This window comes from Tamandua tetradactyla, chromosome 13, assembly GCF_023851605.1.
Source record: "Tamandua tetradactyla isolate mTamTet1 chromosome 13, mTamTet1.pri, whole genome shotgun sequence".
NCBI classification, from domain to species: domain Eukaryota; kingdom Metazoa; phylum Chordata; class Mammalia; order Pilosa; family Myrmecophagidae; genus Tamandua; species Tamandua tetradactyla.
In genome coordinates this window covers 26,426,646-26,489,933 of record NC_135339.1, presented here as the reverse complement: position 1 = coordinate 26,489,933, position 63,288 = coordinate 26,426,646, and the positions used below count along the sequence as shown (strand labels likewise).

The 63,288-nt window shown below is 49.2% G+C and overlaps 2 protein-coding genes and 1 non-coding gene across 3 annotated transcripts; all 3 read right to left on the bottom strand.

Moving 5' to 3' along the window:
• Nucleotides 1-2,614: 2,614 nt before the first annotated feature.
• Nucleotides 2,615-7,193, bottom strand: LOC143653062 (perforin-1-like). Its single transcript, XM_077124381.1, has 3 exons — nt 7,128-7,193; nt 5,150-5,692; nt 2,615-4,095 (listed from the first exon to the last, which is right to left on the bottom strand). Exons 2-3 carry the CDS (start codon nt 5,686-5,688, stop codon nt 2,967-2,969), a joined length of 1,668 nt encoding a protein of 555 aa, XP_076980496.1. The 5' UTR covers nt 5,689-5,692; nt 7,128-7,193; the 3' UTR covers nt 2,615-2,966.
• Nucleotides 7,194-14,408: 7,215 nt separating this feature from the next.
• On the bottom strand, nt 14,409-14,515 carry LOC143654629 (U6 spliceosomal RNA). The gene has a single exon (XR_013161835.1). It is a non-coding gene; the product is annotated as a U6 spliceosomal RNA (small nuclear RNA).
• Nucleotides 14,516-22,728: 8,213 nt separating this feature from the next.
• On the bottom strand, nt 22,729-25,217 carry LOC143653061 (perforin-1-like). The gene is made up of 2 exons (XM_077124380.1): nt 24,682-25,217; nt 22,729-24,030 (listed from the first exon to the last, which is right to left on the bottom strand). Exons 1-2 carry the CDS (start codon nt 25,215-25,217, stop codon nt 22,896-22,898), a joined length of 1,671 nt encoding a protein of 556 aa, XP_076980495.1. The 3' UTR covers nt 22,729-22,895.
• Nucleotides 25,218-63,288: the final 38,071 nt, after the last annotated feature.

The following is a 63,288-nucleotide window of genomic DNA, read 5'->3' as shown; positions in this document are numbered from 1 at the left end:
GGGCAGGATGAATGCTGGGAGAGGGGGTGGCGGTGGTGGGGCAATGAGGGAGAAGATGGCGCGTACCATCCACCAGGCATTGTAGTTGCCAGCACCAGAAGCCAAATCTGGATGGAATAAGTAGAAAAAGAATTTATTACAAAGAATGTTGACTGGTTAGCTCCCTGGTGGGCAACTCGGAAGAGCGCGTTCTTCATTGGCTCCAGAGTTCCCAGGATTTAGCTCCAGCTGCCCTTGGGGGTGACGCCTCCTACGGCTTCTCTAACCGGCCCCTCCCTTCTCCCCCTGGTGTCTCCTGGGATCTCCACAGGAATCCAGAAGGGACCCCACAGCTGGGTTTGGAAGGATGGGGCTGGTGGGGTGGGGTGGGGGTGCCTGAAGGAAGATCCTGGAGAGGAGCAGTGGCCATTGCAGGAGGGACCAGACAGCCCAGGGCGACGCTATGGAGAGGACTGAGGGGAGGGGATCCCTCCTCTCTGCCTCTCTCTTCCCTTTCCCTCTCCTGTCTCTTGCCTGGATTCTCCATTGGCAGACCCAGCGGAGGTGAGTCAGAGGGCAGGGCCTTGGGGCCCAGTAGGGAGGGGCAGGGCCGAGGGTGGAGTAGGGCCGGAGGGCAAATGGAAGTATCTGGCCCAGCAGGAAATTTCCAGAACAAAGAGGGGGCTCGGGTGTGGCAAAGTGTCCACTGTCTACCTGTGATGAAAATGAAAATGCCAGGAAGGGCCCTGAGTTAGTGGGGAGGGCTCACCAGTAGCCGCCTCTGAGCAAGGGGGTCTTACCTTCTCAGCCACACCCGACTTCCCTCCAACAGCCTCCTTTCCCCCAGCCCTACTGGGCCCCCTAAAGCTGGTGAGAGCCCAGGACACCGAGGCCTGGAGGTCCCGCCACCAACTACATCTGTCACCGCAGTCAAATCCCTTCCTCTTTCTGAACCTCAGTCTCCGTGTGTGTAAAAACAGAAGGGTCAACCAGACGACCCCTGGACACCAGCATAGCACAGATTTTCTAGGAAGGTTCATTGTCCCCCTTCAAAATAGTCCTGGGAAAGGACTGAAGCAAAGATTGTCCTTTTAGGGAAACTGAAGCCCGGGGAGCAGAAGGGTCTCCTGCTCCAGGCCCTCCCCCTGCCCTGAGGGGCTCGGCTTTCCCCCAAGGGGGTGGCCCACCTCAGCCTTATTTCCAGTGGGTTCAACAGCCAGGGTGAAGTTTCAAGATTTCTCTTGTTGTGCTTGTTTGTTGTGTGTGCACTTGTGGCCGGGAGCGGGTGATAACGGTGGCTTCCCAGCAGGCCTTTAGACCCTGCCGACCCTCCCTCGGCTTCAGGCTTAGGTTCAGTGCATATCGCTGCTGGGCTCTTGGAGTCTATGGGCCCACTAAAAACCTCAAGGAGCTTTACTTGGAGTCAGGAGGGGCCGTGCCAGTTCTGAGGAGCCCACCTGATAAGGGCCCTGCAACAGCCCCGCCCCGCCCCATCCTGCAGGCTGCTCTGAGTCTTGAAGTCCCTCGGGGGGCCGCTGACCCAGGCACGCCCACAGACCATTTCATTTTGTATCAGAACCCGAGGCTCTGGGGCTTACTGCACGCCAAGGCCAGGAGGCCCTCAGGGACCACCCTGTGGGAGCCACTGCCCCTCCCCATCGTACTGTGAGGTAGGGGAGAGCTGTTCAGCACGTGCAATGGGTTCTGGTGAGATGAGAGCAATTACTCCCTGCACACACGTTCTCTTTGGCTTGTACTATGTTTGCCCACATTTTTATTTTTTATTTTTAATTAAAAATTTTTTTTTGGCGTGGGCAGGCTCCGGGAATCAAACCCAGGTTTTCAGCTTGGCAGGCAAGAGTTCTTGCCACTGAGCCACCATTGTACCGCCCCCCACATATTTTTATTTTTACAAAATGAAATTGATTGCCAACAGTTAGCAGCCAGGAGCCTTTCCATAAAAACTTGAGATTTCTGGTTCCTTTAAAAAGCCTGAACATCTGGCAGCACTGGATTCACATTCCTGCCTGGGAATGCCGGGCGGGAGCGGAGCTGCTGCTACTATTCTCTATATCAAAAGCGCGCTCTGCAGACGCCGCCGTCCTCACCACGCCGTGTCTCACAGCTGGAGCTGAATGTCCATTTATCACCAAGGTCATGCTACTGTTTGTAAGAGAGCTATAAGGAAAGCAAAATGTTTGGGTCCCCAAGTTTCCATCAAAAGTGGGAAAACTGCATTCCCTGCCTGCCCGTGGGGTAAACCACCTGACCTGTGTTTACGTGCTGGGATGTACAAGTTTACCTCTGGGGTTGTGTTTGGTCCTATTCTCTGCCATCATCACCACCATCGTAGTCATCCTTGTGCCATATTTATTGGCCCTCTGTAGGGCTGTACACACAGTGAGACAGGGCAGGACAGCCCTTGACTTGTCTGTGAGGCAAAGCAGGGTGGGCACAAAAGACAGGGCAGCTGGGACACAAAGACTTAGGTTAAATATGAAAAAGAATTTCCAAGGCCAGACAGGGCTGCAAGAGAAGAATCTTAAAAGACAAGCGCTGGATGCCCGGGTGGTTCAGTGGTAGAATGCTCGCCTTCCGTGTGGGAGACCTGGGTTCGATTCCTGGACACCCCCCCCCAAAAAAAAAAAACATCTTCAAAAAGACAAGCGCCAAGCAGCTGGTGGGGTTAGCATCCCGGCCTTCTGCCTGGCGCCTGGTCTGAGCTGGTGTCTGTATAGCCATGACTAGAGGACATGGTCCAGCCCCAGCTCATTTCTAGAGCTCAGGAATATTGGCGACCTAAGGCTGTTTGGACAGGGAGACTCAGGGCTGGATTGTGAATTCAGCCACCCCAATTAAAAAAAAAAATCTCTGAGCCTCAGTTCTCCATCAGTCAAATGGGGATACGAATATATGAGTACGGGCCCTGCTCCCTTTGTGAGAATCCCTTCAACCTCAGTGCATGGGCTCAAGACCTCATGTGGGCCTCACCACACCGCCCCACTCCTGTTCCCTGGAGGCTCCTGCAGAAGCCCTTGGGGGGCGTACTCCAGGCAGGTCTCCCCTTGCAGGTGCGACAGGCACCTGGCATGGTAGTGGAATCTCAGGTGGCCGTGGTACAGGCTGCAGTTCACCTCATGGGTGCCCGAGTGTGGGGTCTGGTCGCAGGTGCCGAGGAGGTCATCGTCCCTACCAGAGTCCGCGTCCCAGACCTGCACCCTCAGGGGCCCCCTCGTGGCCAGCAGCACGTTTCCAAAGTCCAGCCGCGTCATCCACCTGGGGTTGTCGTTGTTCCACACGGTGCTCGTCCTCAGCTCCCGGCCATCAAAGAAGACCTTCACGTAGGCGTCCGTGGCGGTGACCCAGTCCCCCCACAGGCCCCACGCTTGGACGATGGTCACCTCCAGCCGGGCCAGGCCCCTCCTCCGCGGACAGCAGTCCCGGTTGGTGACCTCCGAGCCGTGGCACACGCACTGGCAGGGGTCCCTGGGGCTCTTCTGCTGTCCCGGGGGGCAGGGCCGGCTGCAGTCCCTCCAGCGGGCCCTGCCGGTCACGTACCTGCTCACAGCCTGCCTCAGCGCCTCCCGCCGCGGGTCGCGGGCCTCCAGGAGCACGTGCAGGGGCTCCAGGCTGTAGTCCACCAGGCCGGGGCTGTCCTGCAGCGAGGCCACCCAGGCCGAGAACTGCTGGGGCCCCGCGTGGCTCCCGAACAGCAGGTCATGCATGGAGGCGTGGTGGCCGCCCACGACCTGGGAGTAGCGCTCCCGGAAGGCCTGGTGGAAGGAGGCTGCCAGCTTGTGCTTCTGCTTCTTCTCCTCGCATTCCTTGAATTGTGCTGAGGAGCTGGCGTGACCACCTATGCTGAGCGCAGCCTCGACGGCCAGGCAGTCGCCCACCTCGTCGGTCGTGAGCCCTTCCAGGGCCAGCTGGCAGGTGCGCAGGGCGGTGACGGTCCACGCCCGGCCCCCCAGCCTCACGGCCCGGATGAAGTGGGTGCCGAAGTTGGCGATGAGCCTGAAGTAGTCGGGCTTGGAGGAGGTGTTGAAGTGGGGGGGCAGGGCCCTGAGGGCCTGCTTGAAATCGGGGTGGAGCGGGGGATTGTGCACCAGGCGAAAGCTGCGAGGGGAGAGAAGAGCACACCCAGAACCGGCGGTGAGAATAAGGACCCTGGTCAGCATTTCCCTCAAGATGCCCAACATGACATGAAAGGAAGCGGTAGGAGTGGGAATGAACCCCGCAGGTCTGGCCTCAAAGCCAAGCTCTGAAACACTCAGAGGTCAGGGAAACCCCAATTCTGTCACAACTTGGTGACCCAGGTGCTTTGTATAGGTTTTTTTTTTTCTCTTTTCCTTTTATTTTCTTATTATAAAAGCAACAGGGCCGGCCATGGTGGCTCAGCATGCAGACTTCTCATCTGCCATGCCGGAGACCCAGGTTCGATTCCCGGTGCCTGCCCATGTGAAAAAAAAAAAAAAAGCAACAATACTGCACTGTTAGGACCCCTCCAGCTTTGGGAGCTGCTCGCATAGGTCTTGTTCTGCAGCCCTGGGTGGCCCCCAGCATGTCTGGGCTCTTTAGAGCTCTTGGCCACGCGGGCTGGGTGCCTGCCTGGGAAGAGGCGCGGGTGACCTAGGGGGCCCACAGAAATCATGCACTTTTTGGGCGAGGGAGCTTGGTCCCCGGATGCCACATCCATGAGAGGAGTGGGGTCATGACTGCTGCTACACCCATGGGCGCCCTAACTCCCAGCAGGAGGCCTGGCTCAGAGATGTGTGCATTTGTGGAATGGATGCCGGAGGCCCAGAGAGGAGGTGAGGTGCCCGAGGTCAGTGGTGGGGGGACCCAGCCAGGGCTCTTGCCTCCACTGGTGCCTGAAAGGAAGAGGTGGGTGCTCCCACCTAAAGAGCACCATGTTCGGGCTCTCAGGAAGAGACTTGCCGGCTCCCCTTCCCACCTGGTCTCTCCCTGGGCCTGTCCATGGATCTGGGGTTGGGTGGGGCGTGGGCTCTGTATCACCCGATGTCTGGGAGACAGGGTTTTGGTTTCCTCCTGGTGGCAGAAGGCTGTCTCCGAAGTCCCCAGCCTGCCATCCAGGACTCCCAGATCATCCCATTTCCTCTTCCCACACCCTTTTCAAGCAGCCCACCCATCCCTCACCCCAGGAGCTCACCTGTACAGGCCACACTCCACCAAGTCGGAGCTGAAGCTGTACTGGTCCTGGTGCGTCTTCTGGGCTGCGAAGTCGGCCGCCTGGGAGTGCGAGCCGGCCACGGCCACCTGCACGTTGCTGCCCGGCTTGGGGGCCACGTCCAGCCCGGTGCGCCAGTCGTTGTTAATGCTCTTGGCCGCAGCTTTGGCCATGTCCTCGGTGGAGCTGACCTTGGCCTGGGTCACGTGGCGCTGGCAGCCGGAGCCCTGGGCGCGCCAGTCAGTGAGCGCCAGGGGCAGGCGCTGAAGGGCGTCGTCCTTCAGGGTGTTTTTGCAGAGGGTGCAGGAGCCGTCGGGTCGCTGGAAGCGCTGCGTGTCCACCGGGAAGGCGCCCGAGCGGCGGAGGCTGGTCACATCCACACCCTCCCCGGCCAGCCCTGCGCCGGGCACAGACTGTTGGACGCGCCGGCACTCGAAGCGTGTGGCCGTGTAGCAGGGGGCCGGGGTGGGTGGGGGCTGCAGCAGGAGGAGGGCGCCCAGGAGGAGCAGGTGGGAGGCCATGGAGCTGTGGGGACAGGAGGCGTTTGGGCTCTGGGTGCAAGGAAGCTGTGGGCAGAGGGATGGAGGATAACATTCTGCTCCCCCAGCTGTGAGTTATTGGAGCACAGGGAAGAGGGAAGGGACTGACATACCTTACATCACCGAATGCCAGAGCTGGAAGGGCCCTTGCAGACCTGGTCTACCTCCTCTCTGACCCTCAAATGGGTCAGAGAAGGGAAGTGACTTGCCCAAGGTCACACAGCAAGGATCTGCTCCTTGCTAGGATTCCACTATCTAAAGCCTGATGAATCCAGATGGAGGACTTTGTCCTCTGGACCCCAGTTGCTGCTGGTGTGGAGGGGGCTCTGGGCACAGGGGTGGGGGTCAGAATAGCTAGCAGGTTTGGGGAGGGGCCTAGGGACCCTGTGAAAGCCTGGGTTTGGGCAGGTGTCATCTTTGGCCCAGATCAGTCCACCCTCTCCCCCTCCCCACCCCACCCCTTCCCTTGAGTGCTCTCTGTCTCTTCCTCCCTCTCTCTTTCCTTGATGGAATTGGAAAAGAAATTAGGTTGTAAATTTTGCATCTCCCTTTTTCTCCGTCCTTTCCCTTTGGGGCTCTCCCTTTGAGCCTCGTGGAAAAATGCTGAAGCCTGGACTGAAAGCTGCCAAGATACCGGAGCCCTCAGATCGTGTAGGGAGGGCCTTTAGGCTGATGACCCAGATCCCTCTGATGCCAGGCCTCCTTTCTGGCACTCCCCGCCAGCCCCTGTGCAATTCTGGCAGTGACAGGGAGTGACCCATGGCCAACTCCTGGACAATGAGGTTGGCTAGGAGATTCTTCCTCATTTCGAAGTGGCTCTGGGCCTCAACTGGACCTGCTTATGACCTGGCACAATCTCTTCCTCTGGGTCCCATCCAAACGGAGCTCTTCTAAGGCTTCCCCACCCCACCCCAGCACCTGCCGAGGACAGCTTCCCTGAGTTGGGAATTATAGAGGGAAGAACTTCCCCTGAATTCTAGCTGGAGCATTCTGTGCCTTAACCCAAAGGAGTAACTTGAATGGTGGGATCCCAAGCAACATGGCAAGCCCAAAGGAGGCTTTCAAAGGCCCTGATGGGTCCATGTATGGGACCAGCCTAGACTATGCTGGCCCAGGGAACGTGGCCTCTGTCATATGATCTCCCAGGGAGTGCGTTTTCAGTTTTCTTTAACTTAGCACTTGAAAGGACCTCAGAAACTGATATATATAACCCTTCAATTTATATATGAGGAAACCGAGGGTCAGAGTGGACCCAAGGCAGCCCAGAGACTTAGTAATGGAGCATGACTTGGAACCCAGGCTCTTACAGCATAGGTCACAGCACTTCCTGCTCAGTCAGGCTCTTCTCCCGAGAAGCAGTCCCTACATATCCCCTGCCCCACCCAGGGATCCCAGCCTCCCCGATAATGCTCCCATCCTACCTGGAGTCCTATGCTGAGAAGCCCCTGCAGACACCCTCTCTCTTCCCTGAAGCTCCTCTGATGATGTCGGCCCCCAGGCAGCTTCACCACACAGCTCATCATCCAGGCCACTGTTGTCATCACTTCTACTTCCTGCCCCGCCCCCCAAACTGTGGTCGCGGGTCCCCTTTGCTCCCCCTTCCCCTTAGCACCCACCCTGTCACCACCTCCTTCATCCGGCCCTGCTGACAGCCCTCAGGAAGCTGCGAGGGCCAGAGGCTCTTCTGTGAAGCATGACTGACTTCTGGGGTGCAGGGACCCTGGCCAGGCAAGCAGGTGGCTGGCGATGGAGCTGAGGGAACTGTAGACTTTGTGATTCCTCCCGGTGGTGGCGACAGGCCAGCAGGGCCCATCTACCTGCTTCTGACCCACAGCATCATCGCTAAGAGGCATTGGAGAGCGGGAGTTGAGAGCATGGGCTTGGGAGCCAGGCTGCCTTGCTTTGGCCGGTTTTGTGTTGTACTAGCTGTGTGGCCTGTCAGGTTTCCTTAGCCTCTCTGTGCCTCACTTTCCTCATCTGAGAGTGAGGGTAATAATGATGTAGGCCCCTGTGGTTGCTGGGAGCATTTGGGGAGGTGATATGGAGAAAGGGCGCAGACCAGTGCTGGCTCTTTGGTATTAATAAAAGTGTCCATCCTTCCCCCTAGCAGTGGGGGAGAAAACAGGCCCTGTTCACGTCTCACTGCCCATGTCCTGCCCACTCTTTCATCCCGGCCCAGGCTCCCAACCCCAAATGTACCTCCCCTCCCCGGACAGCATCTCTTGCTGCCCCCACTTTGTGCAGTAAACCAGCGGTCCCTACACTGGCCCTGGGTGGGGTGGTTGTATGGCCTTGGGACCCTCTGGGGAGAGACACTGGGTGGGGCCGCAGGCCTGAGTCGTCTTCACGCTTTGCCCACCCTGAGGCCAGGGCGGTGTGAGGTTTCCAAGGGTGAAGTGACTCATGGGGCGACAGCTTGGGGCAAAATCCTGCTGGTTCAGAGGTGGGGCAGTTGGGTGGCGTGAGGACGGTTCTCGCACACTCAACCCCAGCTGGCTCTGTGACAGGAACAAATAGCCACAGGACCCCAACCACGTGTGACACCACCAGGTGGCTCATCCCCTGAGGCCGTGTCCTCCCTCCACTCCCCGCCTCTGACGGGAACAGGGTCTGAGGCGGCCTTCTGGGAACCCGCCCCGGCTCCTCCCCTCCTTCTCCCAGGAACTGGCGTCTCCAGACCCCCTCCCGGCCCTGCCCGCGGCCTGACTTGGAGACCCAGGCCGTGATCGAGTTCTGACCGCGCTGAGACCAGTTTGAGGAAGGTGGCAACTCCGCAAAAAAAACAAAAACAATCTGTAGGAAGAGAGTAGAGCGGTGAAGGGAAAGGGTTTCTGATCCCAGCTTCGCCAGAAACTTGCTGTGGCTCTTGGCAGTAGACTTAACCCCTTTCTGGACCTTCTTTCCTCACCTATAAAAGTCAAGAGTTTGGGATTTCTAAGGATCCTTCCAACTAACAATGAAATGTGCATTTGGCAGGTTTGAGTGGCTTGTGAGGTGGCAAAATGTTCAAGAGACACGGGCGGGGGGCATCCCCTAAAGGGCAGTGACAGCCGAGGTGCAGAGAACTGGGGTTTACGTAACTGATGATTGCCGCCTTCTTGAGCTGAAATGTAGCACTCAAAGCGTATTTGAAGCACAGTTTTTCCTGGGACACAAGTTTCAAGAAGGGTCCAGTTTGTTCAATTGACAGGAACTTGTCATATGGTTTTTTAAAACGGCTTATTTAAGATATTCACATGCCATACAACACAGCCATCTGAAGTAGATAATGCAGTACCTTTTAGTACACCTGTGATGTTGGGTGATGTCTCTTTGTGATTCTGATTCTGATTTCCTCATGGCTAATGATGCTGAGCATCGGTTCACGTGGTTGTGCTTCTTAGCTGTTAGTGTTTTTTCTTTGGAGAAATGTCTGCTCAAATCCTTTCCCACATTTTAATTTGGTGATTTGCCTTTGTAGTGATGAGTCGTAGTAGTTCTTTTTCTTTTTTCTTTGTATGCTGTATGGTGGGGATCACATTTCATTCTTTTTCCATGTGAGAATCCCGTTATTGCAGCACCATTTGTTGAATTTTTATTTTTGTTTGTTTTGGGAAGTACACGGGCTGGGAATCAAACCTGGGTCTCCCACGTGGCAGGTGAGAATTCTACCACTGAATACCCCTGTACCCCTGTAGTAGTTCTTATATATTCTGGATATTAGGGCCTTATCAGATATAGGATGTGCAAATATCTCCCATTCTGTGGGCTGCCGTGTCACTTTCTTGTTGTGCAAACATTTTTATTTCTGAGGATGCCCAATGTATCTATTTTTGCTTTTGGTGCTTATGCTTTTGGTGTCGTATTTAAGAAGGTCACGAAGGTCTTAAAGGTCATGGAGATTTGCTCATACTTTCTTTTAAAAGTTTCATAGTTTTACATACGGAATAAAAATAAATAACAGTGGGGACAAATGTTAAAATAAATTTACTAGATTGAAATGCTAGTGATCAATGAAAGGGAGGGGTAAGGGGTATGGTATCTATGTATTTTTTTCTGTTGTCTTTTTATTTCTTTTTCTGAATTGATACAAATGTTCTAAGAAATGATCATGATGACGAATATACAACCATGTGATATTGTGACTTACTGATTATATATGTAGAATGGAAAAAACACTAATGACACAATTGCAGACTAATTAATATGCAGACTAATTAATAAAAATCTCGGGGTGAAAAAAGTTTCATAGTTTTAGATCATGTAGGGCTATGATCCATTTGTAGTTAATTTTTGGTTGTGGGAAGAGGGCCGACTTCATTCTCGTGCATGTGGATATTACACATGGTTAAAACATTTCTTTTTTTAGTAGAGCAGTTGTAGGTTTACAGAAAAACCATGCAGAAAGTTCCCGTATATCCATCCCCCTTTCACAGTCTTCCCTATAATTAACATTTTATTAGTGTCATAACTTTGTTAAAATTTGATGAAACATTATTATTATAATTATATTAACTATAGTCCACAGTTTTCATTAGGGTTCTATATGAATTCTATATCCTTTTTTACTTTTAAGGCTAAAACAAATACCTAATCTGGACAGGGAAGTTCCATGGATCCTCTCTGTAGAAGGCATAAGGGAGATATTGCTCCCGATTGCATTTATTTGTATAAATTCTTTCTTCTATATAAACTACAAACGTGAACTGTTATCTAAGCGGTCCCTGAAAAAACTATTTGGTCCAGGTTCGATTCTGGTGCCTGCCCATGCAAAAAAAAAAAAAAAAAAAAGCCAAAAAAAGAAAGCAAAACTACTTAGCCTATAATTATTTTATACATTTTTGAGATCCAAAATGCAGTCACAAGTGCTGGTCTCTTCATCCTGTGATAATTCTTTGTTCCCTTTCCTCTCGGGTTTGTGAAACTTGGTGAGCTTTTGGCCTCACCACTCAGATGTGTTACCCACAGTCTCATGAAATGAGTTGAAGAGAGTATAATCTTTTATATACTCTTATTTGCATGTCATTTTTGTTGTTGGGTAAATTTTCAAAGACTAAGGCCACTTCTTTAATAGTTATGTCTCTAATTGGGTAGTCTGGTGTTGTGTGTGTGTGTGTGTGTGTTTTCTGCAATGTTTGGCAAGCTATACTTTTCTAAGAAAATTTCCAGTCTGTCTGTCTGCCTGGCATGAAGTTATTTCCAGTATTCTCTTTCAATTTTTAATATTTTGAATCAGTAGTGATGCCTCTTTTTGATCGCAGATTTTTAAAATTATAATGATGGCTTTTCTCTTTATTTTTTATTTATCTTGCCGAAGATTTTTATATACTTCGTTAATTTTTTTCAAAGAACATGTTCTTGGCTCTACAGCTCCTATCATATTTTCTAGTTTATTAATTCCATTCTTATCTTTTCATTTCTTTCCTTCCTTCGGTATCCTCTGGGTCCCTTCTATTATTCTGTTTCTCATTTCTGAAGATGGACCCTCGGCTCAATAATTTTCAGTTTTTGTTTTTTTAATGTAAGCATTTAAAGGCTCTACATTTCCCTCTAAGGATCTTTTAAATTGCATCTCTTACATTTTGGTATGTAGTAATTTCGCTATTGCCTACTTTTCTAATAGTACTAGATTTCACTATAATTTTTTCGTTGAACTGTGAAATTATTTAAAAGTGTGCTTTTAGGACTTTCAGATGTAGAGGACTTTTAAATGCTATCGATTTCTAACTTAGTTGCATTGCAGTCAGAACATGCCCTATGATAACCTCTTTGACCTTTGTTGAAATTGTTGAGTTTTTGTACTTGTTCCTGTGTGCTTGAGAAGAATGTGGATTTGAGTGGGGTTCTATGTTCAAATCTATGGTTCCCTGATGTAGTAATTACTGAGAATCACGTTAAAATCTTCCACTAAGAAGGCAAATTATCCAACTTCTCTCTTTAGATACAGTTCTGTCACATTTTACTTTATATATTTTGAAACTGTTTCATTAAATAAGTTTAGCATTATATTGTCTTTCAGATTAATTGAACTCTTTATTGCTATGAGGGGGCCCTTTTGATTCTTTAAAGTGCTTTACCGCCAAGTCTATTTTGTCTGATATTAATAGAGCTATCCCAATGCTGTTTTCATAGTGCTCGGCATAGAGAACTGCTTCTACCTTACTTTCAAACTTACTGTGTTTTTATGTTTTAAGTGGGTCTCTGTTAAACATAGTTTGGCTGGATTCTATTTTGTAATCCAATTTTAGTAACTCAAACCTTTTAACTGTGAGTTCAGTCCATTTGTATTTATCATGATCATAGTTTTATTAGATTTTCTCTGCTGTCATTTTTTGAGTTAATTTATTTTTATTGATATATATTATATATTCATATGCCATGTAATCATCCAAAGTGTGCAAGCAATGGTTCACAATATCATCATATAGCTGTGCATTTATCACAACTGACTTTTTTGTGTGTGAAAAATAACCTATATACAAAAAAGCAATAAATTTTAAAGCACATTGCAACAATTAGTTGTAGAACAGATTTCTAAGTTTGATATGTGTTATAATTCTGCAATTCTAGGTTTTTTTAGATTGATTGAACTTCTAGGGAAATTATATTGTTTTCTTCAGTTTGTATTTATTTGTATTCTTCTTTCAGTTTAGAATCTTATACCCTCTATTCCTAGTTAGTGCTTCCCCATAGAATGTTATGATGTGTTTTTTAACAATGTCTAAAGTTATTGGCTCTCTCTCTCCTTCTAGGAATACAAGGGTGTTTTAGTTTGCTAAGGCTGCCGGAATGCAATACACCAGAGATGGACTGGCTTTTATAAAGGGGTTTTATTTAGTTGCAAATTCACAGTTCTTCGGAGGAAAGGCAGCTGGCTTTCCTCTGGCTTTCTCTGTCACCTGGGAAGGCACAGGGCAATGTCTGCCGGCCTTCCCTCCCAGCTTCTGGGTTCAGATGGCTTTTCCCAGGGTGATTCCTTTCTGAATCTCCAAACGTCTGGGTCTGAGTTCTGAGGCATGCTGGGCTATTGAGCTGCTTCTCTCTCTTCTGGACGTCCTTTTTTTTTTTTTTTTTTTTTAGAAAGGGAGGAAGGGAAGGAAAGACAGAGAAGGAAGGAAGGATGGAAGGGAGGAAGATAGGGAAACATCTTTAAACATTTTCTTATTTTTTATTATATTTTGTTTGTTTGTTTGTTTGTTACATGGGCTGGGGCCGGGAATCGAACCGAGGTCCTCCGGCATAGCAGGCAAGCACTCTTGCCCGCTGAGCCACCGCGGCCCGCCCTGGACGTCCTTTTAAGACTCACTTATTGCAGAAGACACACCCTTTAGCTCACTGCAGGTGTGATCAGCCATAGATGAAATTCACGTGCTGATGATTTAAGTCCACAGCAACAGAACAATGGGGCACCATCGCCAGGCCAGGTTGAGACCTGAACCTAACTACTACAAACGACCTTGGAGGGTTTTTAACTAAAATCACCCTTTCTCATTCTGAGTGTTCTTTTTGCCCAGAATTTATTTCCATATTATTTTTACTCTCCCAAATTAGTTATTGGTACTATCGTTTGATACAGCGAACATTTGCTTATACTTACCCATGTGCTTTTCAATTTCTTTGCTCATCCTTCCTTCATCTTGGAGCTTCTTTTGGAGATAATTTTCCTTTTCTTAAAATACCCCTTTCAGAAGTGCTTTCAGCGAGCACCTCTGGTGGTGTGCACCCACCGTGTCCATTTGTCTGGAAAGTCTTTATTTAACTCTTGTTCCTGCACTGTAGTTTTAGCTGGCTGAAACTTTGAATTATTGTCGGTGAACATCTCTTAGCACTTTGGTGTTATTATTCCACTGTTCCTGGTATTTAATTGCAACTCCTCTGGACAGAGTTTGGTTTTTCTTTTTGGCTACTTTGAGGATTTTTTTTCATTTTCATTTTTTTTTTTTATTTTACACAAAATATCTGTGTAAAGATAATTTTCTTTTCTTTCACCTGATCCTGTTTGGAATTGATGGTGCTTCCTGAATTGGATGAGTCACATCTTTCGTCATTCTGAAAAAAAAACTTGGCCTTCATAAGTTACATCTCTCTCATTCTATTTTCCCCTTTGGAATGCCAAATGGAAATGTAATGGGCCCTTTCACTTTTCGTCTTTCTGTACTGCATTCTCATTCCTTTTCTCCTGAGCTCAGTCCCAACTTCCTAATTATTGGTTCAGCTTTGTCTAGTCTGCTATTTCATCCATTCATTGGGTTTTTAAATTAGGTAGTGCACTTACATCTATCAAAGTGCAAAGATTAAAACAATATGAAAAGATATAGTGGATAATCTCGCTCCTGTCCTTTACTTCTCCATTCCAACTTACTTGCATAGCTACCACTTTTTAAATCTTTCTTTCTTTTTTTCTTTCTTTATCTCTCTCTCTCTTTTCTTAGGTATCCTCTTCATTCTAACACAAGCAGATAGTAACATAAATATTTCCTTATTTTCCATCCTTTCTCACACAGGAGGAAACATATTCTCCATCTGTCTCTGTGCTTTGATTTTGTTAATGAATAATATGGTTTGGAGAGTTTTACGAGTCAACCCATAGTTTCCTCATTCTTTTGTTTGCTCTCCTGCTGCATAGTATTCCACTGTGTGGGTGGACAACATGTTGGATTGGGGATTGGATCATGCACCTCAGTTTGGACATGTTCTTGGTCTTGATCTCTTTTTTTTTTTTTTTTAATATGGAACGCTTCACGAATTTGCATGTCATTCTTGCACAGGGGCCATGCTAATCTTCACTGTATCGTTCCAATTTTAGTATATGTGCCACCGAAGCAAGCACTTGATCTCTATTTTTGTGGTGTGACCCCACAGTAGATAGAATCTCTCGATTATTTTAATTAAGATGTGGCCCAATGGAATGAGGGCCTTTAATGGAGTCCTTTATGAGCAGAAAAAATTCAAATGGGGAGAGCAAAAGCCACAGGGAGGGGCTGGAAGGCAAGGGAACTTGGAAGAGAAAAGCAGGGCATCGCTGTGCGATGGGAAAGCCAAGCAACCACAAGGATGGCTGGCCCGCCACAAGTCTACCGACCCCAGGGGGTTTCAGGCCTTCCAACTTCTAAACTCTGAGCCAATAAATTCTTGTTGTTAAGCCATCTCAGCTCTGGAAAACTAAGACACATGCTGGTTTGAAATGATGTATGTCCTTAGAAAAATCATGTTTTAATCCTAATCCCATTTTGTAAAGGCAGCTGTTTCTTCTAATCCCTATTCAGCATTGTATGTTTGAAACTGTAATGAGATCATCTCCCAGGAGATGTGACTTAATCAAGGGTGGTTGTTAAGTTGGATTAGGGGAGATGTGTCTCCATCCATTTGGGTGGGTCTTGATTGGTTTCTGAAGTCCTATAAAAAAGGAAACATTTTGGAGAATGAGAGATTCAGAGAGAGCAGAGCAGAGCAGAACGACATAGCCATGAGAAGCAGAGTCCACCAGCCAGCAACTTTTGGAGATGAAGAAGAAAAATTCCTCTTGGGGAGCTTCATGAAACAGGGAGCCAGGAGAAGAAACTAGCGGATGGCGCTGTGTTCACCATGTGCCCTTCCAGATGAGAGAGGAATCCTGACTGTGTTCACCATGTGCCTTTCCAGATGATAGAAAAACTCTGGATGTGTTCACCATATGCCCTTCCAGTTGAGAGAGAAACCCTGAACTTCAATCGGCCTTCTTGAACCAAGGTATCTCTCCCTGGATGCCTTAGATTGGACATTTCTATAGACTTGTTTTAAGTGGGACATTTTCTCGGCCTTAGAACTGTAAACTAGCAACTTATGAAATTCCCCTTTTTAAAAGCCATTCCATTTTTGGTATATTACAGTCTGGCAACTAGCAAACTAGAACACACACCATAATTTATTTGAACAGTATCTTATTGATAGCCATTTGTGTCGTTTGTAGTCTTTTGCTCTTACACTCTCGCAGTGAATAACCTTGTACATATCTCATTTTGGACATGTGCTGGTGTATCTATAGAATATATTCCCAGAAGTTGAATAGCTGGATCTGAACCTTCCTTATGCATTGTCACTTTTGATATAAAGTACATATATGTATATCCTCCATAGGGCTAGAGCCAATTTTCATCCTACCAGCAATATACGAGTGGACCTGTTTTCCTTCAGTCTTATTTACAGCGTGGGATCAAACTTTCAGATTTTGTCCAATCCATTTTTACTTTCAACGATTTACATTTTATTTGTAAGCTCTGTTTCATTCTTTTCCAAATTTTGTGATGATGTTGGCAAATCTCCCCTCTTGGTGGTTTGTTTTCTTGAGTGTTTTGTTGTAATTTTAGATTGTGAGCTCATGCTTGGCTGGGCTTTTTAAGTGAGAATTCTGCAAAGCTTAGGCTGACTGTGTTTCTCCAAAGCAGGCTTGCACTTACTTTGGAGGCATTTCCAAGTTTTACCAGTCCAGACCTTTTCATGTTTATTTTCTAGCTTGGCATGTCCTGACCCAGGCAGGAGGTGTAAATGTGAACCACAAATGTATGAGAATTAGGTCAGTGGTTTTGATGTTTTAAAAGAGACTGCCCATCCACCCAGCTTTGGGTGTGAGATGAGTTTCTTTGTTGGCTCCCTTTCCCAGTAAGTAGATCCTTTTTTCAGTCTACCTTTTCATTGATGTTGCGAGCCCTTTATTTATTTAGATTTTATGTGGATCAGTCTCAGCTGTAGTTCCCCTACCCCTTGCGCCCCAGGACCTTGTTTTCCGTGACCCGCTGCTCAGGCTAACCTGAGGCTCTGGTCCCCTGGGCAGACGCCTGCCTTCAGGACATCCCGGGCTGGGGTTTACTTGCTCTTCCCTTATGTTCTTGTTTCTTTGGGTTTCGGCTCTTTGAGATTCCCCTTCATTTTTTCTTCCTGTTTTTTAATTTTAATTTTTATTTTTTAAATTACCAAAGTTGTAGGTTTACAGAAAAATTATGTGAAATATACAGCATTCCCATTTACCTTCCCAACCCTGTTTGGTTAACACTTTGCATTAGTGCAATACCTTTGTCACATTGATGAAGACAATATTATAATTGTACTATTAACTATAGTCCTTAATTTATGTTAAGTGCATTCCCCCCCCCCCCATATACCACCGTATTATTAATGCCTGGCATTGGTGTGGTTTATTTGTTATAATTCGTGAAGGAACATTTTTATAATTGTTCTATTAGCTATAGTCCATTATTTACAGTAGGCTTCACTTTATTGTACAGCACTATGCTATATTTTAATTTTTCTTCTACTAACATATATATGACCAAAAATTTCCTCTTTTAACCTCCTTCATATATACAGTTTAGTGTATATATATATATATATATATACATACATATAAATTTTTTTTGGCATGGACAGGCACCAGGAATCAAACCCAGGTCACCGACATGACAGGCAAGAACTCTGCCTGCTAAGCCACTATGGCCCACCCATAATTATATTTTTAAATGTTAAAAAATTATATTTAAAAATTTTCATTTATGCTTTTAAAATATATGTTATTATATTTAACCCAGCCTGTCCAGGTGTTTTGCATCAGAGGCACTTTCAAGGATAACTACTCTATAATATTTGAGATTAATATTTGATTGCTTCCTATGTGCTAGACTCTACTCTAGTCTATCCCATTCTATTGTATTCTCTTCCAAAAAACTTTAGTACGTATAACAACCACCAGTTAGTTCATACCTTTAAATAAAAGGGGGGAAAGTTCCTGTTTCAAACAGAGATAGAAGCTGATGGCTCACGATGGCTGTGAACAGGTTAATGGCTGCTGCAAATCCATACTGACATTTTCCTATGAGATCAACCGAAACTGTCACACTTGCCATGCCCTTGACTTGAGGTTCATCTCCACCATATTCATCTCTATTGGTTAGTAAAATATGAATCTAGAATCCTAATGTGAAGGTCATAGAAGTGGTAGAAGTAGAATTTCCTGCTCTTGTTATTAGCCAATGAAAAAGATGAGGGTTGCTCTGGGGATGTGGGGAAATCTCAGAAAACGGGAAAGTCATTAGTTCCTACCTCTCCTCCACCCCCATTCTCCTCTCCTTGCTGTATTTCCCTTTCAGACTTCACAGCCTCTCATCTCCCCTCATTTCTCTGCATCTTTCTTCACTTTCACCTGAAGGCCTTCCTTACTCCCTCATCTGCTTTGATGGCCCCATCGATGCTGTTTACAAATGGCAGCCCCAGCTCCCCATTCGGCCCTCGGCTTACTCTCTTTATCTTGTGTAGCAGACTTATGGTTTACAACAACATCTACATGCATTATTTCATCTAAGTTTACCAAAGCTGTGACATAGGCATTGTTAGCATTAATTATTTTTTTTAGGAAAAAACTGGGACTCACCAAGAACTACTTTCCCAATATTACACAGCCAACAAATGGCAAAGCAGGGATCAAACCCTGTTTTTTGGCTTGAGGCCAGTAGCCCCTCAGGAGCCCAGCTGACCTATAGCTGCTGAGTAAATCCACCTTCAATCAAAATTCCAAAGTCTGGAATTGATATTTCTGTGAAAGGACAGTAGGTCTAAGATTTCTTTGTGAGAGTGGTGGCCTCATATTGTGCAGTTTTAGAAAAATGGATGTAGGTCTTGTGTATGTTCTAAGGGTCTGCCTGCTGTTCCTAGGCATTCTGTGACAGTTACAAGAGACCGAGGGCTTACGAAAACATAAATGTCTTACTGAGCTCAAACCAGAATGGAAAAAAGTTCTGAGTAAGAGTATGACTCATGACTCTTTGGAAGAAAGCGAGCAGTGTCTGAGACTTTTCCATCTGCCTTTTGGCTAGAAAAGTGTCTTCCTTAAACTCCAAACTCTGCATTCGATCAGCACAATTCACTCTGCACATTTATTGTGCAGAGTTCATTGCTGTCCATTGATGACGTCTTTACTGACCGCCCACTATGTGACTGGTGCTGTTAGGTAACTGGTGATTGTAGAGGAGGCTACGAAGACGCATGAGACAGGGTTGCAACCTTGACGGAGCTTTCAGTCCGGTTAGAGATGTTATAGCACCATGATTGAGTCAGACTGCCCTTCTCTACCTCTTGCAACTAACCAGCAACCTTGGATTAGACAACATATCCATCTGTAAATTATGTCTATAACTCAATAGTGTTGCTGTGGAGAGTAAATGAGTTGATATGTGTGTGTGTGTGTGTGTGTATATATACACACACACACACACACACATATATATATATTTATATATGGAGAGAGAGAGAGAGGTGATATCACTATATACTTATTGAAATGACTTGGCACCAAGTAAAAGATTTAAATAAAAGTTGTATTACATAATGAGGAAGGAGAGGTCTAGGTCACACATCCTAAACCACAGTCTTTAGGTGATTTAGGATGTGTGAACTAGAACTGAGGCGCTTTAGAGGTCCAGAGAGGGGAACAATGGTTTTGGGTAGGTTAACCCAGTGACACCACTAGAATAAGATACTCTGGAAAGCCAGGGAGATGGCAGAGACTGTGAAGGGCCTTCTAGGGAGAAGAACAGAAGGAGCAAAGGTATGGAGGCAAGAAAGAGTGATTGAAGTTAAAGAAATAGTGTGAGTTTATTGGTAGGACTAGAATGTAAGGTATGAGTGGCTGGGTATTAATAATTATTATTATAAGTATCCCATATTTAATACTAACTATTGGGTACCTTACAAAATGCTTTATAATTATGGCATAATTCTAACAAAACGTGAAAGCTACTCAAGGCATCTCAAAACTGACCAGCTAAGATCACTCCAGGATAAAATTGCACACCACGGAGAGGAGAAACTGCTGGGAGTAGAGTCTAAACAGAGTTGGATGGTGAGGAAGTAAGCAAAGATATGGCCCAGATAAAAGGGGAGAAGCAGTTCTCAAACTCCTTGGAAGTAAAATTTTAAAAGCATTTTCAGGGTGGGCCACGGTGGCTCAACAGGCAGAGTCCTCACCTGCCATGCTGGAGACCTGGGTTCGATTCCCAGTGCCTGCCCATGCAAAAAAAAAAAAAAAAGGAAATTCAGAGATGAGGTGATTGGACAAGGGAAAATTTGAAAAGAACTCATATAGAATTTTCTATATTGAAAATCTGTTCCATGAATGAAAACTAAATTTGAGTGAATACAAGAGTGAGTGAACAACATGAATAACTTCATAAGACAAATAGAAGGTGAAAAGGACGAAAATTAAGCAACTGTCAAAATAAAATGGAGAATGGAAAAAAAAATGAGAGAAAGTGGTACCATGGCAGATAGAAATAAGGATCCAACCTGTGTATAAAAGAGAGGCCAAAGAGGAAAACTAAAGCAATAGAACAGAATCTATAATATAGTGAGAGATTTTACCTTACCTCTCTTTGAAATTGATAAAAGTAGACAAAAATAAAATCAGTAAAGGTATAGAAGATTTGAACAACAGAGTTGATAAGCTTGGTATAATTATATATATATAAGACATTGTACTCAAATGCTGAAAAATGCACCTTCTGTCCAGTACCTATAGAACATGTATCTGAATTGATCACATATTGGCCTTAAAATAAGTCTCAACGCATTTCAATGGATTGGAATTTTGCAAAATGTTCTATGATTCAGTGGGTTAAGCTAGAAATTAAATTTTTAGAAAAGAAAAATGAACTCTCAAAATGTTTTGAAATTAACCTCTACCCTTCAAAATAACCCCCAAGTCAAAGAAGAAATTAGGAAATAATTTTAATTAAATGATATTGAAAATACGACTTACCAAAACTGTAGCTGTACTAAGAGGAAACTATAATAATCTTCAAGACATATATTAGGAAAGGAGAAAAGCTTATTATCAATAAGGTCTCCATCTCAGGATGTTAAAAAAAGAAAAAATTAAACCTAAACAGCAGAAATAATAAAGAGATGAGCAGAAGTTAATGAAATAGACCACAAATATGTAATTTAAGAAAATCAATAAGCCTATAGATTGTTCTTTTTTGAAATGACTAATAAAACTTATTAACCCTTGAAAAGATAGCTAAAGAGAGAGCATTTATTATCATGAGGTTACAAAGAAATCACAAGACAATATTATCAACAATTTTGTGTCAATAAATTTAATAGTTTCATTTAAAAATAAATTTCCTAAAAATAAATTATCAAAGCTGACATGAAAGGAAATAGAAAAATTGGATAATCCCATATGCAGAAAATAATTTTTAAATTGAAATTCATGTACCATGCAATTTACCTTTTTAAAGTGAATTCAATTCAATTCAATGACTTTTAGTTTATTCACAAAGTTGTGCAACCATCACCACTATCTAATGCCATAACATTTTCATCACTGCAAAGAGAAACCATGTGCCATTAGCAGTCACTCCCCCCAACCCCCACCTCAGACCCTAGCAACCACTAATCAATTTTCTGTCTCTATGGATTTGCCTATTCTGGACATTTCATATAAATGGGATCAGATATTATGTGGTCTTGTGCATCTGGCTTCTTTCACTTGGCATGCTTTCAAGGTGCACCCATGTTGTAGCATGTTTTAGTTCTTTCCTCTTTGTGACTGAGTAATATTCCATTGTATGGACATACCATATTTAATTTTTCCATTCATCTGTTGATGAACACTTCAGTTGTTTCCATTTTGGGGCTACGAACAGCAGCATTTTGAATAATGCCACTTGAACATTCATGCTTTCATTTCTCTTGGATCTATAGCTAGGTGCCTGTGCCCAAATTAGCCAGTCTCCTGCTTGTCGAAGAGCTCTGGTAACTGGGAAATATGCTGTGCATGACTAGCCTCACCGCAAACACTGGGGAGACCTTACAATGGTCCATTATGGCCTTACCCAAAAGGGAGAGAGCTGTTCCAGATACCAGAGAAAGGGCTAGAACCATTAGGCAGAAGAAAGACAGTGTAGTGCTTATGCTAGGAAGCTGGCTTTATTTAGAATTGTTCTATCATGAAATGAGCATCCTTTAGGGTAGTGAGTTCCCCATCACCAGAGAGGGGCAAGGAGCTGCTGGAGGGTGCACACTGGGTGAGAAAAGTGACTTAGTAAAGCAGGGTCTGAGACCCAACTCACAATAAGATTCTATTTCTCTGAGAGAGACTCTGCTTCTTAAAAGAAAGGGGAATGCTGAGATCAGACCCTTATGTTTGAAAGTTTATCATCAGAAAATGGGGGGTATGTTTGTTAAGCATTACGGTCCAGTCTTTCTAGAGAGTGGCAGAGTCCAGAAAACCCCTTCCACCAAGGTCAGAGGCAAAGTGGGAATAGAGCCTCAACGGGAGCAGGCGGATGGGCTGGGGACCTGCAGTCCTGGGACAGACCTGCGGAGTCTGTGGCCTTTCCTCAGAGTTGGCAGGAGGTAGCCAGGTGGGGAAACCTGCCTCCAGCCTGGGTTCCTCTACCAATTTGATAAAGGCTCATTGGTCCTTGGAGGAAGGCTGAGCCCTCAGGTGGGAGAAGGACGAGCAGTAGCAATTTGAATAATGCAACTAGGACATTCATGTTTTTATTTCATGCAATCACGACAGAGCAGCTCCTATCAATTTCAGAGGGACTCAGTTCTCCCGTAAATGGACCCCCCTGGAGAGGATTATTAGGACTGAGGGGAGATGGGGATGGAGAGACAGAGGCAAGGAGGCTGGGCATCCCTGTTTGGTTCCCAATCCAGAAGGCCGGTGAATTGTCTGAGGAGGTTTTGGCTTTGAGCAAGGTGAAGTTCATTGAAGCGGCTCCAATGGGAGCCTGGGACTGAGTACAGCTCAAGGAGGGTCAGAGAGCAGCCCAAAGCCCATGTTACAAAATCCCCAAGATTTGTAGCTGTGGGTCCTCATTCTCAGAGCCCAGCAACTCTAGGAATCAGCCCGTCTGATTATAGCACCCGGTATTGGAGAGCCAAGTTAATAATTTTATAATTCATTTATTCATTTCACAACCAGGACTTCTGAGGAAGGTGCATTTGCAGAAGGCATCTGGTGGTGTGGACAGTGGGGGAGGGCCCTTCCCGATCCCACTTCCTCCCAGTACTCCTCTAGCTGCCTTGGATCAGCCCTCCTCATAAACTACCGCGGCTGGTATCCCTCCGTGCCCAGGACATAGGACCTGAGAGCTGCTAGGTACCTTGTGTCCAGCCTTGCAGGAACTGGGCAGCCCCATGCATCTGGGCGGGGACACGGCCGCCAACCCTTACCACACAGCCCCACTGCGGGTCCCCGGGAGCTCCTCCAAGGATCCCTGCGGCTTGTATTGTAGGCACGTTGCACCTGTCAGGTAAGGGGCACAAGTCACCTTGTAGGTGAACTCCAGGACCCCTTGGTTGAGATAACAGGTGTCTCTGATCTCCGACTTCTGGGCAGTTAGCCTTAGGTCACAAGAGCCGAGGAGGTCATCATCCCAGCCAGAGTCCGCGTCCCAGACCTGCACCCTCAGGGGCCCCCTCGTGGCCAGCAGCACGTTTCCCAAGCCCAGCCGTGTCATCCACCTGGGGTTGTCATTGTTCCACACGGTGCTCGTCCTCAGCCACTGGTCACCAAAGAAGATCTTCACGTAGGCGTCCGTGGCGGTGACCCAGTCCCCCCACAGGTTCCACGCTTGGACGATGGTCACCTCCAGCCGGGCCAGGCCCCTCCTCCGCGGACAGCAGTCCCGGTTGGTGACCTCCGAGCCGTGGCACACGCACTGGCAGGGGTCCCTGGGGCTCTTCTGCTGTCCCGGGGGGCAGGGCCGGCTGCAGTCCCTCCAGCGGGCCCTGCTGGTCACGTACCTGCTCACAGCCTGCCTCAGCGCCTCCTGCCGCGGGTCGCGGGCCTCCAGGAGCACGTGCAGGGGCTCCAGGCTGTAGTCCACCAGGCCGGGGCTGTCCTGCAGCGAGGCCACCCAGGCTGAGAACTGCTGGGGCCCCGCGTGGCTCCCGAACAGCAGGTCATGCATGGAGGCGTGGTGGCCGCCCACGACCTGGGAGTAGCGCTCCCGGAAGGCCTGGTGGAAGGAGGCTGCCACCTTGTGCTGCTGCCTCTTCTCCTCGCATTCCTTGACTTCCTTTGAGAAGTTGGTGTGACCAGCTATGGTGACCTCGGCCTCGGTGGTCAGGCAGCGGATCACCTCGTCGGTCGTGAGCCCTTCCAGGGCCAGCTGGCAGGTGCGCAGGGCGGTGACGGCCGAGACCCGGCCCCCCAGCTCCACGGCCCGGATGAAGTGGGTGCCGAAGTTGGCGATGAGCCTGAAGTAGTCGGGCTCGGAGGAGGCGTTGAAGTGGGGGGGCAGGGCCTTGAGGGCCTGCTTGAAATCGGGGTGGAGCGGGGGATTGTGCACCAGGCGAAAGCTGCGAGGGGAGAGAACGTCTGTTAATCCACTTACACAATGAATGAGCACCGATTCTGTGCAATTTGATGATATATGTGGAGTATACTGGGCTAAAGGGAGGAGACGAGCAAGTGCTGGTGTCACTTTAAGAATGACAAAGTGTGACTGAGAAGGAAGCTGTGCTTTGCCCAGTGTGGGCCATCTGGTATCCGGAGGCATCAGCAAAGGCTCTGTGCAAGAGGCAGCATTTTAAGATGGGTCTTGATGGGCCTACAGCCTTGATTTTGTTCATTCTTTCTCCTTGATTACAGAGCAGTACTTGCCTATGTTGAAAGTTTGGAAACTACTGAACAAATCATTTTGACATGTCAAATACTCCAGCAAAACGCTCCACATGCACCGCCAGCCTCCTCACTGTCCTTCCCCTTAGTAGCCTCATCCTGCTCGATTGAGCCCAACCCAGGCAAGGCTCCTGGTGAAATTCTGAGTGAGGTGCTTGTCCCAGCAGGCTAAGGCCTCTGTCCAACTCCATGCTTCCGTCTCTATTGCTTCTGATTGCAAATGGAAAATTGCTCTTGCCTAGTATTATGCTCCCCTTGGTCTCTCCCCCAGCCCAGCAGCCCTCGCCCCTGTGCCCAACCCAGCGGCCCTCGCCCCTGTGCCCACACACCTAAACAGGCGACACTCCAGCAAGTTTGTGCTGAAGCTGTACTGGTCCCGGAACATCTTCTGGGCTGCAAAGTCAGCCGCCTGGGAGTGTGAGCCAGCCATGGCCACCTGCACACGGGTGCTTGGCATGGGGGTCACGTCCAGCCCTGCCCACCAGTCATTGTGGATCCTGCCAGCCACCTCCTGGGCCACTTCCTCTGGAGAGTCGGACACGGTGCTGACCATGTGGTGCTGGCAGCCGGAGCCCCGGATGCGCCAGTCGGTGAGTGCCAGGGGCAGGCGCTGGAGGGCACCCTGCTGCAGGGTGTTTTCACAGAGGGTGCAGGAGCCGTCGGGCCACAGGGATCCATGTGTGTCCACTGGGAAGGAGCCCGAGCGGCGGAGGCTGGTCACATCCACACCCTCCCCGGCCAGCCCTGCGCCGGGGACTAACCTGCGGACCTGCCAGCACTCGGAGCTGTTGGCTTTGCGACAGGCAGCCCAGGTAGGGGGTGGCAGCAGTAGAAGGACGCCCAGGAGGAACAGGTGGGCAGCCATGGAGCTGTGGGGACAGGGGGTGCAGGTTCAAATAGAGTCGAGCCCCTGAAGGGAGTGCCAGGAGCCTGGACCTCCTTAGCATCTCACCTTTCCCTCCGAATCCTCTCCACACACTCAGCACTGCCTGACTTAGCCTCTTCTAGTTCCGCCGTCTCCTCCTAGCGGAGAATGTGCATGGGGCAGGGGCTAGAAATGGCTCAGTTGAGGGTCCTCGGGTCCCTTCTGGAAGGTCACAGGCTTGATTCTTGTGGGTTAAGTGGGTCCCTGTATCGGTATGTGACCCGCCGTCCCAGTTTGCCTGGGACAGAGACTGGGAAATGTCCTGCTCACTCTATCCATGCACCTGGCCACTGCTCAGTCTGATCTGAGAGAAGGAGAGCAGAGACCCTCTTCATCCTGGGGTCTCTCTTGGCCCTGACCCCACTATGGCCCCTGCATGGCAGACCACCCAGCATTTCAGGAGCCCTGGGGACTCCACTGAGTGGGTCCCAGCCCTGACCCTTCCTCTTCCTGGCTCTGTGACCGTGGGCTGGAGCCTCGGTTTCCGCATCTGTACTCTGTACACATTGACACCCACCAACCAGCAAATCACAGAGGGCCGCTGTGAATGGGGACTGACCTGACTGGGTCCTTTGCCGAGGGGCTACTGGCATGATCATCGCCCTCATCCCTGCTCTCACAGTGACTAGGGAAGCGCAGAAGGCTGAGCCCACCCACAGAACCCGTGGTCCTTCCCCTCCTGCAGCCTGTTTACTTGCTGCACTTCCGGACCTTTCTGACATGCGCCAATTGTCATGAGCAGCAGGGCCAAGCTCACCTTCATAGCTTCTGCCATTTACAAAGGACTCTGATGCTGCACTATCTTATCCAGTAATTTCTCCCCGCCACAGTCCGATGATCGTTCTATGATTTTACATATGGGGGTAATGAGGCTCAGCAGGATTGAGAAACTGTCCCTAAAGTCGCACAACTGGTAAGTGGCAGAGCCAGGAGTCAGACTTCTATCTGCCTGTCCCTTACCAGTGTCACCAGCTCTCCACAAGTCCTTCTAGATTCTGGATCCTAAACCTGGAACAGGAGAATCCCCCTGTCAAGAAATCTAATGCCCTGATGTGGGTGAGGGTGGGAGTTTGCAAGGCTGCTGAAGTCGGAAAGAAGATGGAAAGGAGTTGGCCGATAGCATGGCCCTGGACAGGACATCAGAGAACCTGGTTGGAATATCAGAGCTGTGATGTTCTCCTGCTCTGTGACCCTCTCTTCTTTCTGCTCTCAGCAATCCCACCAGAAAAATAGGATACTGGCAGTCATCAGCCTCAGTGCTGCCACTTCCCATGAAATACTGAATGCATCTTTACAAAGATCCCTGATGGGTAGAGAAGGAAGGTTAAACAGAAGTGAAGTGCCTTGTACCAGGTTACCTGGTGGTTGATCCTTGGGCTAGCCTGATTCTAGAACCCAGAAGTTTAACCCTCAGTTGCTTTCAAGGTAGATAGTTCCTTCCAGGTGGGTTCTGTGTTGGATGAGACCCAGGTTCCATGGGGCCCTCCCTCTTACTAGCATCAGGGAAATGAGGGAACCTGGAGGAGGGAAGGGAGAGGCTCATAGTAGGTATATATCCTTTGGCTGCAATGCCAGCCTGTTGGGACTCCCCCAGGGTCCCCAGGTCGTCCCCCTATGGGTAGGTCACCTTGGCAGGTGGTTGTCACAGAGCCAAGAGGAATAGGGAAGAGGCAGTCATCTAAGTGAGAGGCTGCACACCATGGGATCCCCTTGTCAGCTTGACATGGTCCTGGAAAATGCCCACCCCTTTCTTGGTCTCCTCCCCTTTCCTGCACCCCAGACACCTGGCTCCCCCACCAGAACTCACCTGGACTGCCTCCAACCCCGCTTCCAGGTGCTTGACTCCAGTGCCGGGCACAGCTGAGGGAAGCAAAGGACGGGGCTCACTGCTTGCCCTTACACTTACGGAGAAAAGCTGCCTCTCACTATCCAGTCTCAGGCTTGTGTTTGCTCCCACCGTATCTGCTGGGAGACTGTTCTCCATGGGGTTCTGTAGGTCTTGTGATAGCTTTTGTTCTGCCTATCTTTGCAAGGAGTTTTGAATAGTAAAAGGCTTTGGAAGATAAAGATTTTGCCTGCCTCCGGGCAGGGGGCAGTTTGTTTGCTATCCGCTGGGCAAAGATTAGGCAGGTTTGCTAGCAGCTCCTAAATTTAGGGTTCCTCAGCTGTGACATAAACCCCCTGTGGGTGCAGTGTCCATCTGGGTGCACTTACGAATCATCCCGTGGGGGTTGGGGGCCAAGGGAGTTGATGGGGAACAGGAGGCTCATGCTGCCTGCTGTGCTGGAAACAGTAAGTCCTGGGTCATTGATACACTGACTCCAGCCTCACCAGTGCGGTTCTGGAAACTAAAGTGCCTTGAGTTTGTTTCTCTGGACCATCTACGGCTAGAGAGTGACTTGCTTTCCTCCCTGCCTCCTCCTGGCCCTCACAGCTGAGGAAGGAGTGAGGTCATGGACTGCGACTGTTCTCAGCTGCTTGCTGGGTCATGACCAAGACAAATGGATGGGGCGGGATAGAGATCTATTTTGAAAATTCGGCAGAGGTCAGTGCTTCCGAGAGAGAGGAAGCTTTCTCTCCACCAGCTGGCACCGAACCTGGAGCCACATACTTCGGGAGCCCTGTTCTTGCATTCTCCTAACGTGCAATCTTGAGTCCTTTTTTTAGCCTGTTCCGGATTTGAGTCTTCACACTGCACTTTAATTTTCCCTGCATTTTGTTCCCTCCGTGACCCTTATCTCCCCACCCCCTGGCCTCTGTCTGTCCCGGCTCCACCGGCCCTGCCCGAGGTAGCCCTCTGGTGACTGAGTCAGCCGCCCTGGGAAGGACTCCTGACCCGGTTCCCACCCCACAAAACTTCCTGCAACGCTGGCCTGGCTGATTGGTCTGGAGGCCTTGCCAAATAAACCTCTCCTGGAGGGAGGCCTGCGGAGCTGTGAATGTGGGGCAGCCGGGCTCAGCTGCTCAAAGTCCAGTTATAAAAGGAACAGCAGTGCCTGGGACGGGCGGGAGACCAGCGGAAACCACTTGGGTTGTCACTCGCAGCTGTTGGGTGAGACGATGTGTGTCAAGACCAAACCTTGCTCAGTTCCCAAGGCTTGACTTGGGGGCTGATATCCCTTCTCACCTTCCAGTTCGGGGTGCAAGGGCCATTTCCACCACGAGTACAGGACTTCATCAGCGACCCACAGTCTCTCCTAAGAGCTGTCTGCATGTTCACCCCAGTTCTCTGCCCCACAGGGAGCCATGCGATCAGAAGAACAATTGAGTGAGGGAAACCCCATACTGAGTGGTGGAGGACCCCATAGGAATTTGGAGGGAAGCATGGATTTTGGAGTCTGAAGAGCTGCCACTTACTGGCTCTGTGACTTTGGGCTGATTATTTAACTTATCTGGACCTCAGTTTGTTTCATCTGTAGAATGAGGTCAGTACCCACTCCACAGGGGTTAGATGTGTTAAGGTAGTCCAGTCACCTTTAACCTGGCATTGGGCCCTAGAAGAAGGAGAAGTTCTTCCTGGCTGGGTCACACTCTAAATATCCAGCCTCAGGGGGTGAAGGTTTGTGCCCACCCAGCCCAGCCTCTTAGCAGTAGCCTGCCTGACTCAATCTATATTCGACAAACAGACTAGCCTACTATTGTTGTTAGGAGAGGTTCTCCCCTAGGAGACTTCTTGTAAAACCTGGACATGCCCCCCCACAGGTCTATAACCCAGGTAGTGGCAATGGCCTGGTCTGCAGCTCTCAAACGCGGGTGAGTATAGATGTTTTCTACTTTCATCTACTCCCTAATCTATAGCTCTGGGGAAGAGAATTCAAACTTCTCAGCTTTCTAGAGGTTGCTGCTCACTCAGTGTGGGGAAGCTGGAGGGTAAGGGGAACACCTCGATGCTGTTTGACCCAACGTGCTTTTACTGAGCACCTACTGTGTCCAAGCCCTGAGGAGACAAAGGGCGAGCAAGGTGTGGCCTTAGCCCTTGAGGAATTCATAGGAAATACTTCAACAAGAGGTTGTGTGACTTTCTCCAGACCATACTAGGCATCTCCTCACACTGCAGTAAGCTTGAGAAACCATGCATAATTAGTTTATTGATTCATCAAACATTTATTGAGCATCTACTGTGTTCCAGGCTCTATGCGAGACCATAGGGAAGCAAAGGCAAATGAAACCTCTAACCAATAAATCATTCCAATATAAGGAGCTCCACTGTGGACTTATGTTCAAGGTACAGCCGTGCAGCAGAAAAGGGAGTGACAGAATGATTTGCTGAGAGAGAATGAGGGCAGTTCTGTCTGGGAATGTTTCATGGAGGAGTTAAGCAGTAAAAGAAGGATTTGAAGGAAGAGCCATAGTTTTCTACATGGACGCATGGTGAAAAGGCATCCCAGGCTGAGGCAACAGCCTGTGCAAAGGCATAGGGGCTGAGTCCAAAAGGTCAGAGAGACAGCGGTGACCATCTCCTCCCACCCGCGGCTGGGCTGCCGAGCACAGAAGTGACTGCCTCCAGCTACCCAGCCAGCCAGCAGCAGAGATTTGACCGAAATGCTGGTCTCCGAACATCCCACTTGGGTTTTACTCTTGCAGGATCAATACCAGACATCATACACAACATCTTCACCACCTGATAAATCACACTCAGGTGTGAGTTAAAATCAACTGAATTTAGTTTGATCTTTGTCAGTGGAGGGCAGAGCTGGGGACGGGGGGCAGCTGACATTTACTGGAGTGTGTACTTCCCATGGAGCCGGGCCATAGCAGGTGCTCCAGAGATGTTCGCTGAATGCACGCGGCCTCCTCTGTGGTTGTGTGAGATGGACAGTCTTCTCCTCTTTTAGGGGCACACAGATGACACCGTTGATTAATGACGAGTTGTACACAGGGCTTGTAAAGGCTCTGGGCAAATGGAAGGCAAAATTTTCCTTTGCAGAGTATCAGTGCTGCGTCATCCCCAGTTTGAAAGGGATCAGGTCATCCTGGAAATAAGCAGTGAAGACTCCCATCGGAGCGGTCAGCCCCCTGGGTGGGGGAAGTGGGCCAGGCCTGCTCCACCGCTCAGGGCCTTTCAGTTTTGTGGGACCAAGAAGGAGGCAGAAATGCCAATAGCATCATGCCTTTTCTCCCCCAGTTCTTAAGGAGCTTCCAGAGAGTTGGCTCATTTTTTGTGTGTCCTTTTTTGGTAGGAGATTGATATTCCTATTCTAGTTTTCCAGATATAGAGAACAGGCTCAAAGAGGTGTTGTGGCACAGGGAACTTATTAGAGTAAAGTTGGCCTTGGGCAAAGAGAGAGAGACGTCTCCGACACTGTGAAGTGACTTAAAGGCTCGACTCTGCTGTCAGATGTGTGTGTGTGTATTATCTGTGTAAGTGTGTGCATATGTGTGTGTATATGTATACCATATATATGGTACATTTGATATATTTCAGAAAAACAGAGAATGGTGTTATAATGGGTACTTACTATCACTCTATCTTAAAGCTTCCACCACTTCTGGCTCCGAAGAACCCAGGACACAACCATAGATGACTTGAGTTCCTCAGGGTAGGCAAGGAATTCAAAGGCAGGTTTTGCATCTCATTATCTTTCTGAATCATCGCTGTGCTCTGGTCCTCCTCTGAAACCCTCTGGCGGCTCCCAAGAGGCCTCCGGATCGGCCAGACCCTCAATGCAGCCTTTTGGGCCCTGCATGGTGGGGTCCCTGCCTGCCTCTGCCCACTGGCCCCTCGGGCCGTGGGGCCTTCTCTGCCTGAGACAGTCTTCTCTCCTCTTCCCCTCACCAACTCCTGCTCATCCTTTGGGTCTCAGCCGAGATGACACTTCCTCCAGGAAGCCTTCTTTGCCTGCTCAAGGATGGGGTTGGCATCCCTTCTCTGCCCCCCTGCACCCGTGCTAACGCCTATCCCAGCTGTCGCCCACCTCCCTTGTCTGCAACCTTCAATAGAGGGAGAGGTCAGAACACGGAGACCCGTCTGCCATTGTCACCCCTGAACACCCCTGTCCAGCACAGCCCTGGGAGTGGGAAATGCCTGATAGGTGGGAAATGGTGAATGCAGGCAGGAAAGCTGGGGCAGGGGAACCTGTAACCTGGTGGCTGGGGGCGGGGTCCTGGGGGGAAGGTTAGGGCTGGCGGAAGGCGCCCACCGTTTTGCTGAGTTTGTCCATTTGGAAGATTGGAGTCATCATCAGTTACCCACCTAGTAACCATTTCCTCCCCTTGCTCCTTTCTGACAGACACCTAGAAATCTGATTTTGTTCATCTTCTTATAAGCAGCTGTGTGCTTCTGAGGACAGGGGTTCAACCTTTGTCAGGACTGGTTAAGGAATAGACTAAAGCTGACCTTGCACATTGAGATGTGAAGGCAAACTCTACTACCGAGAGCTTCTGGGAAGCCCTTACCTTGCTCTGCAGGAGAGGCATAAGAATGCATGAAATTCTTCAGGGCAAATGTCCTAGTTTCTTCAACCAAAACCCCCCCAAACAAACAAACAAACAGGAAAAAAAAAGAGGGTAAAGAAGACACTGTCCATAAAAAAAAAAGGGAAAAATTGTTTAGATCAGGAGTCTGTAAACTCTTCCTGTAGAGGCCACATGGTAAGTATTTCAGGCTTTGTAGGTCATACCATTTCTGTCTGTTGCAGTTACTCAACTCCACTTTTGTAGCACAAAATGAGTCATAGATAATGCATAAACAATTGGATGTGGCTGAGTTCTGATAAAGCTCATTTACAAAAACTCGGGGTGGGCTTGATTTGGCCCCAGGTGTGGTTTGCCTACCCATGGTTTAGATTAAAATGTATAAACTTTGTTTAGATCCCGATTTTTGCAAATCGAGTCTTAAAAACAAAACAAAACAAGACAAAAAACATTTTTGGAATAGATGGGGGACATTTGAATAGTGATTGGCTATAAGATGATTTTACAAGTGATTGTTAATTTGGTTAGATATGACAGAGACATTATGGTTTTCATTATTGTCGCGTTTCGTTTGTTTTTGTTTTTCAAGAGGAGAGAGACCTTATCTGTTAGTTATTGATACTGAATGGGAGAGGATGCCTGGAATTTGCTTTAAACTAAGCCAGGTTTATGGAGGGGACGGGTAGAAATGAAAGAAGACTGGCCATACGATGATAATTATTGAAGCTTGCTGGTGGGTATATCATGAGCATTTTCATACTATTCTGTGTTCTTTTGTGTATGTTTGAAAATTTTAATAATAAGGTCTTTTTAAAGTTGGAGGGGACAAGAAAGAACCCCTTCTTCTCTGGTTATCACCAAGGGAATGATGCAGCTATTTTGTGACTAAGAGGAACAAGGCTGAAGACAGGACTGACCGGCAAGTGTGGCAGAGCAGAAAGATAATAGGACTCGGATGCTTGATGAGTCCATCGGGTGGCCAAGTTAACCAGGTCTAGAACAGGCCTGCTTCAGGATTTCTCGTTATCTGAGATAATAAATTAAGCTACATGTAGTTTTTGTCATTGGTTAGCGTGTAACCCAAAGCATCCTAACTGTTCTAGAGAAAAGAGCAGAGCCGAAGGCCTAACCCATCTTTGCGGCAGGTTACCACCGACGGTATCTCTGGGGGAACCAAGGTTAGAAGGAAAGCTCATGAGAAATGGGCCACTGCCAAGTCTCTGCGTCCTTTAATCACATCCAAGGGGCTCCAGAAAATGGGGTGGAGGGATCTCTGCATTCTGTCTTACCTTTCTTGAACCCCAAAGGACCAATGCCAGAGGCTGCACTGAACTTCGGTTAGAAAGGTACAGATACTGCAGTCACAGACATATACTTTCAGGAGAGGAAACAGCAGAAACAGAGCCCTCGCCGGCCTTTCTGGCACCTTCATTATAAGCACAAGGAGACCTCCTTTCCCTGCACCCACCCCTCAACACGCAGTAACCACAACCACACAACATCTACACACAGGGTACAGACTGCATTGTTTTAAACTGACCTCATGGTTCAGCTGGTCTCAGGGGTATCAGCTGCTCCATAACGCATGACAAATCACTGTGGTTCACTTAGCCCATCCGGGTCTCCTAGCTACAGTCATTAGACACTCGCCAAAAAATGTGCAGAAGGAACACTGGAGAGAAAGGGAGAAGGGTGATATGCAGAGAGGCCTCGATGGTCTCCAGTGCATCCGGGCTCTCCTGGAGCTCTGCCCAGGCTTCTGGAGTTTGGACCTGGTTCAAGCCCAGGCACTGGAAGCCGAGGGGATGGGTGACGAGGTCACAGCCCTTAATTATTAGGAGCAAACCATAGATTTGGTAAGTTTGTTCCCCGTCTTTATTTGACCCTGATTTTCAAGGCTTTGCTTAGAATAGCAACTCTTAAATTTGACCTTGCATCAGAAAGCCCTGAAGGGCTTGTTAAGAGGCAGATTTCTGGGCCCACCTTCTGAGTTTCCATTTCAGCGGGTATTGGGTGGGGCCTGAGAATTTGCATTTCTAGCAAACTCCCAAGTGATGCTAATACCGCTGGTTGGGTAGGGGTGGGGTACCCCAATTTGAGAACAACTGGCCTGGAACTTCTTAGCAGGATTGGGACTCTCAGGTAGCAGGAGGAAAAGATCCAAACTCTTTCTTCTCTTCCCTTTGGCTGAGGTGGGAACAAATGACGGCTGGTCAAGGGCTCCCTGGGCCTGGGTGGGAGTCCCAAGAGACCTGATTCTTTCAGATTGCTGGGTCTGGAGCCAGAAGAGGTGGGGGGTAATCCTGCCCCTGAATGATCTCACCGTGTGACCTTGTGTGACCTTGGGGAAGTCACCTCTGTTCTCTGGGCCTCGGCTTGTCCCACTGTAAAATGGGCAGATGTATTTTTCTGTATGATATATATATATAATATATATAATTATATATATATTTTTTTAATTAAAAGAAGTTGTACGTTTACAGAAAAATCATACATAGAATACAGTTCCCACATACCACCCTCTTATTAGCACCTTGCCCTGGTATGGCACATTTATTACAATTGATGTAAGAACATTTCTGTAATTACATTATAAACTAGAGTCTATGGTTTACATTAGGTTTCACTGTGCCATCCATAGTTTGGTTTTTAATTTTTTTTATTCTAGTAACACAAATACAACCTAAAATTTCACCTTTTAACCACATTCAAAAACATAGTTCAGTGCTCTTAGTTGGATCCTGTATGTGTTATACTTTTCACAACAAAATAGATTTTAAAACCTAGAAAAGGAAATGAGGTCGTCGCTAAGGGCCCATGCGTGTGTAATCACCCACCCAGCCCCTTCCTGACTCCACTCCACTCCATGTTTACCTGTCCCTCCTACCCCCTTTTCTCCTGTGCTGGAGGTTGGGGTGGGGAGTCTCCTACAGGCCTCTTGGTGTACCTGGAAACCTGTGGGTCTGAACGTAGCTCTGATATTTGCTAGCTGCGTGTGCTGGGGCAGATGGCCTAATTTGGCAAAGCCTTGGTTTCTTCCTCTGTAAGTGAGCTAAAGAGCCTGATCTCACATGGCTGTCAACGGAATTGAGACAAATGCTTTAAGTGCCCAGCCAGCAAGTGGTAGTCATGATTATTTTTGTGGTTTTTAATGATCTATTTCAAGACTCGGGGGAGCAGAGAGGCAGGTCTGTTCCCGCAACCATGGAGCCTGGTGACCCTTGTGTGAATGGTGGGCTCAGAACTTGCCAGTGTGTATCTCAAGTTTTTCTCTGGAATGATTATGGGAAATGCTTCACTCTCCCAATTTTGCACAAGCAGTTCCCTCCCCGACTATCATTCATTTGAGTATTAATAGACTAATATTTTTTGAAGGCCTTGGGGATACAGTGAATAAAAAAACAAAAAATCCAGATAAGATCCCTGTTGCCCGGGGAGTTCACCAGTCCAGGGGAGAAGCAGACACTACTCTAAGAATCTCAGAGAATAGGTGAAACTCAATAGTGAGAAACGCCGCGAAGGAGATGTAGACTGTGCAACCCTTGTTAGGGTTCCACAGGCTCCAGGAAGTGACTCCACAGAGGACATCTGAAGGATGCGCTAAAGACAGCAGGTACAAGGGGCTGGGCTGGAGCAGGGGCGGAGGGGGCAGGGGGCAGGGGGCCGGCATGCTTGCCTGGCGCATGGCCTTCTACGCCACTTTTGGGAGCCTGGTCTTTATCCTCCTTAGCAATAGAAAGCTTTATGGGGTGGGCGGCGGTGGTGGTGGAGGGTTTATAGCAGACAGGACGACATGATTTGAGGCATATTTCAAGTATCTCCTCTCGAAGCAGTCAAAGAAGAGATTCCAAGGCCAGAGAGGAGGCGGGACATGGGTTAGGCCAAGGCTATGTCAGCACTCAGGGAAGGAGTGCCGCTGGCTGGCTGGGCCTGGGGGTGCATTTAAGATGGAAGGAAGTAGCTGTATTTGGGAGATCCTTTGGCGTAGACTGGGAGGTGATTGACCTGGAGGGCCAGAGAGGTGCCCAGAGTGGCTTCCTAACTGGGGAGACGGTGGTGACTTTCGCTGAGCTAGGGTGGGACTCCCTTTCTCCTCTCCTGAGGGTTTGCAAGTCCAGCTCGCCACTGGTCACTCCAGGGGTTGTAAGACAGGGTCCTCACCCTCTCCACGTGGCAGTAAAGCATGTACAATGCTTAGTACAGGAACTGGAACTCAACAGACGGCAGGACAGTGCCCTGGGGTCACCCAATCAGGCCTGTTTTCCAGAGTCCTCCCTCCAGGGCTCTGGGGTTCTTGGCCTCTTGGTGTACAGACCAGTCTCAAGCTGACACTCTCACTTCCTCCCCTGGGGAGGTCTGTAACTCCCCCTGGGGTGAGAGATTTGGTTGTCTTGACCCCCCAACTGCTTCATCTTGGAAGAAGGAGCAAGGGTGGACATGAGCTGGTACCCGACAGAGGCTGTGCTTCTGGAGGTGACAGAGCAGATGCCTTGGGTTTAAAGCCAGGGAATCTGGCCCTACCCTAAACTGCTGTGTGGTCAGAGGCAAGTCCTTTTCCCCCTGTAGGCCTCAGTTTACCCAACTATAATATGTGGTATTAGATTAGAGACTATCTCGGATTCCCTCTACTTCCCGTTCTCTAGGTCTTTGTCTATGCCTGAGGCATAGATACTGCCTTTTTCCTCGGGGTGAAATCCTGGGGTTTTGCCTGAGCCCCAGCACACTGGTTCCATCTTCCTAGAACTCTCACCATAGCAGTCTTTTGGTGATAGACATCTCCACCTTCTGTTTTTCCAGCCTAGTTGTACTTGGGGACTTTCTGCATTAATGGTTTACAGTCAGGCTGGCCTTACTTCTCCTGCCTGGGGGGCTCGCACGAGGCTAGCCAGGGCCACCTCCACACCTGTGCCCACCGGGAATGCTCTCTCCCCTAGACCTCACCTGTGGATGGCTCAGTTTGGATCCCATGTCTTCCATAAATCAATCTTCTGAGCCCCTCTGTTTCCCAGAATCCTCATTGGTGACCCTGCTCTTTCACCCAGAGCACATTTCTCTCTACCGCTTTACCAGGATTTCAGGCTTTCGCATTCCGGCGGCACACCTTCCAATTGGTTGCTGGCTCTGTGTAACACAACCTCCTGGCGTCCCCGCGTTCCCACTCACTCCCGGAGCCTTGGACTGTAAGAGTGTTGGATAAGGGTTAGGGGACTGTTTACAAGAGAAACAATCTTTGGGCCAATCCTGAAGTTAGAGACTGGGAAACCCAGAACTTGCCTTCCTAGGAGGGTCCCAAGCTGATGTCTATGGATTTCTTTGCTTTGGTCTTGTTCATCTCCAGAAAAGATACCACCCGGCCACTCTCCCACCTTCTGGCCCAGACTCTGAGTTAGGCTCCCATGTCCCCTCCTCCTAACAAAGGCTTTCTCAGTAGACGAGGGCTGGGACACATAATACTTGCCAACAAAAGCAGCCATTGTAGCCTCTGGGAAGAGGGTGGGGGTAGAGAGCCAGGGTGAGTTTTTGCCCTCTGTGTGCCAATGACTGGCCGGGAAGGCGCCAGCCCACGGCTCATGAGTCAGGTCACCGGGGTCTGGTGTAATTGGTCCCTCTTGATTGCCTTGTCAGAGGCATGGAGAAGGGGGAGGGGTGGGGCCAGGGAGACTTGGGCCCCTGAGTTTTCTAGGTGTGCTTTTCTGCGCTGGCCCTGTAGCAGGGAGAAAACCACCAGTCCTCATGCCGTGACATTTTCCTTCTGTCCACCCAGCATCCCTCACTCTGCCTTTGGGAAACTGAGACCATGAGAAGGGAAACCTTTTTATCCTGAGATGGTTTCCTGGGTTTGAGCCCGCCAGAACCCAAATTGCTTGCTCATCCCACACTCATTCCTCCAAGTTCCCAAGGAGACATAAACACACCCCTTACATTCTGACTCCTTCAGTTCTCACACACAACACCCAGCCTGGCTCTTGATTTCACAGATCTTACAGGACCAGAAAAAAAGAGAAAGAGAAACTCTGTTTTTCTCAGATTTAATGTACATTGTTTGGTAGTGCCATTTCCAAGTGCTCTGATGGTGCTTGAAATATACTAAACTGCATTTCCATGGGCCTTTAGAGTTTACATAGTAAACCCTCTGAATCTCATGATTTCCCCTGTGACAGGTAAGACACGAAGCTCGGAGTGGTAAATGACAGCCCTAAGTGCAGGTCCAGCTCTGCTGCTAAAGAGCTGTGTCACCTGGGACACATCACTAAAGCTGCTCCATAAATGCACTGGCCCTCCAAAGCCTCAGCATCATTTCGTGCACAAGCACTGCCTCTCACCAGGCTCAGCCTGGTCCGGGGCCCACAAAGACTAAGTATTCGCCTCTGTCCCCTGGGTGGAAAGGCAGACAAGTGGCCACATTGGAGCCCCGCAAGGGTGTAGGACTGGAAGAGCTCACCTGGGAGGAGAGTGGAACTGAGACGTTAGGGTTTAATGGATGATTATGATTACTGAATCATTATATAGACACTCCTTTTATCTTTCTAGTATATTAGAGTAGACAGAGGGAAAAACTGAAATCTTTGAATTGTAATCCAGCTGCCTTGATCTCTGATAATGATTGTATAGCCTTCACCTTGTGCCCTTGTGATAGGAAAAACCTTGTAACTAACCTCCATTTGTACCCATTTATCCAATTTTTCAACTTCAGAGTCTTGTGATCACTAAAGACAGCCCCAATGTTTATTAATGTAGAGTCTTGGGTCAGCCCAGAACTAACCCGCTCCAAGTTCTGAAGTGAGCTTAGGCTTTAACCAATAAGTCACCTATACCTCATTATAATATTAAAAATCATGACCATCATCACATTATGGCGTCATTTTCTGACATATGTTCTGTTCCTAAGCATGTAATCAATCTGTGCATGCTCAATAATTAGGGCATCTCTAATTACATCATCTGGGGCCACTTTGCTCGTTATCCTAAAACCTGCCCATCTTTTGATACCATAAAACTATCAGAATTAATGCAGTTCGGGGAGACACATTTTGGGTCAATAGGCCATCTGATCTCCTGCTTCACGGCTAGCAATAAACTCTTTCTCTCTTTGAAACCCGGGTGTCTCAGGAATTGGTCACTGGAGTGCATTGGGCAAAAGAATCCACTGCCTTTGTCCAGTAACAAGAGTAGGAACCCATATCTCCTCTCAGGGGGCTCCAGAATTCCTCTTTGCAGAGAATTTTGATCCATTAGTCTGCCTCCCTTTAAGAAAGCCCCACGGCAAAGTGTCTGAACTCAAAAAACAGAAAGTATAGAAAGTCTTTATACCATTTACACAAAGAATCTTTCTTTCACCATTCTTAGGGAAAATAAACCTCCTTTCTCCAATTCCTACCTCCGGATTACTTGAAACACAGTTTACTTGCAGATTGTTAGGACCGTGTTTACAGAGTAAAGCAAGGCGCACTCTTTTCTGTAGGGCTATTTACCCTGACTACCGAACTGGTCTCGACAATATTGCAATGTGGCATCACACCTTCTCAGTGCCACTCTCAACTCATTATCTCTTGGTACTTCTTGGCATGGCAGGTGCATCTGATGTCAGGGGTGGAAGTGGCGGACAGTTACCATTTATTGAGCAACTACTACTATTATGTAACACCCATTTTACAGACGAGGAAACTGAGGCTAGGACTGTCTGACTGTAAAATCAGAATTCTCAACTCCTCACCTTGCTCAGCCCTGCTCTTGTCTAGGATACCGGCCAGTCATGGGGACCCAGGGGAGGTTCTAGTCTGCAAAACGGGTAAATCCAAGATCCAAGGGTGATAGTGGGGCATCAAGACTACCCATGAGGGATATGCCCGCCCCTCGGAAGATTCACTGTCTCCCTCCACCCCAAACGCAGTCAGGCATCCGGTCCACACTCAGCCTGGAACCGTGACAGAGAGCGGTCCCTGCGGCCGAGCTGGGGCGAGGGAGGGGGACAAGCTGGGGGAAAGGGTTATATGGCGGTGGCGGTGGTGGTGGCGGCGGCAAGGGACTCAGATTCATAGAGAATTCAGGCCGTCACTCCAGCGCAGTACAGACCTTTGAGAGGACACTCGACCCATGCGCACGGAGCCCCTGCCCCAGCTCCGCGTGGCACTTCCGATCCCGGGCGGGCCACGAGCCTCTGCTCTCCCCAACGCCAGCCCCGCCTCCAAGCGCGCTGCGCCCCCCGCTCCGAACCGCTCCCAGCCCCGCCCCGCCCGGTATGCCCACCCCCGGCCCGCCCCGCTGCCCCCTCTCAGGGCTCTCGCTGCGTCCGGGAGCGTCACGGCACGGGCGGACCGAGCGGCGGGCACTTGGCAGCCGGGCGCTGGAACGTTGGCGGCTCGGCTCTCCCGCCCGCAGCTCCGGCGCTCGGAGTCAGCGGTCCAGGCGGCGGTGCCGCGCGTGGGGCCGGCACCCAGCCGGCAGGAAGCTGAGAGGAGGGGAACTGGCGGTGCCGGAGGCCGGCGGTCTCTCCAGCAGCCTGGGGCGCGCCCAAGCCTCCGCCCGCAACCTGGGACTCGGGGCTCGGGCGCCCTCCTGGCCCGTGTCCCCGCGTGGCCACATGGCTCTGCTCCGCGCGCTGCTCTCCTGCCTGCTTTCCCTGCACTGCGCGCTCTGTGCAGCCACCGCGGCGGGCAGCCAGACCCCAGGTGCGTGCGTGCGGGCGCGCGGGGGCGCGTGGGGTCAGTGCAGCACGGAGCCACCACGATCCAGGGTGCCCTAGCGAGCTGAGCAGTGGGAGCTGAACGCAAATGGGGTCGAGTTCACTTTTACCTCCGTGCCGCCGGCGCTGTTCCACGCATTCTATCTTTTTCTGGCACAAGAGGGAGAGACCCCAAGAAAGGATTTGGGAAGCAGGTGGGGCGTCCTGGAACACCGAGTCTCTTCTTAGGAGTTGTGTATCTGTCTTTCTGTCTTTTTCTCTCTACATCTGTCTCTTGTCTTTCTCTTAGACACACAGCTCTTCTTAGGAGCTGTGTGTCTGTCTCAGAGTTCAATTGTGCCTGTGTGCGTGCACACACGTGTGTATCTGCCTTTTACAGCGTCAGTCTGGCAAGTGGTTGCCCCCTCCTCAGCAAACACAGGTCACTTGCCCCTGCACAGAAGCATATTCACCCTGTTCCCCTCCCCCTTATTCCCACTTCCAGCACTGTCCCACTGTGCAGACCCGCTCTCACCCACAGACCAGGCACACTTCATCCTCACCTTGTGCGTGGAATGCCCTCCTGGAGGTTCTGAGCATGGGGTAGGGGATGGGGGCCTCAGGTCCTTTCTAGGGGTGCTGCCAGCTTATCTGTGAGATGTTCATGCATCAAGGTGGCGTCCCTTCTGCAGCATTCTTGGGCTTCTGCTGCGATGGGTAAAACCAGAGGAGAGAGAGCACGTTTCCCCCATAACTGCCTTGGGCATGGGAGATTGTCAGGACACATCCTTTCTGGGTTCTATCAGTGCTAGGAATGGGGGATGGGGGACTGTGAGAGATAGAGCCTTATGGAAATGAAAATTCCTCCTGAACTTGTATCCATGACTCACCAGGCCTGGAAGCCAGGGAGCTGCATTCCCACCCAGCCCCACTGGGCTCTGGGAGACCCGAATGAGGACCGGGCACTGCACAGCCTGGACACTGGGGCCACAACTTCACACTTCATTCAGCCCCAGTGGGTACTTCACCCCGAGCATCTCCTTTTGTTTTATTTTTTATTGTTGAGTGTCTCTAAATCTAATCTAATTATTAGATGGTCCCTTTTTTCACAGATTCAGTGGAGAAAACCAATTGGTCATTATCCACCTTCAACCCCTATCATCCAAACCTTCTTCAGAGAGTCTTTTTGTTTTTCTTTATTTATTCTGGGACATGGGAGTATTTCTTTTTGATATTGTCTAGTTTCTCCCCATTTATATTATAGTTGAACAGGTATACAAAGCAAAGAAATAAAAAAGCCATAGTTTTCGAAGCACTCCTCAACAAGTGGTTACAGAACAGATCCCAGAGATTGTCATGGGCTACCATACCAGCATCTCAGATTTTTCCTTCCAGCTGCTCCAGAATAAAGGAGGCTAGAGGGTTTAAATATTTTTTATCACCACAATCGACTTTTTTTCTTCTTTTTCTTTTGTGAGAAATAACATACATACATACATACATATATATATATATATATATATATATATAAAAGCTATAAATTTGAAAGCACTGCCCCACAATTAGTTGTAGAACACATTTCAGACTTTTATTTTTGAAAATCTATATTTACCCTGCTTGGGGCTGGGCCATGCAGGAATCTCCGCAGCCACTGTACTTCTTTAAAAAGTTGTCTTTCTATACTTAGAAAAATATAGAACGTGTATTCCCTCCCTCCTCTCTCCAGCTCCTCCTGCTGCCCTGACACTTGCCCACCATCCCTTGGGTTTCTAGGTGTGTTTGTTTTGCCAGCTGCGTTCTTGGAGCTTGGTGAGGAGGGCCCTACCCAGGGCTGAGCTGGTGACTTCAGACAGTGGGGAGGTTGGGACAGATCTGGCCTTCCCTCTCTTTGCCCTGGGGGCTTTCGGGGAATTTCACTCCTTTCCTAGGCAGTGCCCAAGGTTGGAATGCTCGTTGCTAGAGTGACAGGGCTCTGTTTGGCATCAATTTTTTCTTCTGCCAAGTTGAGGGTTAGAGGGAGCAATTTATATCCACAAAATTACTTGAGCATCGTTCATCCCATGGTAGAAACCCAACGGATGGAAAATGGATGACGAATGAAAATGTCCACCCCAGGTGACTCTTGGGTGTGGACGAAGCAGCGTGCCCAAGTCCCCTGCCCTGCCCCTCCTGCCCCTGGGAACTTTCAGATTCCCCCTTCCGCACAGACTGCATTGATGTGACTCGCACTTTACCTCGACAGAACTGCACTTCTCTGGGAAGCTCCAGGACTATGCTGTGACCACGCCTTGCAGCACAGATTTTCGAGGCCGTTTCCTCTCCTATGTGGTGTCTGGCCCAGCAGCAGCCTCCACGGGGAGTGAGGGAGTGGGCAGGCCACCCATACTGCCAGCGCACTCTGGTCCCCGCCGGGTGGCTCGCAGCCCCCTGCGCCCCGAAGGAAGGACCCTGCGGCCCGGCAGGGCGGGACGCGACCCCCTCTACTTCAACGTGACCGTCTTTGGGAAGGAACTGCACTTGCGAGTGCGGCCCCACCGGCGGCTGGTGGCGCCGGGAGCCTCGGTGGAGTGGCAGGAGGATTTTCAGGAGCTGTACCGGCAGCCCCTGCAGCAGGAGTGTGTCTATACCGGCGGCGTCACGGGCATGCCGCAGGCATCGGTCGCCATCAGCAACTGCGATGGACTGGTAAGGGGGCGAGCCTCTCCTCAAGCCGCATCCCTGCCTCTCCCCCTTCCCGCCCCACCCCTCCGGTCCCGCCGGCTGAGCCAGCCTGACGTGGTTTTCTCCCCGCTCCCCTGTGTTTGGGATCCCTGCGGGTGTGCTGTGTGGACTGGGCCGAGCCAGGGGCTCTGCTACCCTCCAGCGTGCTGCGTGCTCCCAACCGGCTGCCAGGTTCACGCTCTGCCTCTGAGCACCCACAGGACCCACCTGGACCAGCTGGGTGGTGGGCTGGCTGAGTCCAGACCAGCACACGGGTCAGGAAGGCGGGCTCTGGAGGCCGGCTGCTGGGGTCCCAGTGCTGGCTGTGCCCCTCACTCACTAGTTGTGAGGACTTGGATGAGTTCCGTAGCCTCTCGTGGCTCTTTCCCATATGTGAAATCCACAGGGAGGGATTGCTCTTGCACGTGGTTTCTGTGTGTCCTGCACGCCCAGCTCAGTCCCTGCCCTCATGTTGCTGCTACCACCGAGCTCCCCGGTGGGTGTCGGGCGTTTGGCTCCTGCCCTGCATAGCCGAGGCGCTGCTGGCGTTATTTTCACTATTACTTCCTTCCTCGTCTCCCACTTATCTCTGGTTCCAAAGCCAGCTTGCTCTTTCCCAGCTGCTCCGTAGGTCCCCTTTCTTAGAGCCCTCTACCCCCTTCCCGGTGCTGGGAATATCCCCTGCATGGGTGACACCATATTGCAAACCTAAAAGTTGTGGGGTGGCTCCACTCTCCCTCTCTCTCTCTCCCCCCTCCCGCGGGGCTTCCTTCTCCACGCCGCCCCGTCCTCTGGGTGTGAGGCCCTGCCTGGCAGCCTCACGGCCTGATGGGCGGCTTTTTCAACTGTCTCTACTTTGCCAGCGACATCAGGTATAAGCTGACGTGTCCCGAGAAAGGACCCCTTTGTCCCTCTGCCCTTCAGCCTTAAGAGAGGAAAAGTCAGATGGGGGCAGTGGTGCGGCCGGGCAGGGAGGGCTCCTCGCTGCTGTCCATCCTCAAGAGGGACTTCCGGCTGCCCGTCGGGGCGGCCTTGGTCTGGGCCGGTGTTTCTCAACCTTTTACTTCATTCCATCTCCCTAAGGAGTCTTTTTAGACATTATTTTCCTAATTGTCCCCCATGATGAAAATTAAAAATAACAGATATACTGAACATCTGTTTATATATGGTATGTATATAAACTGTGCTTTGTATATAAAAACAGTATTTTTTACACACATACCCCTGACCAGTTTTTACCCCTTTGGAGTGTTGCACCCTCCCCGCACCTCCCATGTCCAGAAGGCGTGGTCCAGGTCAGTTCCCAGCGTCGAGTGTGTGCTGGAATCGCCTCCTGAGAGGTGCAGATTCCCACTCTCTGCAGGGCAGGCCCGGGAACTGCATCTCTGCTAAGTTCTCCAGGTGATCCTGATGCAGAGATTCCCTGGAACGGACGCTGAGAAACATAGCTCAGAACGTCAGCTGGAGAAGGCCCTGATGCCAGCGTGAGCCTCGGCTGCCTGCCCCGCTGTGCTGTGGCCACAGATTCTGGTTGAAAAATCCAAAGTGATGTAAGGAATCTGCAGCATCCATGCAGACAGAGAGACAGGCAGTGGCTGCCGATGACTCCTGAAGTCCTCAAGCAGGTAGGGCGTAAGCTCATCAGTCCAAGGGCTGCTTGAATACTGTCCTGGCGTGAGGCAGAGAGGAGTTGCCATGTAAAAAGTGCACGCTGGGGACCTCAGCCAAGGTGTGGGTGCCAAGTCCTCACACTGTAAGTGGGACTGGCCACCCCCCTGCACCCTGCAAACCTCCCTTGTCATTGAACCTGCCCAGGGGTCACTGACTGTCTCCCATCAAAATTCCTGCCCCTGCACCCCAAGAGTCACCATCCTGGGGACACGGGATGCCTATGCATGGGGGAGACTGTGCTGGTCGTTGCGGGATGGGCCTGGGGCCAGGCACAACTCAGCCCATGTTGCTGACCTTGCTGGCCGCTGAGTAAATATCCTCATCAGCCGGGTGACTCGGGCTCCCATTCTCTAAAAATTATTTTATTTCTTAATTGATTAGAGCAGTTGTAAGTTTACAGAAAAATCATGCAGAAAATACAGAGTTCCCATAATCCACACCCTCTCCCCAACAGTTTTCCCTATTACTAATGCTTTGCTTTAATGCAGTAGCTTTGTTACAATTCATGAAACAATATTATTATAATTATATTATTAACTGTAGCCCATAGTTTACATTAAGGTTCACTCTTTGTATTGTGCAGTTCTATGGGTTATTTTTTTTTCTGGTAACATATATACAACCTCATATTTCCCACTTTAACCACTTTCAAGTATACAGTGCCTTGGTGTTAATTTCATTCACAATATTGTGCTCCCATCACCCATCAAAGCTCCCCCATTGCCACAAATGGGAACTTTATACCAGTTAAACTTTGACTCCCCTTCCCCACCTCCACCCCGGTCCTTGTATTCTAGTTTTTGTCTCTGTAAATTTGCTTATTCTCATTATTTTATATTAGTGAGATCATACAGTATTTGTTTTTTTGTGCCTGGCTTATTTCACTCAACTTGATGTCTTTAAGATTCATCCTTTTTGTTGCATGTATTAGAACTTTATTCCTTTTTATGGCTGAATACTATTTCATTGTATATCCCATATTTTATTTATCCATTCATCCACTGATGGACTGGGGTTGCTTCCACCTTTTGGCAGTTGTGAATAATGCCACTTGAAACGTCGGCGTTTACTGTGCGAGTCCCTGCCTACAGTTCTTTTCGTCTGTGCCTAGCAGTGGGATGACCGGGCCATGTGGGAGAGGGCTTTTTCTTCTCGTTTGTCCAAAGACACTGCACTCAATGCTCCCTGGCAGACGGGAACTGATTCTGTGTGACATTTTCAGAGGCTGCATCAGGTCTCCGAAGCTGTCTGCAAGTGGGCTTCTGGAGCTCTCTTTTGCAGCCAGTTCCCTGCGGCCCGCGTGGAACTAAGATATAGGGAATGGCTCACCTGGTTTTCTCTTGTCTTTGCTGCGGGGCAAAAATGGACCTCACTGGTCTGAGCCTCAGGCTTGGCTCCTGCTTAGGTACCAGGACACTGTGTGTGCCCTCAGCTGCCTCCTGAGGCCAATCCCAAAGTCCAGCTCCCAGAGGCCTCGGGCTCTTCTGCCCCACTCTTCCTGTCACCCTGTGGCTGCAGGGGCCGCAGTCCAGCACAGAGGCCTTCTCAGTGCGGGTTTCCTTTTGCAAGCCCACTCCAGGAAATGCCCTGTCGCGTGAGAGCCAGGAGCTGTTTCGCAATGACCCATCTGAGCTCCCTTTTGGACTCAAAGCCATGGCATAGCATTTTGGATGATGAGATTAACTTCGCATCTTTATGCGGTCTCTGGATTTTAACCCCATCTTCTCTAATGTCTCAAATGCTGAAGATATTCATTCCAAAACAATATGTACTGAGCACTGGCCATGTGCAAGGAGCAGAGGGCGATCATAAGAGTACGAGAGTAATACAAGAAATAGCAGAGATGGGAGTGAGCCTTGCTATAGACTGGACACAGCACGCCCACCTCCTGGATACTCACTGAGAAGCGTGCTGCAGATGAGGAAACTGAGTCATGGGGAAGAGATAGGAAGAGAATACAGTTAGCTTCTATTAGCGCAGGACTTCACAGTATACAAATAAGCCCAGTCATCTCCTTCAGTCTGATGAGGGAAGCATGCAGATATTGTTATTCCCCCTCCTTTGCAGATAGCTATTACCTGCCCTTGAGAAGTTTGAGTGCTAAATAGAGGGGCAAGTAGTTTTAACATTTGATTGCTGGTTTTCCAGAACATAGGAGGTCCTCCCTAAATGGAAGTAATTATTATTTTTGGAGTCAGAGGTGGTGACTTTTTTTTTTGAATTGATGTATATTATATATTCACATACCATGTGATCATCCAAAGTATGCAATCAGTGGTTCACAGCATCATCATATAGCTGTGCATTTATCATCATGCTCGACATTCTTTTTTGTAAAAAATAACATATGCAAAAAGAGATAAATTTCAAAGCACGTTGCAACAATTAGTTGAACAGATTTCAGAGTTTGGTATGGGTTACAATTCACAATTTTATGTTTTTACTTCTAGCTGCTCTAAGATACTGGAGACTAAAAGAAATATCAATATAGTGATTCAGCAGTTATACTCATTTGCTAAATCCTACCTTCTTTGTATAACTACACTATTGGACTGGGTCTTGAAGGATGAATAGAAGTTCTCTGGGGGCAGAGGGTGGGCGTTCTGGGCAGAGGGAAGAACTTGGGCAAGAGAGTGATGGTCAGACAGAGGAGGGAGCACCATGCGGGTGGGGCTGGGGAGTGGAGCCCGAAGACGCGGTGGGTAGGCAGGCCTTGGTCTGACCTTGAAGGAAGGGCGGGATGGCAGGGGCCTGACAGGGCAGGGATGGGGCAGCAAGCAGTATGGTAGGAGGCTGGGCTGGGTTGGTAGATACCATTCCATGACCGTGTGATCCTAGGCAACCTCTCCCCACCTCCCCCAACCCAGCCCCCAGCCTCACTTGCCTCCTTGGTGCAGGAGGAGGCTGGAATGGGTGGGCTCCGAGCACCGTCCTGCTCTGACATCAGCACTTTGTGGCTATGAGGCAGGCCTTGCGGAAGGAGTTTAGAGCGAGGTGCTGTAACCTTTTTGTGAATTCCTCCCTCCCGTGGTCAGTACAGAGGACCTGCTGGGCTCCAGGCCTGGACTGAGCTGTAGGTGCAGAGAGGAGTGAGTCACTGAGCTTGGTCTGAACAAACCCCTCTTTGTGTGGACAGACTTGCTCCCGTTCGGCATCTTAGCCGCGTTGATGAGAAGTGCATCTAAACTAGTGGCTGGAACCTGCAGTGGGGTGAAGAGACCATCATCCCCTCCACTTCTGCCACCCCATAGTGCTGCTCGGCCTTGGGCACTTGAGACAGACACTCGGGAGGGTTGGGTGCATGGTTCTATGTGTCACAGCTTGGGACGGGGGAGCTCTGGGAGGATGGATCCGGGAATAAGGAAGTTGGGGTCCCTGCCTGGGATGAATTTTTCAGGCTAACAAGGGACTGAGGAATAGAAGCAGACAGATTACAATCCTGTGAAAAGCAGCAGCAGAAGGACCAGATTATTTTTGTTAATGCATTTAGGAAGACTTCCTGGAGGAGGTGACATTGTCTCAAGGCTGTTCAAACATGAAAAGGAAATGCCCCTGGCCAGCAGAGAGAACTGATCAGGCAGGCTTGAGGATGTTTGGGAACAGGGAATAAGGGATGTGGGGAAGCCCAGTTCTAGCCACAGAATGTTTTCTTTGGGGTTGGGGGATACTGTCAGGCCACAGGGTGGGAAGCAACCTGATGAGCAGCTTGCAGAGCCTTCCTTAGGGTGTCTGGCCAGCCAATGCTTTGTTCTTCCCTGTGACCTTTGTGAGGGCCTGTGGGACAGTGGAGGGTGACAGGTGGATGCAGAGCAGACCCTCTGCCAGCAACTGTGGCTCTGAATTCCCTGGAGAAACATGGGTTGAGTGGGGAGCCAGTTCTTTGTGGGTCCTGGAGGGTTGTGGGGAGCAGGAGTGGAGTGAGCAGAGTGGGGTCCTCATGTGTTGGGTGGGGCCACAGGCCCTCATGGGACCCAGACTGCCAGCCTCCGGGGCGTTTACCTCCCCCCGGCCGTCCCTGCCTCCCCGTGCCCTGCCTCCTCCCTGTCCTGGGGCTCGCTGCCCTACACTGGGCTATGGGTGCATGTCTGTGCTCTGCTTCCCTCTCTGCCTTCAGCGCCTTCCATGAGTCATGGGCCTGGCCTGGGAGCAGCCACACGTGTAAGAATTGTCACCATCTGGCTCCATTTTCCACTCTCTTTGGATCCTGCATTTTGGACGGGCTATACTCAGCAGGATCCTGGCAGGGTGCGCGGGGAGGGGGCAGGGAGGCGGAACCCCAGCCCCGCTTCTCACCACCACCTAGCACTGAGCGAGCTGTGGCACCTCTGGGAGCCTCAGTCTTCTTGTCTTTAAAACAGGCTTATGCTGGTGGAAATGGACTTGAAGGTGAAAAGGTAGGGGGCTTTTTTATGGGTTGATGAAAATGTTTTAAAGTTCATTGTGGTGATGGCTGCCCACATCTGAAGAGATTAAAAACTGCTGAATTGCCCATTTCAAAGGAATGAGCGCTATGATATGTGAATTATATCTCAGTAAAACCGTTTTCAAAGAAATGGGATTACAGAACCTCCCTGGTGGGCTTGCTGTGAAAATTAGCGACAGAGAGCACCGTAAAGTGCCTGACACGCTGCAGGACGCCCCGAGAGGGGGTGTTTGTCAGAGGTAATTGTGAAGGGGCAGGCCAGGTGACAGGAAGCAGCTCCCGTGCAGACAAGCAAGTTTCTAAACCTCTGATTAGATTCTTCACGTGGAAGGAGGGACAAAGACGTCTCAGGACTGTTTGTAGGATGAAGGGAAAGAAAGTAAAGTGCAGGGTCTCGTATAAGCCAGGCCTTAAAAGGCGGGAATTATTTCAGCAGCTGCTCTTGGTAAAGCCAAGATAAATGCTGAGAACAGTGTTCCAGCCCCTCGATCGCAATGGAAGTGTCGCTCATCAGTGTTGCTGTCGCCCTCCGCAGAAGACTGCCCGCCCTGCTCCCAGGGGTGAAGCCGCCTCTGGCTTTCTCTGCAGAAGCGGCTGAATGGAACTTGCCCGGAGCCTGGGAGTGTCAGTGTCCTGGCTGGTCTGTAAAACCCTCTGGCACCTTCCAGGGCAGGGGAGTGCAGAGAGGTGCCCAGTGGGGCACTCTGCCAAGGATCTGTGCCCCTGTCCACGCCAGGCCCTGGGGATACAGCTCTCTGTTCCCCATACTCTAGAACGCTACAGTATGAAGGGAAGGCTGGACCACGTAAAACAGTAGGAAACAGTAAACATCAGGGGAGACTTTATGGTTTTGTGGGAATGCGGGAGTCATGATGCCCTCAGCGGGTGGCCTGGGGTGGGTGGTAAAGAGACATGCTCAGTGAAGAGGACATTTGGGCTGGGTTTTAAAGGATCAATAGACGTTTCTTTTAGGCCAATGGGTAAGAATCATGGGTATTTTGCAGGGAGAAACAGGAAAGGATGATGAAAATATAGTTTGGAAAATCTCTGCCTCACCAGGAAGCTTAGACTTGCTCTTGGGGCCATAGGGAGCCATGGGAGGTTTCTAAGCAGGAGATACTCATCTTTGCAGCTGTGCTGCTGGTGTGGGCAGGAAGGATTGTCCTTGACTCATTGGTGCTTTTGTACCATTCCCATCCCCGCCCCGGGCAGCTCCTTGCTGGCTAGGTGAGTGAGTGGGCTGTCCTGCTGACCCCTTGGGAAGGCTCCGGCTCTCTCCTGCTTTCCTGGGGCCTGCCAGGATGCTGAGTGTGGAGGCCTGGGACTGTGGAAAACTGGAGAGGACATGCCCTGTTGACTGGAAATGCCAGTTTAGCATGGCAAGGTCCTTTGAATTTTTCTGGAGGAAAAATCAGAAATATGATTTTTTAAGTAAAGTTTCCTAACTTTAAGGCAGTATATAGACCAAATGCAGCATGAGTGTTAGCTGGAGGCCCCAGATTGTCAGTGAGGCAGCATGTATATGTATAGTGGAACCAGATTGCTTGGGGTGAAATCCAAGCTCGGCTGTTTACATGCTGTGTGACCTTGACCAATGACCTGACCTCTCTGTGCCTCAATTTCCTCACCTGTAAAGTAAGTGGATAGAGTAGTAGTATTCACCTATTAGAGTTGTCATGTGCATATTCGTTGACCCTGCTGAGTCTTAGGGTGGGTGGCAAGAAAGAAGAGGAGGTCAAGAGCCCCACATTTGTCTGACTGTCACCCCCAAAAGGAGCCTCTGGGCCTGTCCTCGGGGCCTTCAACTGGGTGGGCAGAGTCCATCTGGGTGAAAACCAGGTCTGTTAATTTTTCTAAGAGTTCGCTTGCTCTTATCACTGTTTTTGTTTCTTAGCTTGAGCATTCGCACTGGAGGTTCCTGAAGGGAAGGGTCTGAGGCTTAGTCCCCTGAGTTCCCCTAGGGTGCCAGCATAGGTCTTGGGTGAGGAAACTTGGAGGGCTTGCTTCCAGAGGTGACAGAAGGCTCCCTTTGGCATCTTTTTGGTGAGGAGGGTCAGCACATCTCTCACTCCCTCTGTGGCTGATTGTCCATCTGCCCTTAGGCCAGAGATAACACATATGCGTCATGTATCACCCTTTGCCCTCCTGTGCCCCTGGCAGATGCTGTGGGCCAGCTGTGGCGTGCTCCTCGGCAAGCCTCAGCATCTTCCCACATGTGCCCCACATGCTCACTACCCCTCAGCCCATGCAGCAGTGGGAGGTGAAACCTGCTCACCTCCCTGCCCTGGGCACTCCCTTCACCAGCAAGTGTTTTTCTCCGGTGCTCACACCTGCTCTGTGGGTGTGACCTGCTTTGTCATGTTTGCTATTCAAATAACATAGTTCACTGAGAAACACTAGGTCTGTTTTTTAGAATTTATGTTTGTAGAATGAAAACAAGAAATTGTCTCTTTGCAGAGAAAGGTTGCTACCTTATGACCAACCCTGTCAGGGTGAGCTTGGATCTGCAGTGGGGAAAGTGGCCTGCAGCCTCCTCTTACTTTTCGTAGAGGGCATCCTCTATGACCACTCCTTTACTGTGGAGAGTCTGAGGACCTGGACCTCAAGCAGGGCCAGGGTTCGGATGGGATTCTTTGATCCCAGCCAAGCTCTGGGAGGAGGGCAGCACAGGCTTTCCTAGGGAGAGAGGCAGTATGAAGAAAGGGTTCTGCACTTGCTTACTTGGTAACTGAGTGGCTGTATTGGCTATCCACTGCTGTGTAACAAATCAGTCCCAGACTTAAGAACTTAGAAACACCACCGACTTATTCTCTCTCATGATCCTCTGAGTTGGGTGGTTGGCTCCCAGCTGGATGCACTTGGGTTCTGTGGCATGGCTGCTCTCAGCTGGACGATCAGCTGGGCTGGAAGGTCCAACCTGGTCTCACTCACATGTCTGGCAGGTGGTGCTGGCTGTTGGCCTGGCTGCAGCCTCAGTTCCCCTCCTTGTGGCTCCCATCCTCTGTTAGGCCACAGGCTTCGTTCATGACAGCTTCAGGGTAGCATACCGAGATGATAAAGGAGGAAGCTGCAGGGTCCCTTAAGGCCTAGCCTTGAAAGTTGTATAATGTCACTTCTGCCTTTGACTGGTCAAAGCATGTCATATGACTAGACCAGATTTTCCAGGACTGGGGAAATGGATTCCACCTTTTAAATGCAAAAAAGAGTGGGTACAGGGTTGGGAGCAATTGTGGCAGCCTCCTCGGCAAACGTTCTTCCATTCTGACGCAAGGCAAGTCACTTGACCTCTCTGAGCCTCAGTTTCCTCCTCTGCAGAGTGGGTGTGCCTGCCTTGTGCAATTTGGCTAGACATCATGCACTTAAAGAGCTGTCATGGTGTCTGGAACCATAACTTGTTGCTCTTATGCTTTTATTATTGTTACTGCTGATCTCTCAGAAAATAGAAGGAAACTGAGGCAGGACTTACAGTCGGATGGTTTCCAGTGCTCTTTCTTTTTCTTCCTGGAAGGCTCAGTCTGTCTGTGTCTCTCTCTGTCTGAGTGGAGCTCCAGCGTCTGGGTCCTGGGGGGTTCTCCAGTACTCAAGGCAGCCTGAACTTGCAGAGTTTCATATCCCTTTTCTCCCCACTGCCATGCCTCGCTGTCTGCCTGGGATGAATAACTTATTTATGATATGAAATAAAAGCCAGACATCACCTCACTGGAACAGAGCTGGCCTTCCATTCCAGCCAGGGCTGGTGCTGGGGCTGGCCTTAGTTTGCTTCCTCAGTGTCTTCAGTGGTGCTGCAGGGAAGTGGCTCCTACAACACTGGACAGGCAGGTGAATTGGTGGGGCAGGTGAGTGGGTGGGGCACGCCTGCCTTTCCATCTGCCTGTGGTAGAGACCCTGAAGTGGGGGTTCAGCGAGAACCCAGGGAATTCCCGCACTCCCTAACCTCTGGTGTGGAAGCTTCCCAAGCCAATCTGCCAGGCCCAGCATTCCATTTTGGGCACGTGGTTCTTGCTGTGGCTTCAAAGCCCTGAGAACTAATACTAGTAATAATAATAATAAAAACAATTATGATAGCATTTATATGCTGCCTCATTCCTGCACGAACTCGGACAGCTTCAGATCATCTTGTGTTATGAACACTTTCTGTCCTGAATCTCAGTTCACTGAGCTTTGGTCTGACTTGTAGATGGCTGTGGCTGGAGGAAGCAGCCTGAGGGGCTTCCAGCTCCCCTCTTCATGGTCCAGACAAGGAAGCAGAGGCTCAGGGAGGGGAAGCGACTCCCCCAGGCTCCCACAGGAGATGAACGTCAGAGCCAAGCTGAGGTCCAGGCACCCCTCCCTCCATCCCACATGGCCTCTCTGAGTCAGTGGAAAACTCAACGTCATGAACTGCAGGATGGCCAGTGATACAGTAGCCATGGCAATAGGTTCAGGGCTGTGAGTGCTAAAAGCTGCTGGTCCAGTGGTTGTCCTCTGGCGGGCGCCCTGGGAGCTCTTGGACCTGGGTACTTAGCAGAAGTGTTTATGCCATCTACTGCATTTCCCAGTGCTTCCCAGCTTTCCCATCCTCCTGGGGAGAGGGCGAGGGGTGGGGCTGTGAACATTTGCATGGCGTTCTCTTCCCTAAGACCTGGAAGGCAACTGAGAAACAACCACGGTCAACTGCGCAGTTAATGAAGTTGAAACTCAAACAAGATCTGTTGGCTAATTGCTGCCCCAGGTCACTGCCGCTGCTGCTTTCTCCAGCTCCAGAATATCTGGGCGTGGGGTGGGGTGCTGTTATATACACATCATTTGTCATGGAATGTTAAAAAAAACCCCTGCAATCTAATTTTCTTCTGCTTTCAGCAACGCGGCCCGTGGGGCGATAGAATGGGCCCTTTTTAGAGAAACGTCTGAAGGTGGAGTTGTTTGTCAGGACACGGTTGGTTGAGTCTGAATGCAAACCCTGCTCCCGAAGTGTACCTAGAAGTCCTTTGTCAGCCTTCATTTTTTTTTTAAACTTTTTTAATTAATTAAAAAAAATTAACAAACAAAACATTTAGATATCATTCCATTCTACATATACAATCAGTAATTCTTAATATCATCACATAGTTGCATATTCATCATTTCTTAGTACATTTGCATCGATTTAGAAAAAGAAATAAAAAGATAACAGAAAAAGAAATAAAATGATAATAGAGAAAAAAAAGATTATACATACCATACCCCTTACCCCTCGCTTTCATTTACCACTAGCATTTCAAGCTGAATTTATTTTAACATTTGTTCCCCCCATTATTTATTTTTATTCCATATGTTCTACTCTTCTGTTGATATAGTAGCTAAAAGGAGCATCAGACACAAGGTTTTCACATTCACAGAGTCTCACTGTGAAAGCTATATCATTGTTCAATCATCATCAAGAAACATGGCTACTGGAACACAGTTCTACATTTTCAGGCAGTTCCCTCCAGCCTCTCTGCTACATCTTGAACAACAAGGTGATATCTACTTAATGCATAAGAATAACCTCCAGGATAACCTCTCGACTCTGTTTGGAATCTCTCAGCCATTGACACTTTGTCTCATTTTACTCTTCCCCCTTTTGGTCGAGAAGGTTCTCTCAGTCTCTTGATGTTAAGTCTCAGCTCATTCTAGGGTTTTTCTCAGTCCCTTGATGCTGAGTCTCAGCTAATTCCAGGATCTCTGTTCCACGTTGCCAGGAAGGTCCACACCCCTGGGAGTCATGTCCCACGCAGAGATGGGGAGGGTGGTGAGACTGCTCGTCATGTTGGCTGGAGAGAGAGGCCACATCTGAGCAACAAAAGAGGCTGTCTTGGGGGTGACTCTTAGGCCTAAATTTTAAGTAGACTTGACCTATCCTTTGTGGGGTTAAGTTTCATGTGAACAAACCCCAAGACTGGGGGCTCAGCCTATAGCTTTGGTTGTCCACACTGCTCATGAGAATATCAAGAATTCAACTTGGGGAAGTTGAATTTCTCCCCGCTCTCACCATTCCCTGAAGGGGGCTTGCGAATACTTTTCCAGTCACTGATCAAATCATTCTGGGATTCATCGGGGGATCACTCTGGACAAACCAACAAAATCTCATGTGCTACCTGAGATTCCACCTTCACTTTTAAGCCAACGAAATACCTAGGCCTTTGATCTGCCCAGAAAACTCCCCTCCCTCCAAGCCCCAGCCCCACCGTGGAGGCTCATTTCCGCCCCTTGGGGCTGGCAGGAGCCCACTGTCTGAATTAGCTCCTCCAGCCAAAAGAGGCCTGTGCCCCACGGCCGGGCAGGCTGCTCTGGCCTGGATGTGTTGAGATTTTGATACTTTGTCACCTCATAATTCGTATTCCCTGGATGGGAGATGCGAAGTAAAATATGCAGTCCCCTAATCCATGGCCACATTTTGTTGGAGAGCAGATCACTCGTCGAGGGTGATATTCCCAGGCCAGTTTATGTTGGAGGTTTGGCCCAATGTAAGGCCAAATGAGGTTTATATTTAAGGTGGCTTCATTCCGAAGGTGACTGTCCGTGGCTTGGTCAGTGCTTATCCTCCTGAAGTTCAGGTAGAAAAGGGACGGACAGACATCTGCAGACTGCAAAGTAGGGCGCCCCCTCCCCCTGCCTTCAAGAGCCACTGGGGGCAGGGAGGAGGGTGCGGCAATGGGGAAACCTGGGAGCTGGGTGAAAAGGACCCTTCCAGGGGGCTCCCAGCAAGAACAAAGCTGTGGAGCGCAGGTGGACGTGGGCCCCATGTATGGGACAGGTCTCATGTGGCTCCAGTGCGGGGATTCTTGATGGAGTGATTCCAAAAGGGAAACACGCAGGGTTTAACACGAACACGAGCCCTGGGGTTTGGAGCCACCCTTCTCTCTCTCCTGGAATAGGGTGGTGGCCTCCCTAACTGATCTCCCCAACTCCATCCTCCCCCCTGTAGTCTGTCCTCCCCCAGCAGCCTAGGTGGTTCTGCTCAAATCCAAGTCATCACATAGTGCCTCTACCCAGAAGCCTCTGGAGACCCGCACCTCTTGGGGGAAAAGCCCAAAGGCCTGTGCTTTGTGACCTCTCCAACACTGCCTCTGACGTCTGGCCTCGCTGCCATGATCGCTCTCCCTGCCTGGGACACTGTTCCCCCAGGGCTCTGCAAGGCTGGTCCCTCATTTCCTTCAGGCTTTGCCCCAAAGTCACCTGCCTACTGCCATGTTCCCTGTCTACCTTATTTAAACATCTAACCTGCAGTTCTCCTACTCCTTTTTTGCTTCGTTTGTCTCATATTTCCATTTGGCATGCCATATTTCTACTTATTTACAGCCTGTCTCACCCCCAGTAGAAAGTTAGCTCCACAAGTGGCAGAATTTTTAACTGCAGCCCCAGCATCTAGAACAGGGCTTGCCCAATAATTATGTGATGAATGAATGAGTGAACAAATGAATGGTATTGCAGGAAGAGGTTCAGGAAAAGCAAACTTGCAGGCATACATGAACATATAAAGTGAGTCAGGTACCTAATGAATGGCATTTTGTGGTCAGTATCGAACAGTAAAGCACCACATAGATGGTACCCCCCGTTAAGATTTCATCTACTCTTCCCTCTTTGCTGAGGAGGGAAGTGATGGCTGGAGGTGTTAAGTGTTAGTGTTGGGCCAAGCGCCGGCTTCTAGGTGTCTGGGTTCTCCTTTCCTGCTCTCCTGTGCACACCTGCCTCCTTCCCGTGTCCTGTGGGGGACCTGCTCCCCCTGCCAGCGCTGCATTCCTATGTCATCACTTGCTGCAGACCTGCCATATAGGTCAGGCTCAGTGATAAGCATTTCCCGTGCATGATCTCATTTGGGGAAGACATGATTGAAAAATAATTCTGCAAAACAAACAAACAAAAATTCAACAAATAGTACGGCAATAACGGGATACTCACATGGAAAAAGGATGAAATGTGACTCCCGCCACACAGCATACAAAAATAAATAAATAAATAAGCCTGCAGCCCTCTGGCCAGGGTGATCTAGGGATCAAGCCAGATTTGTGAAATTCTCCAGTCAGAGGGGAAGCCTTGTTGGGACAGTGACCTGTGGGACAAGTCTGGGGCCTGCCCTCAGCGGCAGGAGGGACCCGCTGTACCTTTCCCAGTTGCTGCCCCGGCGGTCAGCAGGTTGAGTGTGAGCCATTGCGTTCCGGCTGCAGGGCTTTGGTGCAGGGAACCAGCCGCTCTGGGCCCCGCCGGCAGCTGACACTGCCTCCTGGCACTGGGGCCTGCTTCCTGCCTCCTTGTCCTGAAGCAGCTGGCTGCTGCCAAGACTTGGGGCCAAGCAGTGGCCAGGCAGAGCTCCCAGCCCCGAGTGTTGTGGGCCGTGAGGGTAACAGATGGCCAAAAGCCATTTGGTCCCTGAGCACTGGGGAATGGAAACTGGGGGTGGCCGCGGGCCTGGCAAGATCTGTCCTTGATGCTGGCCAAGCTCTGGGGTCGGGAGTTTGCCAAAGGCAAGTGTCTGAGCACCTGCGAGCGCCAGGCTGTGTCGTCGTTCTGGGCCAGGACCCCTCCTGCTGGAGGGGGCGGTTTACAAACCAAGAGCACGTATGGAAAAGTCCTGAGAAATCCACGACAAAGCCACCTGAGTCAACAAACAAATTTAGTGTACTGGTGGGATACAAATTAATACACAAAAATCAGAAATGTTTCCATATACAAATAATGACAAATAGGGAGACAATTAAGGAAAATATCTCATTCAAAATAGCCAGTAAAAAAGTCAGGTATTTAGGACTAAGCTTAACCAGAGATGAAAAGGACTTGTATACAGAAAACCACAATATATTGTTTAAAGAAATTAAAGAAGATGTAAACAGATGGAAAGGTATTCTGTGCTCATGGACAGGAAGGTTGAATGTTGTTAAGATGTCTGTCTACCTAAACTGACTTACAGATCCGATGTAATACCAATCAAGAGTCCAATAACCTATTTTGAAGACTTGGAAAAGCTAGTTATCGAATTCTTTTGGAAGGGAAAGAAACTTCTAATAGCTAAAGATATTCTAAAAAGAAAAGCAAGGTGGGAGGATTAACATTTTCCAACCTTAAAGTTTACTGTAAGGCCACAGTCGTCAAAACAGCATGGTATTGGCACAAAGTTAGATGTATTGATCAGTGGAACCTAATTAGAATGTGGAAATTGACCACCAAATCAACAGTCAGTTGGTCTTTGAGAAGCTCCCAAATCTACTGAATTGGGACAGAATAGTCTTTTCAATAAATGTGCTTGGAAAAACTGGATATCAATAGTCAAAAGAATGAAAGAAGACCCATATCTTGTACCCTATACAAAAATGAACTAAAAATGGATCAAAGACCTAAATATAAGAGCCAGTACTATAAAACTTCTGGAAGAAAACGTAGGGAAACATCTTCAGGACCTAATAAGAGGAAGTCGTTTCCTGAACTTGTCACCCAAAGCACAAGCAATGAAGGAAAAAAATAGATAAATGGGAGCGCCTCAGAATCAAAAGTGCCTGTGCTTCAAAGGATTTATATCAAGAAGGTGAAGAGGCAGCCAACTCAATGGGAAAAAATATTTGGAAACCATACATCAGATAAAGGTTTGATATACTGTGTACATAAAGAAATTATACAATTCAACAAAAGAATGAACAACCCAATTATAAAATGGGCAATAGATATGAATGGACATTTTTCTGAAGAACAAATACAAATGGCTAGAAAGCACATGAAGAGATGCCCATCTTCTTTAGTTATAAGGGAAAAGCGAATTAAAAGTACAATGAGCTATCATCTCACACCTATAAGACTGACTGCCATTACACAAACAAGAAACTATACATGTTGGAGAGGATGAAGGAATGGAACACATTCACAGCTGGTGGGAATGTATAATGGTACAGCCGCTATGGAAGGCAGTTTGGCAATTCCTCAGAAAACTAAACATCAAGTTGCCCTATGATCTGGCAATACTGCTACTCCGTATATATCCAGAAGAACTGAAAGCAGTGACACAAGCAGACCTTTGCACACTGATGTTCATAGCGGCACTATTCACAATTGCTAAAAGATGGAGGCAATCCAAGTGTCCATCAACAGACAAGTGGATAAGAAAACGTGGTATATACATATGATGGAATATTATGCAGCAGTAAGATGAAATGACATATCCCAAAGTATATGACAATGTGGATGAGGACATAATGCTCAGTGAGATAAGCCAGACACAAAAGGATAGATACTGTATAATTTTGATATTATGACTCTGGTAAAGATGCAATGTCAAGACTCAGGTGAGCCAAATGAATTGCTCTGAATAATAGGCCAAGAAGTGATCAGCTCCCAGACGGAAAGTCAATGCAACTTCTTCTGATATTTTGCTCTAGTATGATCTGGATGAAGATTTTGGGGACAGGCAAGGAACGTGGTGCTCTCCTGCCCACATTACCCTCCCTCCTTTCCCCTTCTTCTCTCCTTTCTCCTTTTCCCTCTATTTCTTTCTCTCTTTCTCTGTCTTTCTTTGTCTATTTCTCTTATTCTCCCCTCCTTCCTTCCCTAAAAATAAAAAAAATTAAAATTAAAATAAAAAAAAAAGAAAAGCATGTACCAAAGCCTCCAAAGACCTAAGCAGCTCTGTTCTCCACTGTGTCAGGGAACAGAACCCATTGAACTAATGGTTGCCGGCCCAGCGTCAGCTTCATTGTAGAGGGAATGCTACTGACCGTCCCTTGCTGTCTGTGCTATGGGCTCCTAGCTTGGGTGGCTGTGATAACACTGATTTGCCATTGACTGCCTAGCAGATCATACACCCCACTTCCACCTGCTGGGGTGAAGTTTTGGCAGACTGTTCTTCACTCACGGTGGCGCTGCACCCTGCAGGGCAGGAGGTGGTTAAGGTCTAAGTGGGCACATAAGGCACAGATCACCACTAGTCTAGGTGACCTTGGTCACACAGCACCTGACCTGCATGCGAGAGGCAGGCATTGTGGAGCCTGCCCAGGCCCCCTGGCTCAGGTTTCCTGCACTGTCATGAACAAATGCAGGTCAGATGCGCCCGTGCTGCTATTATTCTCTGTGTGAAACCTGGGTGGTCATTTAAACATTTCTTCTAGTGCTGTTCCATTCTTTGGAAGCTTCCAGAGTGCATATCAGTGGTTCTCAGCCCTGACTTCACATTAAAATCATCTGGGCAGCTTTGAGAAAATTCTGATGCCTGGGCCTCGTCCACTGGGGCTCTGATTTCATTGGTCTGGGGTGTGGCCTGGACGTTAGTGGTTTTGAAAGTTCCCCAGGTGATTTTAGTGTGTGCCTAGGGGCGAGACCTTTTGCCCCGGCCTCTTGGAAAAGCCTGTGTGTTTGACAGAGAAGTTGTGAACCAAATAATGGGGAATGAAGAGAGCCAGGCTGAGGAAAGAAGGAAGGAAGTGGGGGGGGGGGGGGGAGGGGAGGGGCGGGAGGAGGGAGAGAGGAGGGAGAGAGGAGGGGCGAGGAGGAAAGGAAAAGACAGCTACTCTAGTGTGACCAGGCATTTCTTACTCATTATTTCGTTTAAGCCTCCCAGCAACCCTTTGGTTCCAGAAATGGAAACTGAGGCTTAGAGAGGATGGATGGTCACCCAGCTGGGGCTGAACCCCATGTGTTTAATTCCAAAGCACAGCCTCTTCCAATGCAGGTTGCTAGGAAGTTGGGTGACAGAAAGGTAGTTTCTACCTTTTTTTTTTTAAAGATTCGTGGTAGGAGAGGGAAGTTATAAGAGTAATGCCTGTTTACAGCAGGATGTACGTTCCCAAGGACACTATGTATAGAACTGGATTTCCTTGTGAGATAGGAAAATTATAGAGAAGTGAGGAAATACATAAGGGACTAAAGAGAAGAAATTGCCTACATTTTCACTACCCAGAGATACTGCTTAGCTGCTGGGTGCCTTCCCCACAGATTTTTGTCTGGGCGGGTTCTTTTTCATCTTTGACATTACCTGTCTTTCTTGCTGGGGACTTTTCCTCTTACGGGCTCCTGACCACTGGCATGTTTTTCCTGGAGAATCCTTCCAGTGTAGAGGCTGGGGGGTGCCCGAGCAGGTCACAGCCAGACCACAGTGGGGCCAGGAGTTGAAGACAAACCTTGACATGGGCACAGAGGGTGGCTCCTGTCACACACAGGCTCACATGACTGAGGGTGACAATAGACATCACAACAAAGGCAAACCTGCGAGGGACTCTAAGTGCATTACTTTCTCAGAGCCGCCCCCCCCCCCCCCCACGAGACAGGTGCTCTGATAATCCTGAAGCGTGCGGATGTTAAGTATCTGCCTGAGATGAGACACTATGGGAGAGGCGGAGTCGGGATTTGAATGCACACTGCAGCTCTGGGGTCTTTGCATTTAAGCCCTCACCCCTTGTTGTCTCTCTCCCGAGAAAGATTCTTGCTTCATCTGGGCTGGGAGGAGCAGGACCCCAGCAGCCTTTCACCCAGTACCTCCCAGGGCGCGGGGTCTGTAATTGCCTCAAGTGACCCTTCCCTGCCGAGCCTGGGGCCTGTTCTGGAATCTGATGGTCCCCGTGTGGGGCTGGCGGGGTGTGCTGGGTCAGGACAGGCCTGGCGGTTCTAGCTCCTTTCTCCCAGCATGCCTTCCTCCTGCCTGTCCCCAAGGCTGCAGCTTGGTATAAATCGGCTTTTCAGTCTTTCCTTGGCTTGAGCTGAGGCCTTGGCAGCCCTAGCCAGCGCCTATGGCTTGCAGCTTCCACATCAGGTTTGAATTATATGGACTCTGAGCAGCAGTCTTTTGTGGGGCCGTGCTGACTCGCGCTTCCATGGTAGCAAGCAGCCTGGCTGCCGCGTACGTGTGCATGTGTGTGTCTATCCGTGTGAGTCTGCTCTGTAAGTGTTGGTCATCTCTGTGCATGTGTCTGTGGGTCACTTCCGTGTGTGTGTGTTGTCTCAGGGTGTGCATCTCATCTCCACGTGTGTCATCTCCGTGCACGTGTGTCATCTCCGTGCACGTGTGTCATCTGCATGTTTGTGGTCTCTCATCTCCATACCTTTCTTTGTGCTATCTTCGTGAATGTCTGCAGTCTTGCTGTGTGTTACCCCATGTGTGCCTCCTATTTCTTTTGCATATATGTTGTGTCTATCTGTCTCTTATCCCATACATGTGTGTCATCTTGGTGCAGTTGTCAGCTGTTCTGCAGATGTTCAGTGCAGGCAGGCCAGGGAAGTGCTGTAGAATGCCAGCTGGCATCTTGCTAGTGTGTGTAAGATCAATTTCCGGCTGGGGAATAGGTGGATGGCTGGTAGAACCAGGGTATCAGATTTTCTGGGAGAGCTGGATGGAGGGAAAGGAGGTAAGAGTTATGGGCGAATTATCATGCAGGTGGGGAGAAGGGACAAGGCCCTGGCAAAATGCACCAGATGGGACAAGGACAATCTCTTGGGTGGCTCTGCCCTGGATCCCTTTCAGGGAGGAGAGCTGATGGGATCTACAATTATAAAGAAGTTTGTAAATGTATTTCCCAAGTTGCTCATTACATGGTTTGGGTCTAGCTCTTTTGTGCTTTTAAATAGTTAACTTGGGTGGGGAAAGACAGATTCTTTAACCCTTCCCTGGGGAGAGGCTAAGGGTGTGGAGGCTGACCCAGACCCGGGAATTCTAGGATTCCAATTATAGTAAAGAAGAGCTGCCAGTGTGATGAAGATGGCGTGGGGAGCTGGGGGTGAGAATCCTTCCAGGCTGGGGAAGAGGGGTGTTTCTTTTGGGGCTGTGTGCTGAAGTGTCGCCTCTGTCCTGAAGGCCCCATGGTGGGCAGGATTTGCCCAGAGGTGGGAAGTGAGTATAGAGTATCTTGCTTGCTCTCTGCACCATCAGACCAAACAGGCCCCAGAGTTTTGCAGGTGCAGTTACATCCAAAAAGAATGTTTTCTTGCTCCAAGTGGTCCCCAAGGGAGGGTAATGGTGATCAGGAGCCATCAGAGCAGGGCTTATTTCTAGTGCTGTCACTTACGGGCCAGATGACTTTGGGCAAGTTACTTAACCATTTGGAGCCTCTGTTTCCTCATTTACGAAATGGGTCTAATATCATTTCCTCCTTTGAAGTATGGGGATGCTATCAAGGTACTGAAGCCTCTGACTAAGGTAGGAACGATGATCCTGAAAGGTCCATGGTACATGA

What these genes read in the sequence shown, in the direction of transcription:
- LOC143653062 (XM_077124381.1), bottom strand. Translation starts at nt 5,688, where the DNA reads ATGGCCTCCCACCTGCTCCTCCTGGGCGCCCTCCTCCTGCTGCAGCCC. An exon ending in GTGGAGTGTGGCCTGTACAG is followed by an intron (nt 4,096 to 5,149) that starts GTGAGCTCCTGG and finishes CTCCCCTCGCAG; the next exon opens with CTTTCGCCTGGTGCACAATC.
- LOC143653061 (XM_077124380.1), bottom strand. Translation starts at nt 25,217, where the DNA reads ATGGCTGCCCACCTGTTCCTCCTGGGCGTCCTTCTACTGCTGCCACCC. An exon ending in CTGGAGTGTCGCCTGTTTAG is followed by an intron (nt 24,031 to 24,681) that starts GTGTGTGGGCAC and finishes CTCCCCTCGCAG; the next exon opens with CTTTCGCCTGGTGCACAATC.